This window comes from Helianthus annuus, chromosome 14 (genome assembly GCF_002127325.2).
Source record: "Helianthus annuus cultivar XRQ/B chromosome 14, HanXRQr2.0-SUNRISE, whole genome shotgun sequence".
NCBI lineage: Eukaryota > Viridiplantae > Streptophyta > Magnoliopsida > Asterales > Asteraceae > Helianthus > Helianthus annuus.
Window position 1 is genome coordinate 156,264,032 of NC_035446.2, and position 72,089 is coordinate 156,336,120.

The 72,089-nt window shown below is 36.7% G+C and overlaps 1 protein-coding gene and 2 long non-coding RNA genes across 4 annotated transcripts; 1 reads left to right on the forward strand and 2 right to left on the reverse strand.

Moving 5' to 3' along the window:
• Positions 1 to 376: 376 nt before the first annotated feature.
• LOC110904553 (homeobox-DDT domain protein RLT3) lies at positions 377 to 6,797 on the reverse strand. 2 transcript variants are annotated; one of them, XM_022150398.2, is made up of 15 exons: positions 6,382 to 6,797; positions 4,974 to 5,032; positions 4,556 to 4,858; positions 4,418 to 4,471; positions 4,115 to 4,331; positions 3,908 to 4,008; positions 3,739 to 3,825; positions 3,477 to 3,608; positions 3,250 to 3,390; positions 3,039 to 3,161; positions 2,537 to 2,953; positions 1,446 to 2,444; positions 1,267 to 1,371; positions 940 to 1,173; positions 377 to 856 (listed from the first exon to the last, which is right to left on the reverse strand). In XM_022150398.2, the coding sequence occupies exons 1-14, from the start codon at positions 6,635 to 6,637 to the stop codon at positions 985 to 987; spliced, it is 3,183 nt and encodes a 1,060-aa protein (XP_022006090.1). In that variant the 5' UTR covers positions 6,638 to 6,797; the 3' UTR covers positions 377 to 856; positions 940 to 984. The 2 variants fall into 2 exon arrangements, with proteins under 2 accessions (XP_022006090.1, XP_022006089.1); XM_022150397.2 differs by having other exon boundaries at positions 4,974 to 5,035.
• Positions 6,798 to 32,227: 25,430 nt separating this feature from the next.
• On the forward strand, positions 32,228 to 34,951 carry LOC110906156. The gene is made up of 3 exons (XR_002573705.2): positions 32,228 to 32,378; positions 33,377 to 33,465; positions 34,761 to 34,951. It is a non-coding gene; the product is annotated as an uncharacterized LOC110906156 (long non-coding RNA).
• An 18,657-nt stretch (positions 34,952 to 53,608) lies between these two features.
• Positions 53,609 to 70,332, reverse strand: LOC110906158. The gene is made up of 3 exons (XR_002573706.1): positions 70,206 to 70,332; positions 69,199 to 69,281; positions 53,609 to 53,833 (listed from the first exon to the last, which is right to left on the reverse strand). It is a non-coding gene; the product is annotated as an uncharacterized LOC110906158 (long non-coding RNA).
• Between the last annotated feature and the right edge of the window lie 1,757 nt (positions 70,333 to 72,089).

Consider the following 72,089-nt stretch of genomic DNA (forward strand, 5'->3'; position numbering starts at 1 on the left):
TTGGCCTTGCTTAAAAGCATAAAACTAAACTTTATTCACTCAAATTGCAAACTACAGAACCCAAAGGGACCCTCTCCACCATAGGCGGTTCTTCACGATCTCATTCTCTTTCGTTCCCTACCGGACCTAACACAGCGCTTGATTTTAAACCATCGTTCGAGAAAGCGAGCTTTAGCCTACAGCAGGTTTATCCATTGAACTTATGGAGTCTGATAAAGAGGAAATGTTTTTCATGGGCCAACAAGAGGAAAACGGCAAGCAGAGTGTTTCTGCAACTTGCATATAATACAGAAGTAGATGGTTCTAATAAAGATAAAATCGAACCCCAAGCAGTCAAAGTCAACATCCCAACATGATACAGAAGTAGAGTATACAATTAGAAAGTCAACATGAGCTTTAGTTATTAACAAATAAGACGTTATTCCATTTCGATCAAAGGTAAGGTTTGACGTTTAAGGTTTAAGCGAGCACTACAACATACATCATCTATAATAAGGAATGAAGAAATGTGGATAGTTTTCTGGCAAAAAGTAGGTCTTGTGAATCAACACAAGTATATTATACCTAAAGCTGTAAACTCCTTCAAGATTAACCATCTAATTTCCTGTACAAGAATCTTTTATATCATCTCAGCTAACTCCCGTCCCAAAAATACGGTAACCCCAGCCTTAGTCAACCTTAAGATAAGATCCCACGCACTTTTTCTTACCATCTGGCCGCCAATCTCATACTTCCATCAGCAAATCACAAAACCGAGATACAAAACGGTGATTTGCATTACATGCAATTGTTTCAAGTTGGTTGCCTTATTGATCACTTAGAATAATACCTACCTGACCGACTAGAATGTTTTTACCTGAATCATTGATAAACCAACTCAAACTAACATCACTAACATGGTGTTAAGAAACTAATCCATAAGATAACAAGACGACTAACCTTTTTTATCTAGCTCTTATAGTCACACCCGTTGCTTTTTCGAGGTCAACCTTTTTTTAAATGAGGAGCGATTAGAAAATCCAGTTTAACCAACCACAATGCTACTGCAGACGATGTTTGGGGCATGGATGCAAAGCTTGCAATAATATCATCCAAATCATAATCAAACCCAAGAGCTGCGTCACTTTCATACACCCATTCTTTATTGATAGAACCAACGAAATCAGAAAGAACCTAAAATATATTTATAAAAAGATAAAAATATCAGTTGGCTACTTTGGTTTAAAATATTTATGCGCGCGTGTGTGTAAGAAATTTTCAAAGTACCTGTAGCAACTGCACCAGAGTGGAGGTACGTCTTAACCGCTTGACCCATATGTTATGTGCCGATTTTGTCCAAGCACCCACCATTGCACCCTTAGGCATAGATGACTGCATATACAGAATTAAAAAAAAATAAAAACACCATAAACATGTTTTGATATAAAATATTAACTAGGGCTCACCTCAAGTGTGTATGCTGCAGCTTTAAGTGACTGTAACTGTGATGAGAAAATTTTATGCTTTGGAAACATATCGAGGGCTGAGTCATCCTTACACGTGGCAGCATGAATGGCATATCGTTCTTCTAAATCAAAATCAAGCTCAAATGTCGTATGACAAATCCTACAATGTTTCTCATCTCTCCAGTATAAATCATGACAGCTCACACACCTAGCAAGTGAATCAAGAAACGACTTTTTCCCATGTTTAGCTGAATTTAGGGCGGAACAAAACGAGTTCCATAACCATACATCATATTGTTGAAGGCGACACCATTTCTGTTTAGTCTGCTCTCTATTTCCAATCGGAATAGAAACAATAGAAACAGCACTGGTAGAAGCCAGATTATCGTGTTGGGTGTAAGTTAGTCCCAGTAGGTTGTCCACATCAGACACGGCTGATGAGCTGTCATCTCTGGAAACACTCCTTTCAGATTCACCTGAAACAGCCGGTAAACCAACTGTAACATCAGTATGCGTACGGGACATAGCTTCACAAAGAGAAGCTCCGTGCTTTTTAAACGATGAAAGAAGATGACACTCTCTTCTTCCCATTTCGTCCAAAGCTGAAATTAAGTTTGCTAAATCCTCTTCGGTTTCAATCACTTCCCAGTGACCATCTTCAGATGATTCGAAATAAACCCTCTTGTGGCCCGGATCGCACGTGTTACATGGGCCTAAGAAAATCCAGTATCGATTATACCTACGATCTGATCCCAAAAAGATTGATTGCATGGGATGTAAATCATTTATAATTTCTATTTCTGCTTCACTATTACTTTTCTCTTGGATCACTGAGATGATTCGTGAAGAATCAACCGGTTGCATATCGTGTACTGTATCCGACTCACAACTACTAATCAGCAGATTGCGCTCGTTCTCAAGTTGCTTTGCGGTTGATCTCTTTATTTTTGCTCCAGAACCAATATGATGAACGTTGGAAACAGAGCATGATGCAGGTTCCTGTAAGGTTTTTTACATTTCCCAACATGAGACACATAATATACATACATATATACACATACAGGATAAGAGAACTATATTAGTTAAATTACCTCCATTCTTATACTAGAACCAGCACTAAGTAGATCAATCAAAGCCAACAGGGCGTTCAATTTCTCTTCAACATTTAGATCGGAATATTCACCTTCCATAAGTCCCAATAACCACATTTCTCCAGGATAGCTCTCATCAATTTCGGAGATTACGAGTAACTTACTATCCTTGTTTCTAGTAACGTTCTTTTGTCCATTTATATCAGGAGAATCGCTAATATCCTTGGGATCATCGTCAACACTACCGTAATCTTCAAGATCAGATTCATCATCCTCAGAATTCTTAGTGACGGAGTTAATGCGGAGACGGTATGTAGAAGAAGATATTTTCTCGAATAAAGTAATATCACTCGACAGCATTGAGCTTACTAATTGTTCTACTTCATCAGTTGCAGCCGCAAGCTTCAATCCATCGATCTTCATGTAGAAAATATGAAATTGTTAGATAAAAAATCCACTGATAATGCTCATCTTACATTGGGTAAATGCCAAGGTTACTTACCGATGAATACGTAGCCAGTTCGGATATTTTCATGCCGTTATTCCCTTGCAATGATAATATATTAAACAATTCACCCTTTAGAGTACCTGGGCTTAAACCATATTTAGCCATCAAAGCAGCTTCCTGTGAGTCAGCGACGGAATCATTAACAGGTTGTACAATATAATAACCAACTTTATAGATGTATGGTAATTTTGTAATTCTTTTTTACCTTGTTGGGAGGTTCCTTAAGTGATGTGTCGCGCTTTGAACCGAATCCAGCTGCAACCAACACCTGGCGTAATATCTCTATCCATGTTAGGGAATTCAAGGATTTCTTCCACAGTTTTAGGACAGAGTCTTCGTGTTCAACCTGCGAACGGAGATTTTAAACAGATTTTATTAAACTCGTAATTTTCCATTTAAACAAATTAAAAGGTTTTAATCACTAATACTTACTGATTGAAGCAACCCACGATACTTCCAGTTCTTGCTGATATGAGATACAAATCCACTATCCAGTTCTTTCTCGACACCAGTGAGAAGCAGTTTCAAAAGGGCTATATTAAGTTTTCCAAGTAAAACGGAATCCTGAAAATAGTAAGAAGAAACAGAAAAAAAAAATATGTCGTTTAGCTAATTTGGTGATTAACAGAACCTAAAGAATTTAAAACAGAATTTCTCTAAGATATGTACACTTGGATTGAAAATAATCACTAACCTTGTCAATAAAAGCTTGTGCAAGCTCATCAAGTGTAAAGGACTGGATACCGATTATTACAGCATACGTGCTAACAAAGTGAAATATCTGTCCACAAGAGTCAGGAAACTTTTTAATAACAATAAATTAATATACAATGGAGATCAGAACTGACGGACCGGACATGTACCTTAAAAAGCTTTTTAACAAGTTGTGGTGAAGAATCCCACGGCTGCATATGCAAGGGTTGCTTCATTCTGACTGAGTTAGGAGGGAACTTTTCCAGCAAATCTAAAACAAAATTTGAACCGAATGATCACTTAACATTACGGATGTTATATTATCAAAATGCAAAAGGTAAAAAGTAAAAAAGTAACCACATCTAAATGAACTAGACCTTTGCAAAGTGAACAACCATGCAACCCATTGGCTGCACAATGAGCACAGCATGTCAACGGACTTGATGTTTCTTGCAGTTCTCTTAGTTCCAGCTCCTCATCATCCACTAGCATTGCATATTGGCTTTGATCTTCTTCGTTTTTCGCTCCAACCAAAGCAATTTCACATGTTTCCCTCCGTGTTTGCTTTTCCGTATCAACTTGTTCACATCTCACCTTCAAAAAACGACAAAAAGACAACAGATCAACAACTGCAACTGCAAACCCCTGTAGCAGATACTTCTATATACATCAATAACTACCTTTTTAGTTCTAGTTAATGATTTCTTCTCTTGTACTTTGTTCACCAACCTCCTCTGCAAATGAACCACTGTAAGTAATCACACTAGTTTTGGTAAAAACACCAAGAAGATGAAAAGATTAAGAAAGAGAAAGCAAACCGTCGCGGGTTGTTGTCTTCTAGACTTCTTTTTTCCTTGAGTAGGTGGTTTTCGTGAAGTAGAAGGTGAAAACTGAGAACAAGTTCCATCTTCATTGTCAACACATGCTGGGAGAATTACAGCATCAGGATTTGTTAACTGTCGAATTGTCATCAAACCTTTTCCGATACCATGTTTCTTGACTGAATTACCCTCCTGGTTTGTAAGTCGCCATACTGTCATCAAACCTTTTCCCATACCATGTTTAAATGAAGCAGTATCTGGAGGGGTAATTTGGTCTTCAACATTGGTAGGCTTGGAAGTCTGTATAATAATATAAAAACATAGCATCATTGGGTCACAAGTACTCACAACTACAACAGAACAGACGGTTTGACTAAATTACACCAGCTGAACTAACGAGTTATACTCTCTGTACCTTTTGCCTTTTAAGTGCTCTTTGTCTTTCTTGGCAAGCACGATGAGATATTACTGAACCTGCTGAGAAAAAACAGAAGACTTCGCAATTACATATATGGAAGAATTTAAACACAAAGCACAAACCCTAATCCATAGTTATTAAAGGCGTTAGGCGCACTTAAGGCGCATAGGTCTCGCCTGTGGCCTAGGCGCATAGCGCAAAAAAAGCGCGGGCCTGAGAAAAAAAAGCGCACAACAAAAAAAACTTAAAATATTTTTATATAATAGAAAGTCAATACTATTCTTCAAATAAAATAAAACTAAAGCTATTATATAACATTTTATATCGTCTATTTAGTACCAAAAGTTATAAATGTTTGTTTATAAGTGTAGAAAAATAGTTTTCGTTAGATAAAAGTAGGAAATCTAGCTGGAATCTTGCCAGAATTTAAAGAATTTGGCCGGAAACTCTCCAGAATCTAGGAATCTCACTGGAATATGCGCATGAACCATCACCTGAAGAATTAAAGCGCAATTGCCTTGACTTAAGGCGCAATTGCCTCGCCTTGCTAGGAAATTGGGCCTAGGCGCAAGAGGCGATGGCTTTTAACAACTATGCCCTAATCTACCTTTTTCTCTACAAAAATCAGTTACAACTTTTGTAGCTTCATCATATCTACTAATGCTCCTTTTGGCAAAAAATGAAAACAGGTTTTAGGAGAATTTCATGACCACTTTCCAAACAAGAATCATATGAATGCAAACCCATATGCACTTCTACTGTACCATGATTAACGCTCATCAGGTTATTCTCTGTTGTATTTGTAACTGGTATAGCATCTGGTTATGATAACAAAAAATATAATAATAATAATGATGATGATGATGATGATAATGATAATAATAATAATAATAATACACCTTTTTAATGAATCCAAAAATTTATATAACTTAACTAAAATACACCTTTTTCTCTAAACTTTGTCTATTTTTTAAAAACCTCTCACATCCGACCCTCTATCTCTATCCCTATCTCTATCTTACTCACAAACAATTATTTTATTGCTTTTTCTCAGTTTGAAACACTCACAAAATCATTCTTAGACATGTACTATCAGCTCTCAAAATGTTCTCTTCATTTTAGAGACTCCAATGTAGAACATAAAATACACAAAACTATATATTTTTCCCTATAATCTATAGAAAATGCAGTTTTAGAGATCCGAATGGAAAACCAAACATCAATTATTAGTTTATTATACAGATGCTATCAATTACTGCGGATAACTCAACACGCATGATACAATAACTAAATCCTTCGAACACTTACGCACAAAATAAATTCACGAAACATCAATTCAATCACAACATCATTCAACAAAACATTGAAAAAACACGATAATAATAATAATAATAATAATAATCACCTTTAACAGTACAGAATCGAAAAGCATGAGAAGGAAGATCATCAAACTCCACGCCGAGAGGAGGCCCGTCTTTCCTGAACACTTTGCTCAAAATATACTGAGCAGGTAACAAATCATCCTGTATTTGTAAACCTAATTTCGAATTCAGCTTTTGCGGCTGTTTTCTCTTATTCGAATTGGCGGCAAGCTTCATATTGTTTTGATTGCATTTCTTCTGAGGAATTTGGTGCTTACCGCGAGCTTGCTTGTTCGACATATCAAGAAATTGCAAGGTGTAAGAAGGTTAATTCGTTAATGGCGTCGTGAAATTCATTGTGATTGAAGTCTCACTGAAGCAGAGACATGGAAATGAACGAGGCGTGAGTGAGAGGGTTCCAGAGTAGGGTTAAGGGTTTTGGCTTGGGTTTTGTGGTGATATTTTTTCGATTTCTTTTTTACTTTTTCTTTCTTACAGGATTAAAAAAATCAGGATATTTTAGTCATTTTAATTTGTAAGGATATTTTGGGAAATATCTTTCACTGGTCCCTAAACTTTGTTCAACTCCCAGTTTTAGCTCAAAACTTTTGTTTGGTACTTTATCTTAAATCAATAATTCAATAGAAGTTTGTTTGGTACTAAAGTATAATTAGTATTAATAGCAATGCTCAGGCCTAAATATTGATGGTTGAATTTGAAAATAAACATTTAAACATTAGTTTTTCATAACGCACCTCCTTCAAACTCGTTATTCTCGAATTACATAAGAAAGATGGATATAGAGATAAATACTAGTTGGGTTAGCTATAGGTATGTATTGTATGTCGGTATCTTGTATGGTTACTCGTGTTTATCCAATGCATGATTGTTTTTAGGATTAGAGTTCTTCATGTCATTAAATAATATCCAGAAAAGTTATAATTACTTACTTAGGTCTTTATGGAAGAGAGTTCTCCTATTAGACCGCTCGTAGTGGGGCGTTTTTTTTTAAATTTTCAAAAATAACGCTCTATAACGCCCCGGTAGCCGTTACACCCAGCGTTACCGGGCGTTATTTTCGAAAAGAAAATCACCAAGGCGTTTTAATTAAAACGCTTAAAATTTATGGGGGGGCGAGATTTGTACCATTGACAAACGGTCATATTTATTATTTTTTTTAATTTAAAATATTACCCACTATATATATATATCAACCCACATTCTCACATTTTTTATAAAAAAACCCACTTTCTCTCCTACTTTCTCTCCCACTTTCTTCTAATTTTTATAAAAAAAAAAAAAAAAAAACCCACTTCCTCCTATTATTTATACAATCATGCATCCATACCGACCCCCTTTTGGTGTCCCCGCAAGACCCACGAACCCGAACACAACCCAACCGCAAAACCCGTATAACCTTCAAGACATGGACCCGAGCTTTTTAACGTACGCGGCTTACTTGAGTGGCGCCCCTCCGTTTGTGCCTCCCACTTTCGGCTATGGTCAAGCCGGCGGGTCTCAACCGTCACAACCCGAATCCGAACCCGATGTCGATGTCGTGCCGGAGACGCAACCTGAACCGGTGCAAGATAAATCGAAACGCGGCAAAAGGTCGCATAAGAAGAAGGAAAAAGACGAACCTCGGCGTACAAAAAATATCATTAAATAGACGAAGGAAGAGGAATTCACGTTGACTCGGGCGTGGCTCGACATTTCGGAGGACGAAGAAACCGGTAACTATTTTATATATATATTATTTTACTTATTTAGTTACTTTATTTTTTAACATACAACTTACAATTTTTTTTTAATTTGTAGCAAACTTTCAAACGGACCCCTTTTTTGGGATAGGGTTCGTGCACTCTTTTTTAGCACGTGGGGTCAAGGCGAACATCGGGACAAAGATTCCATTTCTAGCAAATGGACCGACATCAACAACAAGTCTCACGCGTTCCAAGAAGTTTACCAACGTAACTACGATACTCGTCCGAGCGGTGAAAGTGACATCGGGGTTTTAACGAGGACTTTGGAGGAGTTCGAGAGGACGAAATGCCCTTTCACGTACTATAAGTGTTGGGAGCTACTACGAAAAAGTCCAAAGTGGGCGCGTTAATCCAATGACGTCTAGTAGTAGACGTCGAGCTAAAAGGTCAAAAACATCATCCTCCGTTGACCCGTCAACTCCGACATCGGATGCCCGCAATGTTGATTTAAATGAGGCGGTGGACGTTGACGAGGGAATTCAAGAAGAGTTGGTCTGACCCACCGGTAGAAGAAAGGGAACCGGGAAAAAAACGGTCGAGTCGTCTTCCGATCTCGAGTTAAAGGAAGATTTCGAGGAGATGAACCGTCGTCTCCAAGACATTCGCGACCTCGGCCACCAACGTTATGAGATTATGAAAGAACGAGTGGCCGAAACCAAAAAAGTTTAACGAGATGCAAGAGGCGAGGCAAATGGTTGGACATTGAATTTTTGTTCAAACCTATCGACTACAAGGCATTGCGTTGATCCTTGCGCAAATGCGTCGCCAAAAAATTAGAGAAAAATATGGACTCTAGATCATGTTCCTTTTTTTTTAACTTTATTTTATTTTTTCGGTTTTTTTTTCTGTTTTTTTAATTTCTGTTTTTTTTTCAGTTTTTTTTTTATTTCAAGTAGTGTAATTTTTCTTTTTAATTAATGAAGTTTTTTATGTTTTAAATTAAAAAAAATAATTGTGAAATGATTGAATGGGCATTATTGGCATAAAGCCCCACTACGCCACTTTTGCTATAATGCCACAACGCTGACTAGGATACCACGTGTCGGATAATACCCCATGATGGAGGCATTATACCAACTTTCCACTACACATGGTCTTATTAGGAACTCTTGGTATTATATATCCTTCAGTGGCTCAGTTGGCACTTGCCTTCAAAAATGGCAAGTAGTAGCAATTTACAATGACATTCTATCAAGATAGGTGAGCTTAAGGTTGGAGTCAATCTTTTATCATGTTGCACCAATGGGATCACTCGGTAATGGTGTCGTAAATGAAGGGAATTCTACGTCGAAATCCCGATCCTCCTATAAATTTGTGTGAGCAATTGTTAAAGATAGACGCTATAAATTGCTTCATCGTCTCATCAACAAATATGAGGCCAAAACCCTAATTACCATTAATATAGAGTGTGACAAGAGAAAAAAAAAAAAAAAAAAAAAACCTCCCATGCTAATGAGAGCAATTTGAGACAACAATGCTGCAGTGTCGGCTTTTTAGTAAGAGTGGAAGAATATTGCATTTAGGCTAAAAGGTGTGGGGGTCATGGTTGGGACATTATTCGCCACGTAAGAACATGAATGAAAGGTTATACCAACCCCTTCCCTAATCCATCATGGTTTGCATTGATTAATTCTTTTTTTGTTAGCAACTACATTATTGTTTATATTTATTTTAACTTAATAGATTGTGTATGTATCATGCATGATTAGTTGCAAACTAACAATGGTTACAACACTGGGCAAACAATTGTATAGGTGCACAAAATAACCAGTTAATTAATCGTAATCGGTTATTAATCGTTTGAGGAATAATCAGTTAGTGGTTGTTTTTAACCGTAGGTTAGTAACCGGTTAGGGATATTTAGTATAGTAACCGGTTAGCCAGTTTTTTAACCAAAAGACCGGTTAACCAAAAAAAATAGATAGAAAAAAAACAGTTATTAACCGAAAATAAACGGTTAAAGTAATTAAACGGACCATTTAAATAAATAACTAGTTAAAGCATTAACCGCCTAAAGTCAAAAAGTGAAATTAACCGGTATAACTGGTTAACCAAACCGGTTATTGAAAGTAACTTGTTTGTGCACCTCACCCGAGTATTATTGTTCTAACGACGGGCCAACATATGAATTACTATACTTGCAGCCCACAATTATTAAAACTAATTATTGTTCCGCCACTAATTAGCCCACCTACCACAACGGCATATATTTAGAGAAGCCCACAATCAGTTTCGGTCCAAGTAACAGTTGACCAAGGCCCGTATGCAACAAACTGGTCAGTCCGATTCATACCAGTCCATAGTCCATGAACACCCTTTACTAATGAGCTGGACCTTTTTATCAGTGCCTAAACTCATAATACTTATTTTTTCTTTGGGCTAAGGAAGAAAGGAATGGAATGATAAAAATTCATTTGTATTCTGAACTTTTTAATTTCTGTAATTTTATATCAATGTTTTAAAAACCGATTCAAACCGGCCGCTTGTATCGGTTAAACCGTCGGGTAGAACCGGGTAAACCACCCCTGTATACCCGGTTGAACCGTCCAATATAGCCAGTTAAACCGTTTCTGGGCCAAATTTGATACGGTATAAAAATCGGATTTTAAAACATTGTTTTATATCAATGTCTTATTATTTATGGTATAGCATTATCTTCCTGGTAAATCAGATGAAATAGGGTGGGGGTTGGGTCCAATGACAAAATCATTGGAGTTAAGAGTGGTAGGTCAAGGGTTCGAAACCTTGGTTTGGAAAGGCGAGCTTGAAGCATGAAGTGCCCGAGGCGTTAGGAAAAACAATATTTTTTCCCAGAATCGTTATTTAACGTGAAGTGTTTCGTGGAGACACTTTAAACCCGAAGTGCTAGGTATGTGAAGCAACGCTTCAGGCCCAATCAGGTCAGATTTGGGTTTTATTTGGGCCCTCCAATAGGATTTCATAAGGGGCCCAACAACTTTTAATCATATCAGATTTGGGTTCTTTACCCAAAAAAAATGTTGCGACCCCTCACTCTTTTGCATCGATTAGTGATTAAAGGCTATTGTTATGTTTATGTTTTACGTGACTTTTGACTTCAATGTTTGTTTTAATTATGTTTCTTATGTGTTTAAGTGTGTTTTATAATGATATTTTTGTGTTTATTATTGATTATCAAGTAGAATATGTCTTATTGATGTATGCAAACATTTCTTTTATTTTGAGCGCCTCACATACGTGAAGCTCTCGCCTCACGCTTCTCACGTGCGTAAAGCGTTTGGAACTAAAACGCTTCGGAGCACCTCGCGTTATATTAAACCAACATGATACCCAACATAATACAAATGTATGAATTTTGTGCGTAACTACATGATCAAACGCCTGGACAACCTATGAAAGACTTGGTGGTGAGTCGTTCAGACGCAATGGATGCATAACTCTTGTAAAATGAAGATGTTATTATTCTAGGTTTTTACATCGAATTTCGTTCCATCATGTCGAATGATATATGATCTTCTTCTGTTATATGATGTTAATATATTTTGTAATTTGATGGTGAGACATGAGGTATTATCATATATGAAATTGTGGCATTCTTCTGAGCTTGTATTATAAATATAGGGTTTGAGCGGATTCAATGCGTAAATGGGGATGAAGTGATGACCAATGATTTTCTTCTGCACGTGGTCTTCCAAGTTTGTTTTTCATAATTCTTATGATTATTTACATTATTACTTTCAACAACTGACTTAGTATTATCTTAATTTAATTTGAGTGTTTGTCTATTTCTCTATAGGTAAACCATGCTATTTGTAAAAGTGAATAAATATGGGTCATCTAAATTTTTAAAGAACTGACGATCACGCATCAACCTCTTAATATTCGTTATGCTAGTTAGTAGTTTTAAGTTTATTTTAGTAATTCTGCTAATTAAATTAAACTAGGATTGCGACCCGCCGTACTGCGGCGGGGATTCTTTAGTTATAACTAAGTCAATCTAGGACCCATACGTTATGTTAAACCTGTCAAACAGGGAAAAAATAGACGATGTAAAACGTTCACCCACACACGCACGTTGCGTCGTGTTAACTCGCAAAATTTAGAACGAAACGTAAAAACGTTAAACCAAAGACGCACGTTGCGATGTGTTAAGTCACAAAATTTAGAACCAAGCATAAAGCGAAAAATTTGCGGAAAATGAAAACTATAAAGGACCAAAGTTGAAAGTAAAAAAAAAGTTATGAGAATATATTGGAAAAGATAAAAAGTTTTGGGTTAAAAGTAAAAAAAACAAATATTTTTGAGTTAAAAGTAATTTATGAAAAATATTTTTGGGTGAAAAGTAAAAAAAAATCAATTTTTTTTGGAAAACCCACTAAACAAACGTTACGACAACCATATGAATAACCATTTTTTCTTTAAAAACCTCACAAAGCACACCCCGCGTTGCGGCGGGGCGTAAAACGATGTCAAATAATACTACTGTCACACAACCGTCATCGACCACCAACACTGACTCGACCTAGGATATGCGTGTTGCGACGAACTTGTCAAACATAGAAAAATAGAGGTAAAAACGTTGAACCACACATGCACGTTGCTTCGTATTAACTCAAAAAATTTAGAACTATACGTAAAACGAAAATTTGCGAAAGATGAGATGCATAAGTGACAAAAGTTGTGAAGTTAAATTGCAAATAATGAAAAGTTTTGGGTTAAAGTTAAAAAAACAAATTATATAGGGTTAAAATTGTAAAAAGTAAAAACCTTTGGGTTAAAAAAAGAAAATCAACTTTTTCTTTTGAAAAACACACAAAGCACAATGTACAAGTGATAATGCACAAAAAAAATTGCAAACTTATATATGGAATAATAAGAGGATTGAAAATAAAACTTTCTTATATTGAGTTTTTTCCTGCTAGTTACATCAATTTATTTAACATAAAATAACTTTTATACACTATAAAATCAAGTATTTTTTTATCTTTAATATGTGTATAAAAGGGTAATTTGGTCATTTTATATTGCCAAAGAGTTTTAAACATTGGCATTTTAGTCAGTGACGGAACTAGAAGAAAATTTTAGGGTATCCTAATTCTTTTACCGTACATTTATACACTAGAATATTTTTACCGTATATTGATACAATCATACGCTGTGAATTTTTTTACAACTAAAGTAGTTATTAATAACTAGACCTAGCCTAACATTCATTTTCGTCAGATAAATAAAATTTACACATAAATCCTATATCCAAAATTAACAAGATCAGTGACGGAATTATAATTTTTTTATTGGTAACACTAGAATTTTTTTCTATGTTTGCTAGTGTATATAAGCTACTAGGTTATAACCCCGTGTATTACACGAGTTAAATAAATAAATTTTATATACTAAATAATAAAACAATATATTTTTAAAAACCTCCTTTATTGTACGGATTGAATAAATATCATTTTTAAATATTAAGTAATAAAAGTTATATCTATAAGAATCATATTGTACGGGTTGAATAAATGTAATTTTATATATCAAATAATAAAAAAACGTATATCTTTAAAACCACGTGTATTACACGGGTTGAATAAATGTAATATCTTTACCAAATAATAAAAAAATTTACATCTTTAAAAACCCTCGTGTATTACACGGCTTAAATAAATATGATTTTATATACCAAATAAAGAAAATTATATTTAAAAAACTAATGGGTATACTCGGTACACGATAGATATGGTTACTGCGGAGATGATTATTGAAAAGAATGATCAAACATGTTATTGAAGAAACAAATAAGCAGTCATTTGAGTGATAAAATATAAATTATATTTAAAAAAGTCGTAATAAATCTAATTTTATATATAAAGTAATATTAAAAGTTATATACAATTTGTTAAAAATTATATAATAAAATCGATATAATAATTTTTTTAATAACGAAAATAAAAATAAATAATATATTAATACAAAGTTTGGTTTTGGTGATAAATAATTTGGTTATTTAAAAATATCTTAAATTAATAATATTTAGTAGGAGGTTATCTATAATTAATTAGAAAAAATTAAACTAAAGAATAATTATCATAAGATATTAAACTAAATAATATTTAGTTTGAGCGTTATCTATAATTAATTAGAAAAGATTAAACAAAAACAAAACTTATCTATAAGACATGGCCTAATATAATGACAAGTGTCCTTTAAATGGTTTCTTTTATTATATAGTAAAGATAATGATTAAAAAACTTTTGTTTTGATATATTCATAGTAATTAATCAATTGATTTAATATTAACATAATTAAAAAAAACAAAATGACCGCACGCTTAAGAAAAAAATTAAAACAAAATGAATGATAAGCATTGCTCGCTTAAGAAAAATTTTAAAACAAAATGAATCAAAAGGATAAGCATCGAATTAACGTTATTCTTTGTTATTTTCATTATTTTCATATGAATATACAATTTAATAAATGCTTGATCATATAGTAAGCAAATTTTGAGGAATAAGGAGAAATTGCCATGTGCCATTATTTGGAGTCTTTTATTAGAATTTAGATTAGATTAGATTTTAACAATGTATTTTTCTATGGTCATGGTTTTTTTTATTATAAAAATGGTTTTAGAAAAGTTCTATTAAAAAATATATTACTAACTTTTTTTTAAAGGTAATGCTTAGTCACTCCTAATTTATACAAAATTTAATCCTAAATTACTTGTTGCTTGGGATTGAACCCAAAATATCCTATTAGGAGACAAGAGTCTCTATCAAATGGGATAGTCCCATATTAACACTAACTATGTTATTAGCAAGCAATAAATTTTGTGACAATAATTTTTATAGTAAGAAGTTATAAATCAAATAAAACAATATTTAAATATAAGTAATTATCGATGATAAAAAAATATAAAATAAAATGAATACTTAAATTCCTATAAACTCATTACTGATAAACCAATAAATAATACAAGTTATACTATACATTATATTGAAGTCAATGAAAACATTGCAGGCATAGTCGGTTGTCAAATACGTTAAAACAATGAATAAAATTAAAACAACGAAAATTAATACTCCATGTTCTCTGGAAATTAAAACAATGAAAATTAATGCAAAGCAATGGAATTTTAAGTATCTTGAGTGGGTTACCATTTATGATGGGCTCAACTGAAAAAGCCCACGTCAAAAAAAAAAAAAAGTCAGATTTTATAGGTTTATTCTCACATAGTGACACCCTTCATCTTCCTCCCGCCTCCATGGTTATCACCGCTGCAACAAAAACTACTCTTTTGTTTCTTTGTTTGCTTCAACTATTTCAGCTGATACAATTTAAAGAGGGTTTAGGGGTATCCTAAAATTCGCTCAGGGTATCCCATACATAAAAGGTAAAAAATTACACTTCGTCCGAAAATTTGAGGGGTAGCCCATGCAACCCCTAACTACCACATGGTCCGCCCCTGATTTTATTCCACTAGATTAATTCCATTTATTTTTTTTGTTAACTAGAAGGGTAATTCGGTAATTTTAAATGGCCGAAGTGCCCTTCTAGTTAACAGAATTACATATAAAATGACCGAGTTGCTCTTCTAGTTAACAGAAATAATTGATAGAGTTAAACTGGTGGACTAAAATGACAACGTTTGAAATTTTTCAGACTAAAATGACAACGTTTCAAACATTTGGATTAAATTGGCAAAATGACCAAACCACATAGACAAAAATGGCATTTAACTCTATTTTTTAAATGACATTTTCCAAAAGTACTGAAAATAGCACTTCAAAATTATATTTGATGGTTTCGAAATTGTATGTGTTAGTTTCAATATTGTATGTGCTAATTTCGAATGTGTTTGTGTTGGATGTGTTTGTACTAGTTTCAAACGTGTTTGTGATGTACGTTGGTTTTGAAACTGTATGTGTTAGTATGCTAAAACATTTTAAAAAATGATTTTATGAGTAAAGAAGACTGAGATTGAAGAACAACTGATGAAAAATGATTTTCCTATTAAAGAATATCATATGCCAATTTAATTTTAAAGAAAAAACAGTTATCATAATTATAAAGATTTCCATATAACTAATTGGATTTAGGTTACTATAATACCCTTTTCTAGAAATGGTTAGATGTTATGTATCAAATTTTTCTTACTGTTTTTTTATACAAAATGAAGTTTGTATTTGATCATCTTCTTAGATTTGCATATATACCATATTTTCTGTAGTTTTTTTTTTATTTTTTATTTTATTTATTTATTTATTTATTATTATTATTAGTATTTTTACAAAGCAATGGCAGGTAGTCGGGCAACAAGTTGCGCCGTCACCCCTTTTTAAACAATAAAATCATATATCGATTTTACTCTATTATTAAACCAATTAAGAACTTGGAACACTCGTATAGTTACATAAACCGATCCGAACGCGAAACATGCATAACGAGTAACCATAAGAGTCATATACAAGTTTCCTAAGTTAATATGCCTTAAACAAGTTGTGATATCAGTAGGATACCTTCCGTTATGCCCAAAACGAATTTAAAACCAATTTATGCCACGCAGGGGTATATTGGTCATTTAAAAGGTTATAAAAGAGGTTTAATATAAATCTGAGTTCCAGGTCTGATTTAATCAGTAAAAATACTTAATTTAATAATTTATATCAGTAGGGTATTACACATATGTGAATTTTATCATTTATAACCAAACTATGCACCGAAGGGGCATTTTGGTAATTTCACATAAGCCTAAAAGGTCAAAACTGGAATTCTGATCTTAAGATACTCTCCTACTGTTTAAAATATAAAATTTTACTGAATACATCAGTAGGTTTCAACCTCATATGCTTAAATAGGTTCTAGCACATGCTTATGCGTTAAAAACGCTTAAAAAGGCGATCTGGAGCCATTTCCGGGTTTTATATAGAAAGCTGATATTTTTAAAATCCCAGAAGGCTCAAAATAATTTATTTAACATATTAGATCAGTAGAAAAAGGTTTGGGGTCAATCGGATTTATAAAACTCATTTTATAGCCCAAAAGGGCAAAACCGGCATTAGCCGAATTAAGCTTAGAACACTAAGTTATGCTCTGCCTAAAATTAAATAAAAATTTCTAAAAATCCCAAAATATTATTTTAATACAATAGGTACAAAGTTTTGTATAAAAATTTGGGTTTAGATAGGCTATATGTAATTTACGCTATTTAATTACTAAAGAAGCTTCTAATTACGCTATTGAGTATAACTCCTAATCTAGACCTCAAACTGATGTCAAATTTTATGGACAAGTTTATAATTCAGTATTGAAGGTTTCTATCCTCTAACATTTTCAAAAATATCGTTTTAAGGTCCAAAGGGCATAACGGTCAACAATTCGGCATATAACGGAAACTTGCAAATGAATAGGATAACTAAGGATTCAGGTTGTATAACCTCAGAGGGTTATACTAACCTATAACATGATCCTAAAGGAATCCTAAGGCATATCTAAATAAGTCTATTTTGGGTCAGAACTGAAAGTCAAAGCAAAAGTCAACTTTTGCGACTTTCGGCTCCGAACCGAGCCTATACTTAGAATTGTAGGGTTGAATCATGCTTAGACATGTTCAACTAGTATTTACCAAGTTATTAATGTGGCAAAACTGATTTTATGACTTTTAATTTAATAGTTATGCATTTTATTTCAAAACTAACCCGTTTGACTTTCATTTGACCCGACAATTAAACTAAGTAAACGTGGTAATTAGGAGGCGCCCCTTTTGAGGGTTAAACACCTACCCAATTACGGTCACGTAGCCATGTTCGTCACGAACCATGGCTCAACCGTTTAAAAGTCAAAGCGTTTATCGAAACGCTTGACCTTTCGGCTATAACCGCTAGAAATTTAAACTAGGCACGAAAAAGGGACTTACAAAGGGTCCAAGCATGGAGGGTTGATCCTAATTTCTCAGGTATGAGGAGCAAAATCCCCAACTTAGAGAATTCAAGATCAAGGTGTGGGTTACAAATGAAATGAGTTGGGTTTATATAGGAAACACACAACCGGATCGTTCCTCGATAAACGAGCTTTGATCTAAGCCATCCAAGTGTGCCCCCTGATTTGTAATACCTTGGGCACCCCTAAACCAGCCCATAGATAGTTCAAAACCATTTGCAAACATGGGGAACAGCTGGAACAAGCTGGAAATCAATTTTTGCAGTTCTGGGGAGTTAACGCGGCCCGCGTAAGAGTTATAGGAGTCTTACGCGCCCTGCCTGGCCAAAGTTTGGCAGATTTGTCAACTTTAGTCCCTGCAGCCCAGAAACTTGATTTCGATGCATTTTTGACACCTTTAAGCCCCATTAACCTCATTTAAAGGCTCTAAAAAGAAGTTAAAGTATAGGGAACTTAAAATATGCTCAAAAATATCTCGGATGTCGGTTCGTTTGGTCGTACGGTCACGTTGTTCGGCTAAATACGATGAAACACGAACGGACACGAAAAACAATCCAAATTACGCGACGAAAGGAATTTTATCATGACACACACTAAAATAAAATATTTTAGTGCATACATAAATTTTTGGGTGTCCGGGGATATTCAGAATGCGAGATATGCGCAAAAGTGCAAACTTGTGCACTTTTTGACACTTTTAGTCCCTGCATGACATAAAAGTTTATTTTTGCGCACCAAACACCTCCAAGCCTATATCTAAGCTATATAAAGGATAAATAGGGTATGTTTAACTCATGGTCATATTCCGGAAGGTCCGATACAATACGAATCGATAGACTTTTGCAGTTTGACGCAAATAGCCCCTTTTATGCGCGAACCTGCGCATATCATCGTTTAATAGTATCGAAGCCTTATCCTGTGACAACTCGAGTTTCTGACTTTCACTTTCGCATTAAATGCGCGTTGACTTTGACTGTTTAGTTGTTTGGATTGTGGACTTGAAATTGTACGCGATGTATTTTAATGAAACGTATTGTCGTTTTGTCATATGTGATTACTTGCTGTGGTAGAATATAATATTAGATTTATTATTAAAAACACTTAGTCTAGATCACGAAGCATGGCACACAGTTCGAAGGATCTCGAAACATATCCTTCGACTCGAAGGATCAGCTTCCGGTTCGAAGGATCTCGAAACATATCCTTCGACCAAAGACTCCATCCTTCGACATCTTTCGGCCCAGCCTTTCTAATGGGCTTGGCCCATTTCTGTAATACGTTTAAATACGTGATGCATGTAACCGGCAGTTAGTTTCTAAAAACCCTAATACCTTTCCCTCTCTCTCGAAGTCTTGGAGTCGGCTGAAAGTTCTTGTGCACCCGAAACCCCACTAGTTTCAATCCCCTAATCCGGTTAGTGTTTCACTATCATCGTTGATGACATGATGTTATTATTATTACATGCTTTGATTAAGAACGTCTCGAATTGATTGTATGTTGAATGATAGGAATCGTATAAAGATGATCTTGTAGTTGTATGGCATGATAATAAGTTTAAATCGATTCAATGGTGCTTGTTATGTTACTGTGACGATGTATGCTCCGGATTGATAACTTGTTGATATATTAGTGAAATCGGGTTATTATGAAATCAGTTTACATGAGGTTGTTATGTCTTGATAGTAATCCGAATGAATATGGTTATTGTTCATGATTTCGGTTAGGGTTCTTGAGATTGAATATATGAAATGTGCTTGTTAATGATGATGACGGCTGTAGATGATTAGGGTTTCTGTTTCTGTAATTGACTGCATGATATCCGTAACTGATTGTGATCAAACGTAACTGCTAATTGTCGAAAGATATTGCTACTCGAAACATAGTTGTGGTCGAAAGATGCTTGTTAGTCGAACCATAGTAGTGTTGACCGAAGGATAGCTTTGACCGAACCATAGGAGCATTGACCGAAGGATAGCATTGACCGAAACATAATTAAGTTGACCGAAAGATGACAGTTGGTCGAAAGATGGCATTGGTTCGAAACATAACTTTCGGTCCGAAGGATAACTGTGATAACTGTGTATCGAAAGATCACTAATGTACCGAAAGATAAGGGTGGATCGAAAGATATATAATTATGAACATATTTTAATGTTGGAATGTATGTTTGATTTATTTGGCATGCCATGATTAGTGATGAATGTTAACATTGGTATTCGTGTACACTAGCTGATGGTTTGATGTGAAACAATACGTGTTGTGCCGATATGCAAACTGACTGTTATGTGAACATTAAATTGCACGCGTATCATTGCGAACATGAACTGATTTGTTATACGTGCATACAATAGGACGTGATTAATTACTTGTGAGTGCATAACCTAGCATACCGAGCAAATCAAGGTGAGTTCACACAGCCAAGGCATGGGTTCCCAGGGTGGGAATGGGTTGGATGATTGTTGTGCATGCTTAAATGATACTTGTCGAACTGCCTTCGCACACACCCTGGTTGGTAAAGACTATGGTCGCGAACGAACTACTCAACTGCCTTCGCACACACCCTGGTCGGTAAAGACTATGGTCGCGAACGAACTGATAAATTGCCTTCGCACACACCCTGGTCGGTAAAGACTACGGTCGCGAACTAATGAACCTAATCTTCGCACATATGCCTGGGAGGCCGCGATGGAACTGATAAGATATGAGACTTAACTGAACGAACGCATTATTACCCAAACTAAACTATTAACTGTGAACTCGCTCAACTAGTTTGTTGATCATTCTGTTACATGCCTTGCAGATCGTTAGGTACTTGGAGCTTGCACTGGAGAAGCGGGTCGTTGTGGACAAGGATCGTGGCTTTTCTCTTGAACTATTATGATACTTAAAACTGTTAACTACTACTGGTTTATTTACTATGCTTCCGCTACATTTTGAAACGATGATTTGTTTGATCACCTTTTGTATTGAATGGATGGTTTTTAGTTATTTTACTTAATATTAAATGCATGTTCAATATGATTGGTGGCTTGATCCTGGTCAGTCACGCTCCCAAGCGGTGATACTCCGCAGGTGGATTTTGGGGGTGTGACAGATTGGTATCAGAGCCATTGGTTATAGAGAACTTGGTTTTAATATGGGAAAACGTTTTTATTAAAACCAGACTATAACCAGAACAGTGCTCTCAACGATCCACAACGACGCTTCGCTCCACGTGCAAGACTCAACTTCCTAGGTAATAAGGTTTATGTTTATTGCCTACATGCTAGAATTTGCTTAGAACTTTGCTCGTAGTATGCTTACATTACCTTGCTCACAACATGTCATTGCATGAGAATATTTATGTGCTTACACTCTTCTGTCATCGCACTATTCGCGAACCTTTCTCACTTATGTTGCCTTTGATGTGAAGATCAATGGCCGCACGAATTACCATGACTCAAGCCCAGCTAGAGGCTCTCGTTGCTGCGGCAGTTGCAGCCGCCCAAGCAGGTAGTATACCCTGCAGTATAGACACTAGGATCTTTAGATCCTACATTAATTCTCGTACTTAACTTTGCCCTATTCGTACACAATAGGTCAACCCGCTCAGCAACAGCCTGGGTGCACCTTCAAGAATTTCATGGAATGTCGTCCTAGTTCGTTCAGTGGCACGGAGGGAGCAGTTGGACTCCTCCACTGGTTTGAAAAGCTCGAGTCGGTTTTCGAAATGTGTGAATGCCCTGAGGCTCGCAGGGTGAAGTTCGCCACTGGCACACTTGAAGGGATTGCGCTCACTTGGTGGAACGCACAAGTGCAGATCTTAGGGTTGGCAGCTGCTAACGCCACACCCTGGAATGAATTCAAAGAACTGATCAAGAGGGAATACTGCACTAGAGAAGACATCCACAAGTTGGAGGACGAGTTGTATAACTTGAAGATGGTTGGTTCGGAAATTGAAGCTTACACCAAGAGATCAAATGAGTTGGCTGTGTTATGTCCAACTATGGTGGACCCTCCATACAAGCGTATTGAGTTGTATCTCAAAGGTTTGGCACCAGAAATACAGAGCCACGTTACCTCGGCCAATCTCAACAATATCCAGGAAATACAGCGTCTCGCTCATCGCATCACCGATCAGGCAGTGGATCAGAACAAACTGCCAAAGCGAATCAGTGCTACTGCTACAGTCACTACAGCTGCTACTTCTGCTACACCCAGCGACAACAAGAGAAAATGGGATGGGGATTCCAGCAGGGGATCGGTGTCTGTTCAGTCCCAAACTCAGCAACGTCGCACCAACGATCACCAGAGTCCGAGTCAGCAATCATCGGGAAGTCAGGGACAACGTGGTTATCAGGGAAATCATCCGTGGTGCAACAGGTGCAACAAACACCACAGTGGAAGGTGTCGGAAAGATCGCTGTCAAAGATGCCACAAGATGGGCCATGAGGCCAAAGATTGTAGAAGCGCGCGACCAGTAAACCAGAACCAGCAACTCCCACCGCCAGCTCCACAGAATCAGCAGCAGCAGCCACAGCGTGGAAATCGGGGATGTTTCCAGTGTGGGGCTGAAGGTCACTACAAACGCGATTGCCCTCAGTTGAACCAAAATCAGAACCACAACAATAACCAGGGCAACGGGAACAACGACAACAACGGGGGAAACAACAATAACAATGGCAACGAGGCAAGAGGTCGAGTTTTCATGTTAGGAGGAGGAGACGCAATGAACGCTAATTGAACTTATAACTTCTTTTTGGGTTTTTCATTATTATGTTTCCGCTATTCGAACAGAGTTTGGTTTGAACATCAAATGTCTTGGGTTTTATGAATTATTTTTAACTACTATATTTTATGTTTGATGTGATGAATGGTTTGATATTATTGAACACACCTGCCGTATTTACGGACTTTACGAACAGGGTGCGCAAACCTTGTCTTGACAAGTTCGTTATTGTCTTTATCGACGACATTCTGATCTACTCCAAGAGTCAGGAGGAGCACGAGCAACACTTACGTCTTATCTTGGAACTTATTCGAAAGGAGCAACTGTATGCAAAGTTTTCAAAATGCGACTTCTGGCTTCGTGAAGTCCACTTCTTAGGCCATGTGGTGAACAAGGATGGGATTCATGTTGATCCATCCAAGGTTGATTCGATCAGAAACTGGCCAGCACCGCATACACCAACAGAAATACGCCAATTCTTGGGTTTGGCAGGATACCATCGACGGTTCATAAAAGACTTCTCCAAGATTGCTCAGCCGCTTACGTTACTGACACAGAAGGGTGTCACCTATCGCTGGGGAGAACCCCAGGAGACTGCTTTCCAGTACCTTAAGGATAGGCTCTGCAGCGCACCTATTCTCCCATTGCCAGAGGGCACGGACGATTTTGTAGTATACTTGATGCATCCATACAGGGTTTTGGATGTGTGTTGAAGCAGCACGACAAGGCCAATGCTTATGCCTCGCGCCAACTCAAGATTCATGAACGAAATAATACGACGCACGATTTAGAGCTGGGAGCTGTTGTTTTCGCGCTTAAGATATGGCGACACTACCTGTACGGTACCAGGTGCACGATTTACACCGATCACAGGAGTCTCGAGCATATCCTTAAGCAGAAGGATTTGAATATGCGTCAAAGACGATGGGTCGAGTTACTGAACGACTACGAATGCGCCATCAAGTATCATCCAGGCAAGGCCAATGTTGTGGCTGATGCCCTCAGCCGGAAAGACACTCTGCCTAAGCGCGTGCGAGCGCTGCAGCTTACTATTCAGTCCAGTCTTCCTGCACAGATACGAGCTGCTCAGTTAGAAGCACTGAAACCCGAAAACGTCAAAGCTGAAGCCTTACGCGGCTCAAGGCAATGCATGGAACAAAGGGAAGACGGCGCCTACTATGTAACGGGGCGTATTTGGGTCCCACTTTATGGCGGTTTACGCGAACTTGTAATGGATGAAGCTCACAAGTCTCGCTATTCGGTACATCCAGGGTCGGATAAAATGTACCACGACATCAGCACTACTTATTGGTGGCCTAGTATGAAGGCCCACATCGCCACCTATGTTGGCAAATGCTTAACCTGTGCGAGAGTCAAGGTTGAATATCAGAAACCAGCTGGTCTACTTCAGCAGCCCAAGATACCGCAGTGGAAATGGGAAGAAATTTCCATGGATTTCGTTACGGGCTTACCAAGATCCCAGCGTGGGAATGACACTATTTGGGTGATCGTTGATCGACTCACAAAGTCTGCTCACTTCTTGGCTATCAAAGAAACGGATAAGTTTTCTACCCTAGCAGACATCTACTTGAAAGAAGTTGTTTCGAGGCACGGAGTGCCCACTTCCATTATTTCGGATCGCGATGCACGATTCACGTCAGAGCTTTGGCAAGCGATGCACAAATCCTTCGGCTCACGTTTAGACATGAGCACAGCATACCATCCTCAGACGGATGGGCAGTCTGAGCGAACTATCCAAACTTTAGAAGACATGCTTCGAGCGTGTGTTATCGATTTCGGCAACGGCTGGGAAAAGCACCTCCCTTTAGTGGAGTTTTCATACAATAACAGTTACCATACCAGCATTCAAGCCGCTCCATTCGAGGCATTGTACGGACGTAAATGCCGGTCACCTCTCTGTTGGGCAGAGGTGGGGGATAGTCAGATTACGGGTCCAGATATTGTTGTGGACGCCACAGAAAAGATAGCACAGATACGACAACGCATGGCGGCAGCACGCGACCGTCAGAAAGCCTACGCGGACAAGCGTAGGAAACCATTGGAATTTGAGGTCGGGGACCGGGTTTTATTGAAAGTTTCACCCTGGAAGGGTGTGGTTCGATTTGGTAAAAGAGGCAAACTGAATCCGCGGTACGTCGGACCATTCGAAATCTTAGAAAAGATTGGCAAAGTAGCCTACAGATTAAAACTACCAGCTGAACTCGGTGCAGTTCACAATGTATTTCACGTGTCGAATCTGAAGAAATGCCTATCAGATGAGACCCTTATAGTTCCTTTTAAGGAACTCACTATCGATGAGCGGTTGCAGTTCGTCGAGGAACCAGTTGAAATCACGGACCGGGATGTTAAGGTCCTCAAACACAAGAGAATCCCTCTTGTTCGAGTTCGTTGGAACTCCCAGCGTGGTCCAGAGTATACCTGGGAACGCGAAGATCAGATGAAAGAAAAGTATCCCCAGTTATTCGAAACCAATGCATCCACTGCTGAGGCTGAAGCTACTACTACTGAATTTCGGGACGAAATTCCAAATCAACGGGGGGATGATGTGACACCCCAGGAAAACCAGTGAACGATGTAACTTGCCTAGCTTCCTCAGTGAGTGCGTACCAAATTTCGGGACGAAATTTCTTTTAAGTTGGGGATAATGTGACAACTCGAGTTTCTGACTTTCACTTTCGCATTAAATGCGCGTTGACTTTGACTGTTTAGTTGTTTGGATTGTGGACTTGAAATTGTACGCGATGTATTTTAATGAAACGTATTGTCGTTTTGTCATATGTGATTACTTGCTGTGGTAGAATATAATATTAGATTTATTATTAAAAACACTTAGTCTAGATCACGAAGCATGGCACACAGTTCGAAGGATCTCGAAACATATCCTTCGACTCGAAGGATCAGCTTCCGGTTCGAAGGATCTCGAAACATATCCTTCGACCAAAGACTCCATCCTTCGACATCTTTCGGCCCAGCCTTTCTAATGGGCTTGGCCCATTTCTGTAATACGTTTAAATACGTGATGCATGTAACCGGCAGTTAGTTTCTAAAAACCCTAATACCTTTCCCTCTCTCTCGAAGTCTTGGAGTCGGCTGAAAGTTCTTGTGCACCCGAAACCCCACTAGTTTCAATCCCCTAATCCGGTTAGTGTTTCACTATCATCGTTGATGACATGATGTTATTATTATTACATGCTTTGATTAAGAACGTCTCGAATTGATTGTATGTTGAATGATAGGAATCGTATAAAGATGATCTTGTAGTTGTATGGCATGATAATAAGTTTAAATCGATTCAATGGTGCTTGTTATGTTACTGTGACGATGTATGCTCCGGATTGATAACTTGTTGATATATTAGTGAAATCGGGTTATTATGAAATCAGTTTACATGAGGTTGTTATGTCTTGATAGTAATCCGAATGAATATGGTTATTGTTCATGATTTCGGTTAGGGTTCTTGAGATTGAATATATGAAATGTGCTTGTTAATGATGATGACGGCTGTAGATGATTAGGGTTTCTGTTTCTGTAATTGACTGCATGATATCCGTAACTGATTGTGATCAAACGTAACTGCTAATTGTCGAAAGATATTGCTACTCGAAACATAGTTGTGGTCGAAAGATGCTTGTTAGTCGAACCATAGTAGTGTTGACCGAAGGATAGCTTTGACCGAACCATAGGAGCATTGACCGAAGGATAGCATTGACCGAAACATAATTAAGTTGACCGAAAGATGACAGTTGGTCGAAAGATGGCATTGGTTCGAAACATAACTTTCGGTCCGAAGGATAACTGTGATAACTGTGTATCGAAAGATCACTAATGTACCGAAAGATAAGGGTGGATCGAAAGATATATAATTATGAACATATTTTAATGTTGGAATGTATGTTTGATTTATTTGGCATGCCATGATTAGTGATGAATGTTAACATTGGTATTCGTGTACACTAGCTGATGGTTTGATGTGAAACAATACGTGTTGTGCCGATATGCAAACTGACTGTTATGTGAACATTAAATTGCACGCGTATCATTGCGAACATGAACTGATTTGTTATACGTGCATACAATAGGACGTGATTAATTACTTGTGAGTGCATAACCTAGCATACCGAGCAAATCAAGGTGAGTTCACACAGCCAAGGCATGGGTTCCCAGGGTGGGAATGGGTTGGATGATTGTTGTGCATGCTTAAATGATACTTGTCGAACTGCCTTCGCACACACCCTGGTTGGTAAAGACTATGGTCGCGAACGAACTACTCAACTGCCTTCGCACACACCCTGGTCGGTAAAGACTATGGTCGCGAACGAACTGATAAATTGCCTTCGCACACACCCTGGTCGGTAAAGACTACGGTCGCGAACTAATGAACCTAATCTTCGCACATATGCCTGGGAGGCCGCGATGGAACTGATAAGATATGAGACTTAACTGAACGAACGCATTATTACCCAAACTAAACTATTAACTGTGAACTCGCTCAACTAGTTTGTTGATCATTCTGTTACATGCCTTGCAGATCGTTAGGTACTTGGAGCTTGCACTGGAGAAGCGGGTCGTTGTGGACAAGGATCGTGGCTTTTCTCTTGAACTATTATGATACTTAAAACTGTTAACTACTACTGGTTTATTTACTATGCTTCCGCTACATTTTGAAACGATGATTTGTTTGATCACCTTTTGTATTGAATGGATGGTTTTTAGTTATTTTACTTAATATTAAATGCATGTTCAATATGATTGGTGGCTTGATCCTGGTCAGTCACGCTCCCAAGCGGTGATACTCCGCAGGTGGATTTTGGGGGTGTGACATATCCAACCCATATTAAACATTTTTAGGAGTATTATTAAATATTACAATGCTTTGGGTTCCCTAAAAGGTCATTCAGAGGTATAATTAAACATATTGACACTTTTAGTCCCTCATACTTACAAAGTTGCGCGTAACGTCACTTAAAGGCACAAAAGCCTTGGACGGCCAACGATTGGCATTCCCGAGAGCATAATCAAATATCATGAAGCTCTCGGTTTGTTAAAAGGTCACTCAGAGGTAAGAATTAACATGTTGACGCTTTTAACCCTTTATTGCGCAAACTTTCAATTAATTACACAAACGGCTACACTTGATCAACAAGTGGCTTATTTGTGAATATAAAACCATAAAAGGTTATTTAAAACTTATTTAAGTTTTTTTAATACTTCTAGATTGTTTATAATTAAAGTTTTTCGATTTTTCGAAAAATTAGTCCCTAAATCCCAAGGTTTGACTTTATTAGGGTTTATTACACGTACACATCATTGGACGTGATTTTACGAGGTGTTACATTAATGAGTAATAAATATATTTAAGGCTCAGGGTGAGAGGGGCACTCCTCTCTTAGGGGAGTCCCCTCTCTTACACACACTCAATCAGCACGTGCCACGTCAACTCCCCTCTTAAGTCCCCATTTTGCACTCAAACGTTGACATCACTCCACTCACACAATTATTTTTTTTTCAAAAAGAAGAAAAAAAATATGATTGGTGGAAAAAGGGTGGACCCACATTAACAACCAATCACCCCCTCTCTCTCCTCTCTCTCTCAATCAGTGAACACTTACCGCTCCAAACACTCACCGCGCGGTAAAAATATGTTGGTGGCGGTGTACCCGCACGGTGAGCACACTCCTCGTATGGGGTCACCGAAGACACTGCCGACACCCTCACCTTCTTCACACACCCCTAATCTTATATTTAATTCACCTGAACTCTCATGTCTATTCGTTGCTATAGTTACACAATTATTTTAAAGCAATGATTTACTTCTTTTTGGATAACATGTGAATTCAGTAGGAATGGCAATGGGCCGGGCTTGGGTCGGGTATTGATTATCCCATGCCCGTACCCGGTTGTAATTCTTTGGCCCATACCCGGCCCGTCACCCGTCGGGTATTTTTCGGGTAATTACCCGTCGGGTATCGGGCATACCCGCGGGTATCGGGTTATACCCATTAATTTCTTAAAAATACATGTTAGGACAAATATGCAATTTTTACTTTGATGTTTATATAATTTACTATTTTAATGACTATAATAAATGAAAATATGACTAATAACTTGCATATCATAATCAGACCACATATACTAAACTAAATTAAAACGATTACTTAATCAAATAATTGTATCAGGACCACCTATTTGCATAAAACATCCACATAATAAAGGGTGATAGCTTCCATATCCAATATAGATGCTTAAAAATAAGTTATATGTTAACTAAACACTTGCCAAATAAATAGCCACATATGACTATAGAGAAGGTAATAAGTACATTTACTAAGTTTATATATATGGAAATCTATAATTCGGGTATTATTCGGGTAAATGGGCCGGGTATCGGGCGGGTATCACTAAATCCCATACCCGTACCCATACCCGAATTTTTTCTATTTTTAAGCCCGTACCCGGCCCATACCCATTGGGCTTCGGGTATACCCGGCCCGTATGTTTCGGGTTTCGGGTATACCCGTCGGGCTTGGGCTTTTTTGCCATCCCTAGAATTCAGGCATTTTTTGGTACTTTTTCAACTTTTTTAGTGTAACATTTTATAAAACCAAACATAGTTGTAATTATAGGTGACAAAAAATAAATGTGTTATTAAAATAACTAAATACAAATACTTTTCGCTACATTTGAAAGGTTCAATCTCTTTGAAGTCAAAAGATTGACCGATGCTTTATTTCTTTTGTAAACAATGAACAAATAGATGTTTTTTACAATACATTTTTTCTTTGTAGTCAAAAGTTGTAATTGAGAGTCTATACTAAAAAACACTAAAAATTCCTTTATATTGATTTCGTATTTATTTTATATATATGAGTACTACTGCATGGCGACAACCACGGCAAAAAAAAAAAAAAAAAAAAAAAAAAAAAAAAAAAAAACAAAACAAATAAATCATAGTTGATCAATTTTATCTAATATTTTTAACTAATATTTTCTGTTTAATATCATAACTGGCATTCAAATTTCAAACACAAAAAAATGTATAAAAAAGTATAACTAGAAGGTATTCAATGTCCAACTTCATTTCATAACAGTTTTAACTCAACGAAAACTAACAAAGGTTTCTATTTAATCTCTATTTATATATTATTTATTCACAAAATCTAAAAAACAAGTCCTAAGCTTCTATGGAAGTTAAGGGCCAAAACTGTGAAACTTGTAATTCTAGATAGAACTTATGTTGTTTATTAATCGGTACTATTTAGGCGACATTTTTGGACTTTGGAGACCACTATATCAAAATAAAAGGTGTTCAACAACGTTCTAGAAAAAAAAAGTCAAGTGCAATCTAGAAATCAAAATCTGGTAAATATAATATTTTAAAAGAGGTAATTACCGGCCAGTTATATCAGTATTATCGATACCGGATGTAAATGCGGCACAAAACACCCCTATAAAAAGGGCAAACAGTATCAACTTTGTACCAATATTTTAAAAACCGGTTTATACCGGCCGATTGAACTGATTAAACCGGATGTCAGAAGCTTAGCCGGCACGAATCATACCGGTAAACTGAGAAAACGGTAAGGAAGTTGTACCGTCGGTAAATTGGGTTATGCCGGTTTAAACCGGTATAACACTACCGGGCCAAATGTTAAAATTTAGAGTTTTAATCTTTGATGGGCACAAAAACGTGACGATTCACGTTCTTAAAAAAAACCTACCACCTAAAATGGTAACAATAGTGAATTTTTGGATTATTTTTTATTATGCATTAACTTTTAGAATATTTTTTATTATGAAATGATATAGTTTTGAATTATTTTTTGAGTAAAATTGTATTTTGTGAATTTATATGGTTAATTAGTTAACCCGGTTGAACCGCCTGATACAACCCGATTTAATCGATTGAATCATTTCTGAATCTAACCCGATACAATTTAGAAACCGGGATTTAAAAGATTGACTTTGTACCACTTGTTAGATCTGTTGTTTAAAAGAAAAGATGATTTGGTTTACATGTTTAATTTTTTGTTTTGTTTTTCTAAACTTTGTGGATTTTTTTATCACTAATCATTACGTCACTACCAGGTAAATGTTAGGATTTCAAGAAACTAAAAAAAAAAAAACAAATTGGATTTAAATAATTTGAACCGGCTATTTTTTGCCAATAATAATCGCAACTGAGTTTATTCCCGACAATGGTCCTAACTTTTTCATTTTGTTTATATAATGGTCTGTGATTAAAAAACTTAAAGAAGTTAAGTTTTTTTTTTCCAAATTACAAACTAACGTTTTTGGGGCTTTTGATCAGAACGAGAATATGAGTCGACTGATATAAAACTTACCTCGAAATAGTGCTCCAAACGACAAAAACAGTGCTTCAATTCGGGTGTTTCAACTTCCAATTAACAAAAATCAAACCGTTTGGAGCACCGTTTTGAGGTAAGTTTTACATCAATCGAATCGTATCCTCGTTCTGATCAAAAGGCCTAAAATATCGGTTTGTAATTCAAAAAAAAAAAACCTTAACTTCGTTAAGTTATTTTTAACGGTGGACCATTATACAAACAAAATGAAAAAGATGGGATCACTGTAAGAAATAAACTCAGTTGGGATTATTATTGGCAAAAAACAGATAGTTTGGATTATTTAAATCCAATTTGCCAAAAAAAGACATTTTATCAAGGTAACTTGGTAATTACACAAGAACTAGGAATAACATGCGCGCGCGTTGCGGCGCGGATACATTGCAAACATTGAATGTATTATTCTAAACGTTATGTGATGCGTTAACCATATGAAAACATGCATTTCGACATATCTGATCGAACTCAATGTAGCATATATAAGCATTGCGATTAGATCAAAACATAAAGTAAATCAAATTTATACCGTACAATTATAACGTATTATATAGGATCCGACTCATACATAGAAAACATAACGTATATAACGGAAAAGCTGACACGTATAATCAAAAGAGAATAATTAGAACTTTTGAAAAAAAAAAAGAAAACCCGATTTGACTCCACTCGGTTCAAAACAAAATTAACGAAACATTCATAAAATAAGCACGGAAACAGATTATTTGACCTCACTCATTTCTCAAAAAAGTTTAGGGTGAAACATACGCCAACTCGAATTTATACCGAAACGTACATAAAATATGCACATAAAAGATGTTTTTTTAAAATAAAAGTATTATTTTTGATCTGACTCGTTTCCAGAGAAAAAGTTTACGTCAAAACTGTAACGCCCCAAAATCCCTATTTTGACTATGGGCGTATACTTAGATAGTATGGCATGATGTTGGGTATCAGGGGAACTTAACCTAGTTAAATGTAATGTTAACTTTTAAGTAAAAGTATGTGGTAATGGAAAACATGTAAACTAATAAAACTATGAGGGTAGGAAGTGCACATCTAGAAAGATATATTTATATAATCAAATAAAAGAAAGAAATAAAAAGGAAAAAGAAAAGGGGTGCTAGTGTGTGCGTGTGTGGGACGAGTTCAGGGGGAAGAAAGGGAGGCCATGCTCCCTTGAAGCTTCAAGGGCAAATTCAACAAATTGAAAAGGAAGATTGGTGATTTTGTCCATGCATGAGTCAGATTTGTGATCATCTATGCCTACTAAACACTAGGTAAGTTCCATATTGTCTTTTGATGAACTTCTAGCACAATAAGAAAGATGAAAGTATGAAATTGAGATTGATTTTGTTGGGTATGATATGATTTAAGGTGGAGATTTAGTTTAGAATCAATATATAAGTGAAAGTATGAGTAGAAATTTGTATGTGTTGGTAAAATATGAAAACCCCATGAAGGGTGAAGTGGGTTTTCAAAATAAGGATGAAACCATGGTTGATTCTAGTAAAATCGGCTATTTTGTTGTATATGTTTGATTCCCTTAAGTTAGGTTAAGTATGGTAAGAGACTAATGTGATTCTTAAATTGTTAATTGATGAAATGACAAGAGGTAGGGGATGAACATGAAGTACTTGTACATTGTGCATAAGTTGTGATACGCACACCAAGTGCTCGATGAAATGCTTAGGTGAGCTTAGTAGATAAGATTGTATGCATTAATGGATGAATATGCTTAGAAGGTGTTAGTAATGTAATTGGTAGTGAACTAATATGAATAATGTGCTTTAGATGAAATTCATATGAGAATTCGGGTTGAATGCATGTTTGGAATCAAAAACATGCATTAGGGGATTGTACTTTGTGCTTGTATGGTGTGACGGTCACCATAGATTTGATGAATTGTTTAATGGTGATTGAGAAGTGAATGTGTACAAAATGTGAAACACAAGAGTCTACTAGTGAAGAATAATGTCGAAATTTTGTTGTATAAGCTAACCTTAGATGACATTACCTATTGGAGACTTACAAAGCACTAGTATGTGTAAAAATTGATTGTGAGAATAAGGAGATTATGTGAATACTTGCTAGATTCTTATATGACGTAAATGATGGTAAGATTGAATTGATTGTATTATGAATGATGTGGTAATAAATCCATGTCTTACGTATGTTAATAGTTGCCCAATAAAAGTCAATGTGATATTGGAATGGAATGATTGATAAGATGAATAATCATGTATACTAACAATGTTGTAACAAAATGGAATGAAAGGATATGCATTGCAATAGCAAGGAATTAAGCAAGGAAAGCTAACGGGTCAAGAAAGGACAACGAGTGAAAGCGAAACACGGACGCTCAAAGTAAGTAAACTTCCAAACTCCCTCTTTAGTAGTATCTAGTAAGAAAGATTAATTCTATAAAAACTATTAGATGTCATGTGGAAATATGCTATTGATGACGAAATCAAGTAAGTAGCATTAAGTAAGTTATATATCTTTAATCGGGAATATTTGGATAAGTTGAAAGATGCTTAGATGAATATTAAACGGGTCAAGAGTAGAAAATGTAATGTAGAAGGGTGTTACTCATAACACCTCGATAAAACATGTTGGTATGATTTAGAGACTTTGTGTAATGATATTTTATGTTTTGGATGGCCCGAGAACTCGCCTGGAGGGTCAAAATGGCTGGAAATAAGTAAAATAACGAGGAGGTGCAGGTTTGGCGTCGCCTACGGCGGTTCTGGGCGTCGCCGACGCTGCTTGGAACTCGCAAAAAGCTCTGACGCACAAAATGCCTGTCTACGTGAGTGTTCTGCCGACGCTGCTTTGCAGCTGCCGTCGCCGACGGGACAAGGGGGCGTCACCGACGCCACCCCTAAAATGCATTTTTCTGGTTTTGTTGTTTCGTTATCCGGTTGATCTTAGCTTCATTCCGGAACCCCGTAAGCTGAAGTTTAAGGTGTTTGGTCATGTCTAACTTATGAAATTCATAAGCAAGTGATAGTGTAAGTCTTGAAGCAAGTAGAAAGATTACGGTTTGTGTTGAGAGTGTCAAGTGGTAACTAGGTAGGTGTGTGATTGTAACTTTAGACCGGTCAGATATAATATACAGAATGAATATTTACAAATATGGTCATAGATAAATGGTGGTTATATACCTTAGAAGGGTGTTTGAATATGAAGATATGTATGTACGAAATGTATAAGTAAGTATTAGGAATTGAGATAAATGGTGGTTATATACTTTAGAAGGGTGTTTGAATACGAAGATATGTATGTACGAAATGTATAAGTAAGTATTAGGAATTATATCTGTAAATAAATAATCATATTGGTAGCAATTACACATAATGTTATCCAATGGATACGGTAGCTTCATATGTGTTTATGTGAGGATGTAAATCTAGAATATCTGTAGTTGTGTGTGGATAACCACGTTGTTTCAGAGAATGAACCCGGAAATGCAGGAAAGTGAATGTTGTGCTCTCGAACGGATGAAGCTTGAGGCAAGTGCGGAAGTCCAAATGAATATCTTTTGGAGTATATACATCATTGGACTTTCTTGAAGGGGTTATGGATTTTTATTTTATGAATATATGTAATTGTTAATTGTCGTTATTTGCTAATATGTTGGTTATGAATGATGACCGCAGGTTACATGAATACCGTTATCGTTGCATAGGAACATACGAACGAAGATCGACACAAGTAGCTTGGATTGTACGGAAGGGGAATTATGTAAATAATTTTCTTACGCTAATCTTGTTACGTCACTATGTAAAAGTTATGTGATGGTCTTTATGAATGATGTCTTAAGAGCTTTATAAGTATGTTAAATTGTTTTAAATAAAGAAATTTTATAGTTCACTTTTCCGCTGCATCGTTTTGGTCAAAACGTGTTTAGGGTCTTACAAAAACATAGAGCAAATCGAATTCATACCGACACGTACATAAAAATATGCACGTAAAAATAGGTTTTTTAAGTAAAGGAGGTATAGGGATGAACTCGAAACAAATTATTTTAGTAAAAAAATTAATAGGTTAAATACGTTTGTAAAGTCGTGCCAAGTATCCCTAATGCCACACAACCAACAACAGAAGAGATCGTAAAATAAAATAAATAAAAAAAGAAAAAATAACACTTGACGAAAATCATATGTAAAATCGTTGAATCACGCACACCCGTTGTTGTGTGTTAATCTGAAAAAACTAGACTGAAACGTAAAACGTTGAAAAAAAACTAAGTTGATTTAGGGCCCCGCGCATTGGAACGAACTTGTCAAACGTAGAATAATAGACGTGTTGCGACGGGCCTGTTAAACGGGAAAAACAGACAAAAAACGTTGAACCACAGAGACACACAGTTGCGGCGTGTTGACTCGCGAAATTTTAAACGAAATGTAAAACGAAAAACTTGTAAAAGATGAAAAGTATAGGGGATCAAAGTTAAAAATAAAAAAAAATGTTGGGACTAAGTTGCATATAATAAAAAACTTTGAGTTAAAGTTAAAAACTTAAAAAGGATTAAAATAAAAAGATAAAACTTTTATTTGAAAATGAAAAATCAAAAGTTTTTTTGAAACACTCCCAATCCATATAGTACAATACCAAAAGCAACAAAATGTTGCTTATTTATATGTGGTAATGAAACACTAAATTAAAGTTTAGTGACCTTTAGGAAACAAAAAAATTGAGTGACTTTGATGAAACAAAGGAGAAACTTTGTTACGATTCCGTAAAGTTTTCCCTTGTTTTTTACACCGTTTTTCAATTTATCCCCGCACTTTACTCAAGCTTTTTTTCTCTCTCTTTATCAAACTCTAAACTTTTGTAATACTCATTTTTATCAATGTTTATACGTGAATTTACTTAGTTATTATCATCTTTTCAACATTATATTTTACGAGGTGTGTATTAATATACATGTGGTTGAAACTGAACCTTACTTATTTTTCACCGCATCTACACCCCAAGTGAAAATTACCATCGCAAGTAGAGGATTACTACGAGACTAGTTAAGCATAAAATTAGATATAACCGTATATTGTATATTTATTGAATAATAAACAAAATACGACCAAGGTTAGTTTTCCACTTTCGGAATGTTCCTCCTCCATAAATTATGGAAGCATTCCCCAATCCTTTATTTCTTTATGTTGGCATGGGACCCCACTGGTCAAACAAAGCAAAGGTCAACCATCATGTTTTATGCAATGTTTTAAAAACCGGTTCAAACCGGCCGGTTGTACCGGTTAAACCATCCGGTAAAATCAGTTAAACCGTTCGGTACACCCGATTGAACCGCCCGATACACTCGGTTAAACCGTTTTTAAGCCAAATCCGGTACGGTATAAAAACCGGTTTTAAAACATTGGTTTTATGTATCCTAACACCAAAATTTTTGAAGGATTAACATTTTTTTTGCTAAATACTTCTATTGAAGAATGTAGTCTTATTCATTTAAGCATGGATTAAGCAATCCTTAGAACATACGATGTGAGAGTGGATTTGTGGCATTTAGGCCACTCCACGCCACACACACCACACCACATACGACCTTATTACTGGCGTTGTTTAGTGGACGGTAGGAATTCCACTGGTGTGGAAGGGCAATTGGGTGCAACGTGGCATGCTTTTATTGGATGTGGTAAGTAGTCGTTGCCCCAAACAGTTAGTAAAAAAAATTACTCCTCTTATATATAATACACCACTTCTCAACCTACATATCACTTCTTCCATTTTACATGTCAAAAAAATCCTACGAAAAACACTTGGAAATGTCGGTTATTCCATGGAGCGTAAAAGAGAACATTGCGTTATGTGAATCGTGGATCGCAGCGGTGACCAACCACGAGGCTCCGTTACCCACGTCTCTATTTTGGGATCGAGTTTACCATGAATTTTGTATGCGTAGGGGTGAGGCCATCCGAACAGTGCACGCACTTTGTTCACTTTTTCGGATGACTCATATGGATCGTGCGAGATTTGAGGCGATTGTCAACGGTGTGGACAACGACGATGGTGAGCTAAATGAAGGCGACGTCATCCAAGTCGCTTGCATCGAGTACCATAATAGGTACGGTGGTGACTTCAAACACTACGCGACTTGGCAAAAAATACGTTTTTTTTTGTTAATGTTTTATTTTAAGTAATGTAATGCTTTTTATTTTTAAGTTATGTCACGTTATTTGTTTAATTATTATTAATTGGTTTTTATTTAAATGTGAACGGTGTGTGCCATGTGTCGAAAAACGTCATGTCTCCACGCCCAAGTCACACTGTTTGTTTTAGTACCACGCCATGTTCTGACGCATGATCCACATGTCGTATAATGCCCCATCTTCAAGCCCCACCATACCTTGTGTTTTTATATTGAAATATGAGATATTAAAATAGAGAATCACTTAGGCCCTGTTTGGTGAATCAGAGCCTCTGAACAAATAAGAGCTTGAAATCCTCTGAATGCTTCAGCAACTCCACAAATCTGAATGGTTAAGAGATTGAAATCCTCATTCAGATGTCAAACCAAACACCAAAACCTCTAATCGAATCAGAGGTTAGCTCTAATTGACTCCATTCAGATGCCATTTAGATGCAAACAAACAGGGCCTTAACCATATATGCCAAGAAACATGTGTGGTCATTTTGAAAAATAAGTATCCAGAAGGTATATTTGTGCATTCAATGGAATAAGATAGTTGTACGATTTCGACTAAAAAAATGTTATACATTAATACTAAAAATCTCTATATATAATAAAGGAGCAAAGGTTGGGACACGTGTCCCCTTCACATTCATCTAAACACATGCCAACCCCACCTTATATTTACTACCGTGTTCAGCATTCACACTATCCACGTCTCCCTCATTCCTGAACCGGGTTTTTTTGGTCGTTTATGGTATTCTTCCTAACCTTGAACATTTCCCCCAAATTTCAGCCGTCTCTCTAGGTTCTCTCCTTTATTAGTTCCCATACAATCCAAAAGCTGACCTGCCATAGACCACTTCTTCATCCTGTTTTTCACGTAAGATTTCTTTCATCTCATCTGAGATCTATTAATCCCATTACCAACTGTTGTTCCATCTACTCATGATAATATCGATTGAATTTCATGTGATTTGCTTTAACGGTCATGAACTTTGTGATTTTCCTTAACTTAATCGCATCCGATTTGATGAGGTTCATATGATTTACTCTAACGATGATGATTTTGTGATGTTTTTGAGCTTAATCGCATCAGATATAATGAATTTCATAAGATTTTTCATCGGTAATGAATTTTGTGATATTTTTGAACTTAATCGCATCAGATTTGGTGAATTTTATATGATTTGCGCTAACAGTGATGAGTTTTGTGATGTTTATGAACTTAATTGCATCATAATTGTGTTTTTTAGTTTATTTAGGTATGATGTTGTATTCTTCACGTCTAATTGCTATGTTGTTAGTTTATATTATTAGAAGTTGTTGTTACATCTACTAATGATAATACACTTTGAGTTTTATGTGATTTGCTCAAACAATGATGAATTTTGTGACGTTATTGAACTTAATCACATCAGATTTGTCCGTTTTTAAAGTTTTTTCTTTTTTTGTTATTATACTATACTCTTCACATTGAATGTTTGTGTTGTTAGTTTATGCTAACAATGAGACTCTTCATACTATCCACGCCTCGCTTATTTCTGAACCAGGTTTTTTTTAATTCATAGAAGTGCTGAGTTTTTAGTCTATTGATCAGGCAACTAATGGCATGATAACCTGTTAATATGCAGCTACAACGAATAATTTCTCTTTTTTTCACATTTATATGTCTGAGCCTATGTCTTAGTCTATGGATGAGTTGTTCGGTTGATGTTTTATGTTAGTTTGGTTGATGATTATGCAATAAAAGGATCTAGAGATGTGAAGTAAAATATATTTTTGAAGTTATAGTTATGTTTTGTGCCTATTTCTTGCTACCGGTTTCTATAGACATAAAAATTGTATGTTTTAGGCTTTATAGAACTTTTCATTATCTACTTGGCCAAGATTTGTCTATATGTCTTTACAAATGCAGACTTAGATGACTATTTGTCTCGATCATCTTTCTCTTAAACTAAGATACTACTGTTATGTATTTATGAGAATATTTGAGTGTTTGTGGCCATATGCGTACAAGTTCACACATATTATCCTTTTTGATGCATATAATTCACACATTATATCCTATATCTTTTTTCTTTCTTACACGTATATATCATATACATAGAAGGGATTTGCATTATTGCATTGGCATATGTCGGTTTTAGCCTCAAACCAAACCAAAAACCAAAAATTCAGATTTAGGGCTTTTAAAAACACTTTAATTTTTGTTATTTTGCGTTTTCACCATGTGTACGATCGCTTAAGGTTTTTGATTTTACCATTTGGACTAAGGCCATGCATAGTCAAGCGCTATGAGGGGGTGAAAAGGGCCTATGGCGCCCCATAGCACCCGGAACACCGTTCTCCTCGATGTTAGGGGGGTTATTAGCCAATTTTCAAAACGAGATAAAACCTAAGCCGAATTGACCCACTTGTAGATAAATTTGTCAAAATTTTGTTAACCCATTGGTATTGCTAAAACTTTATTACTTTTTAATTATAATTATTGTTTACAGCAATGAAAACTTGACCAACATCAAAACCTATTTGTGAATCATTTCATATTTTGTCTGATACCATGGAAAGTATGTTTTTTAAAAAAAATTGGTTTTTATTTTTAACTACTCATTATTAGAATTACTTTTAAAATATCTACTTTTTGTAACTGATATTCATGAATTATGTGTGCATATTTCAAATAATTATTTATAAATTAGGACTTTGCATCAACAAGGTAATAAACATCTTCCTAAAAAAACTGTTCACATTTTTTACTTTTCAGCATTCCTAAAGTAAAAAAAAAAAAACTGTAAAAACACAAAAAACAAACCCTATTTTTTCTTCTATGCATATATATTTTCATTTGACCTACTCAAAGGTCTTCTCTCTACATTTGACCTTACACATAAATGTGTCCTAATTTCTACAACAAAACAGTTTTTCCATTAGTGAAAATACATTTGAAATACATAACATTGGTCAACTACAAAGACAGATAAAGCATTTCAAATTGTTTCACATTTTAGTTATCTAACTACCTAACCAAGAAAGATAATCTTTTCTCTTTACTTTCATATACCCTCAAATAGATTTGTTGTTTTGTTTCATCACCAACTATTTATAACCACCCTCATATTTCATCAAGTTAAACTTACATTCTTGCATTTTACCTGTCAAACACTCATAGAGCACCAGTGCATCTCTAAAATGAATTTGCATTTCTTAATTTACATATTCATATCATATTTTATAATTAACACTATTAACCATATATTTTATGATACAGCAACATCACCTATTTGAAGGATTTGGATTTGGCTCGCCGTGATACACTGTGAAGGTTCGTATACTCCGGTTATGGAAGCAACTCATGTATAACAATCCAGAACACTTTTACTCAATCGAAATGATTGTGGTTGACAAACAGGTATATGTTTCAAAGCTAATTTTTAAATATTTCACATTTTATCTGTTATTATATTATTTTAAACCTATTTAAAGGATTAACATATTCATAGTTTATAATTTTCGTTTTTTATGTTGTAGGGAACAACAATGCAAGCCAATGTTCTCCGAAGATGGTTTCCTAGATTTGAGCATCTTTTGAAAATGAAGGTGTCAACTTATATTCCTGAACAACTTACAAAATTGAAAATTGTGTTCATAAAATAAAAAAATTGAACTGACAAGCGTCAAAACATTATTATTTCAAATTACTTGGTTACATGTTCTTTTTTATTTTTAAAAAAATCATACATCATATTTATTAATATGTTTTAAATTTTATTTTTGAACCCGTGTGTCACACGGGATATAAGCTAGTAAATATATATTAAAGTTCAAACATAATGATATACATTATCATACTATTAACATACTATAAATTAACATACTATAAATTAGTAACATTGTAATGCTTTATAGTGTTGTACTCAATGCATAAGGAGTTTTTAAAAAAATGATTTTTCACTTTAAACACAAAAGTTTTCATCTTTTGTATTTTAAGTCCTTTGATTTTGTTTTACTTTTAACCCAAAAATTTTTATTTATTGCAATTTAACCCAAACATTTTTTTTTATTTTTAACTTTGGTTACCATACTTTTAATCTTTCGCAATTTCGTTTTATGTTTCCTTTTAAATTTTGCGAGTTAACACTTCACAACGTACGTGTGGGGTTCCACTTTTTTTGTTTATTTTCCCGTATGACAGACCCATCACAACGTGTTTATTTTTCTTCGTTTGATACATTCGTAGCAACGTGCGAGTCGTAGATCGACTTAGTTATTTTCTTCTACGTTTTTACGTTTCGGTCTAATTTATTCGCATTAACACGCCGCAACGAGCGTGCATGGTTCAACTCTTTTACATCTGCTTTTCATTCGGTGTTATTTTTCTTTTTTATTTGTTTTATTTTTACGAGCTTTTCTGATGTTGGTGGTCGTTGGCGCTACTTGGCACGGTTTTACGAACGTTTTTAACATATTAAGTTTTTTTACTAATAATTTGTTTCGAGTTTACCCTATACTTCCTTTACTTAAAATACAAATTATTTACGTGCATATTTTTATGTAGGTGTAGGAATAAATTTTATTTGCTCTACGTTTAGACGTAAACTTTTTCCGGAAAAGAGTCAGCTCAAATAAAATACATTTTCTTTTATGTGTATATTTTTCTGTACATTTTGGTATAAATTAGAGTTAGTCTACAATTCGACGTAAACTTTTTTAGGAAACGAGTCAGGACAAATTTAATATGTTTTCGTGCTTATTTTATGGATGTTTCGAAATTTTGTTTCGAACCGAGTGGAGTCAAATTGTGGTTTCTTTTTTTTTTCAAAAGCCCTAATTAATCCCTTTTGATTACACGTGTCAGTTTTTTCTTTTATACCTGTTACGTTTTCTCTGTACGAATCGGGTCACACACACATGTTAGTTTGTATACCTGTTACGTTTTTTTTGTACAAGTCGGGTCACATATAATACGTTATGATTGTACATTATAAACTCGATCTACTTTATGTTTTAATCCAAGCGCAATGCTTATATAGGTTATAATGAGTTCAATTGGATATATCGAAACGCGTGTTTTCGTATGGTTAATGTGTCACACCCCAACCAATGGCGGAATCATCAGAGTGGGACAAAGAAAGATTGCTCATCACACATAACGCTAATTGTGACAATATAATTAAAAATAGATTGATTTCATTAATAACAAAATATTACAATACATGGAACTTGAAATACAACATGTTCAATACAAGAAAAACAATACAACAAACAAGTACAAAAATTTATACAACATATTAAAGCCTAAGATGTCTATATGTGTATCTAGGCATCATCACTACTTCAGTTTCATAGCATCGTCATCATCAACCTGTAACATGTTAAAAAGTATAGTTCAATACAAATATGTATTGGCGAGTATACAACTTTTCATATATAGCATAAAAAGACAAGTTTTAAACAATTCCACATGGCAAGCTATTGAAACAAGATAAACATTAGAATCAGCATGTGTTTAACTAATCAAAACCCAATGATGAAACGCAATAAGCTCTTAACATAACCCAAAGTTTACAGGCGGTGCGTTAAGAATAAAGTTTAAGTGTAAATTTATTGTTTAACATGTTACACCACAAAAGGTGGTAAACGAAAAGGGGGTTCAAGTATACTCACAAAATTTCTAATTTTTTCGATTATCCAAGTGTTGACGAGTGAATGAGCTTAGGAGGTTGAATGTATACAGTTTGGAGTTCAAGGTATGTGTAGAGTTGGAATTCAGAATTTAAAAGTATATGGAAATAAATATATGAGAAAATAACCATCTAGCACATAACACTCATTTTTGACACTATGAAACCCATGTGGGTTTGAATGTTTTCATGGGTTAAAGTACCCATTAGAATCGTAACGAGTACTATGTTCTTAGATGGTGTAACCTTTCATTTTAACAAGTAACTATTAGGTTATCATCAAAAGTTTGGTTACTATAAGTATTACATATTATATATAGTATATATTTATAAGTTCTAGTCCATTATCATACAAGAATATCATAGAAGTCATGCATGAGGTAGGAAGATAAATCTTCCATTTAGGAACCTCTTGTGTTTCACCAATACACAAGTTGTCATAAGATAACAAGGATGGTCATGAACTTACATTAAGGAATTGAAATACATACTATCTAACTAAGAAAACATCAAATGATGTGTGGATTTGTAGGTAGGATAGCCCAAGCTATCCAAATAATTACACAACTTCAAGTGTAGGACTTGTTCATCACTTGTAGGTTAAAACCTCATTAAAACAGACAGTTCTTAAGGATTAAACCTCTAGATTTACATGTTACGACCTTGTTTTTAAGCAGACATAATCATAGTCTTGATTAGTGGCATAAGGACATAGGAATGTATGAAGAAAAAATGAGTTTTCTTCCAAAACATGAAGATAAAAATGAGCAGAATTTAGGTGCACTTTGGACCTCAAAAATGGTGAGGTTTCACCGTAGTTTTCCCAAGTAAACTTGTGAGAACCTTCCTAGAGGTTATCCAAGTGTTGTAGAAGAAGAAACAAGAAGAAAATTGAAGTGGAAGTGAGTTAAAACTCACTTTTTATGGCTGGAACTTTAAAAAACATGGCTGAAACTCAGCTGAGTTTGGGAGGGTTTTTGAAGTGTTCGGAGGCTTGTAAAAGTGGAATAAGGAGTGGAGAAGTGCTTATTATGTAGGGAAGGGATTAGGGTTTCAATGGGTTGGGCTTTGGAAGTGTTTAGAAGAGGTTAAACCTTGAAACAAGCCCACAAAACCCAACCATATGGGGCTGAATTTCGCTGATTTGGGGCTGCCATATTTCTTTATTTAAAAAAAAACATTATAATGATTAATTTTGTTAATTAAGTTGTTTAATAATATGCAACAATGTTTCCCCTAACTTGTAACAAGGTATAATATGAAATAAAACATGATTTAACTAGGTAAAAAGTGTGATGTATAAGTATGTAATATGTTTGTAAGTGACAGGTATATGTCCCATATTAGATGATTAATCGTTGCGTAAATAAGCATATTATTAGGGGTTTTTAAGTATCAACAATTTAAGGACAAGCATGGACATGTATCGTAAATAAGTATCGTATGCGTATGAATTACGAATAAGGATTCGATGTACAATGAATTCGAAAGTATGAACATGTATGAATATGTAGAATGTGAATTTAAAGAAACACGAATTTTATTTATGATCCAAGTCTCGGATTTTACAACGATTACAACGAAAATATGATTACAAGAATACAAGATTTTCAAAAATAGCATTACAAGGCAAACTTTCTAATTATGGAAAGTATGAAAAAGCAGGACGTTACATAATGCATCACATAACATTTAGACTAATTGATTCGATGTTTATGATGTACCCGCACCGCAACGCACGTGGGTCTCATTGCTAGTTTATACTAAAAACTAATACGTATTCCAGTTTGACTAAAAATCTAAGTCAACAATAATTTAGTCCAAACTTAAGTCTAATAATATCAAATATAGAGATGATAGAAATGGTAATAGGAAAACGTTTGAGGTTGTAATTCTTTAAAAATTTGCAAGTTGATTATGAATTTGAATGAGACATTAAAGCCATGGGGTGTACCTTAACATCTAGGGTGTTAACAATGACATGACATGTTAAACGACATTGCAAAGCACTCCCTTTTTTGTGTTAAGGGGTGTTAAAGGATTATATGTTAACATGTTAACATGATGTTAAGAGATTGTCTTAATTTGTTTTCCATTTTTACACCCAAACCATTAAAAGTTTTTACCCCCAAACCATTAAAAGAATAAAGTTAAGGGGATTAAACCATTTCGTTGATGTGAGGTAAAGTGAAATGGAGAAAAGTAAGTGATGTGACATATAGGTAGTGTTAAAAGAAGTTAAAGTATACCCCAAGGCGTATGGGTCTTGATTAGGATCATAATGAAGATGTTTATAATGCAATTAATGCTAGGAATTAACCAATAATGATGACTACATACATTGGGAAAAATATAGGTAACTGAAATCGAGCTTAAAATCAAGGATTGATGGAGTTTAGTGGATGTGATTGACCAACAGAATAAAAATGCACAGGCTGAAACAGGCTGCCTATCGTGCGTCGCGCAGGGGATCAGTTTGACTAGGTCAAACACATCACGTCCGCGCGTCGCATAGGGAGAGAGTGATTCTCCGCGTGGCGCGAGGAAGGCTGAATTTCAGAATTTTTTTTTGTGACACATTTAGTCTCTCGAATTTGATAAATTACAAAAATGCCACGGTTAATTAAAATTAACAAATATATTTTTTAAATAACACTTATAAACATATATAAACTAAGAATCAGTAATTGTAATATAAATCACAAAAACGAATTCCAAAACACAAAATCTAAAAAAAAATTCCATAGATAAGGGTCCAAATTACAAAGATATGAAAACGAGTAGGGTTACAAATACGGATAGTCCGAGAGTGTCACAAAAATTGCCTAAAAACAAAAGGAGCGAATTCACAGCGAAAAACAAGACATTTACAAGAAACCGGGAGAGCCACACACCCCGTGCTTCATCCTCATAGAAAATGACAAATAATGACTCTTGACCATAATTGTTAATAGCGGCTATAGTGACCGATATAACGCGCTATGTGGCGAAGCGACCAAGTGTCGCTATATGGATTTTTTTTTTCACCTCTCGTCTGGGCCATTTTGAATACAAAAAAAAATGCATAACCTGGTTAAAAAAGCAAAACACGCGCGCGGGGTTTTTGGAGCTGCATTCGTGTCCGCAGGACGTGCGAGCATGCACGAGTTCAATTAAATTCCAGTTCAGAAACCCATTTTTTGCACCCCCCCTGCGCGCAGGTATGACTTGTGGTAAAACATGTCATAAAGCTACAATGAAGTAGAAAAGACTTTATTTACCTTATAAACAACCACTAACTTTGTTCACATACCAATGTGGGACAAAGTATTTACCACCTTTTGAGACTTTCATTCACACACCCAACATATAAGTCCTTTGCTACTAACTATTAGTTTTTGTTAAATATACATGTAAAATAGCATATATACAAGGGTATTTTGATGTAATATACATATAACAATTTTCAAAAATCTTTTTCTAGTGTAATCGCTATTTTATAAAATAGCCGTCGCAATTTGTCGCTATTCGCTACGTATCCTATAGGTGCCTTGTCGCTATTTGTCGCTAATCGCTATCGACAACTATGCTCTTGACACGGGGTCGCCATGCCAACAAAACTTATCGTCATCGCCTTAAAAACAATCTCATAACAACTTGCAAATGATAGCCGTAGCTAGAAAACCATGGACAATCATGCTATATACGTATACATTAACCAATAACAGGATACCATGTTTATCTTAATCACGGCTCCAAGGTCCTAACATCAAACATAAACCAACAATGGTCGTATACACCAACAATACAAAACCAACAAACACCCCTAAAAAAGGAACATGGCATAAAGAGCCATAGCATACGCTTGCGACAGATAAGGAACCAAACCAACACAAAGTACAACTACATGAAGCAAGTATTGCACCTAAAGGCAGAAATACAACAACATCAAACATATCAATGGTTACAAACTAATACTATATAAATAACAGGATTCGAGACACAAAGCATCTCATTTGACTTGCATATGCTCAACCTCTTGGCTGCACGTTACGCGTTTGCTAGTTTCAAGCAACACAACTACCACACCAAGAGATAATCATCATCCCCTTGCTCGCGTTCACCCAAAATAGCTCAGCAAAGCATCACAGCACGTAAATTTCTTACATTACTGTCACACCCCAAATTTACCACGTGTCACCGGTGGGCCCGGTGGGGAGTACGTGACATAGTTGATATCATCATAGTCAAACCACACAATTTAAATGCACAGCGGAAGCAAAAGATAAATATATTACAATCCGATATGCAGTAATATCCAGGTATTACAACGGAAAGTAAAAGATCCACAGGCGGATCGCAAAATAAAATAAAACATTGTTCAACAGACTTCAGGCATCTAAGCTTGCGAGACTTCTATATGATGCTAGGAGAAACCAGCCTATTACGCGTAGTACATGCACTTAGTCTTTTTGGAAAATACGTCAGTTTTCACTGGTAAATACAATTTAACTGACTCATTTTGAAAAGGTTTTAAAAATTGATTTGAATGCCCGTGGCACAAAACATTTTATAACTTGGGATAATTATTTGCTTAATAATCTTGTAAAAGAATTACATGTTCGTTCTGCGTTCAGTGGCCCAGGTTCGTTCCGGGTTAAAGATTAATAGACACACCACTTAATATAATTTCGCCGCGAGACTTCTCTCGTACCGACGATTATACATGTTATACAGCACTACGGGTGTACGCCTACACCCGAGTGCTAAGGTCGTGGCCATTCTTTGAATGATGCCAAGGATATCCGGGACATGGTCATTAAGCCCCCAAAGGCGTTAAACAAACAAAACAGCATTTTCAAACGGGTTAATTTGACTGCACATAACCAAGACCGGTTATGGTCAATTTCCCGATCAAGCGGTATTTTATATACCGTACCCCAAGCCCGTATAGGGAAAATAAGTTAAACGTATTTACCTAAGCAAATTTATACAATTTATCCCAGCCGTATACCTTTTAAGATTCTTTTTAACATATTTACTGGCAGAAAAAAAAAGGAATGATATTTATTTATTCAGGATTTCCACTATAATTATCCTAAATTTATTTTAAAATATAACTATGGCATAAAAGGCCAAGCCACAAGGGCCACTTTAAATTATAAACCATGATCTTGCAGAATCGGGTATTTAGGCTTTGAACGTTGTCCATTGCCTTTTCTTGACAGGGAGTCGTATGCTACCACTGTCCTTTGTCTTATATGACAATGAATATGGCTCGTAAACATATCATCCTTAATGGATGTTTTATTCACCAAATAAGAAGGATTTCGGGGAACCCAGAATAAAGATGAATTATGCAATTGAATCGCATTTCCCAGGAATGTTAACATGTTTATAGGTATATACAAGGATTTGAATCCTTAGAATAGGCTTATGAATTTTCTAAAATTTATAACCCATGGTTTTTCACCGGACGATTGTTTACCTTATCTGACCTTGCCATGTAGCTTTAATTGCCACATAAGGATATAATGGATAAGGTTTATTTTAGAAAGTTTTAGAGTATTATGATTTATTAACCATGGTTTTAAATAGCCATTTCTGGTTAATTTGTTAATCATTTATATGTTCAGGACCTTTATACAATCCTACATTACGGTTTTAATATTGGCACCGAAGGCCTAGTCACGTAGACAAGTCTAATTTATGACCAGGATTCTCACAGAATCGAGGTACTAGGGTTTGAATCCAAGTTCATTACCTTTTCCAGACAGTGAGTTGCAGACTTCTACTGTCTCTTAGTCCCAGAGGACGTTATTTATTACCCGTAGGCACTTCATCCTTGATGGATGGCTATTTTACTTACAGGGAATTTTTAAATAAATCCCAATTTTCAAATTTATTACCCGTAGGCACTTCATCCTTAATGGATGGCTGTTTTACTTACAGGGAATTTTAAATAAATCCCAATTTTCAAATTTATTACCCGTAGGCACTTCATCCTTAATGGATGGCTGTTTTACTTACAGGGAATTTTAAATAAATCCCAATTTTCAAAGATGGCCTGTGTGATTTATACTTCATCACAATTTGCCCAGCATGTTAACACACTTTCAGATGTTAACATAAATTTGGAATCTTTTTGACAGGTTCTACCATCTTGGCCATGTCTGCGACGACACGTGGCTAGGTTTTACCCCTAAGATTCTCTTTTAACATAACGCAGATCAATCCTAGGTTGAGACGTTAATTATGGATCTGAATCTAATTATGGAGGTACCATCTTGGCTCTGTCTTAAATGACACCTGAGCTAGGTCTTGTCCCTTTTTAGATTTTGCCATCTTATAATAATGGTAGATCATATAATAGGAACGTTATTTTAAATCTAAACGTCCTATTAAAATTATACAGGTACTTGGGTGCCCTAAACGGGACTTCTAACTGAAATGACTCGCCCATGCAGGGCTAATCAGTAAATAACAAGGAAACAGTTAAAAGATAAAACAAATTAGGATTAGTCCTATGTTCTTGTCTAGACTCAAGAATGTGCAATTGTGTAACTGAGATTAAACACAAAAGGCTAGTGTTTAATTCACTAAGTGTTGGCTCTGATACCAACCTGTCACACCCCAAATTTACCACGTGTCACCGGTGGGCCCGGTGGGGAGTACGTGACATAGTTGATATCATCATAGTCAAACCACACAATTTAAATGCACAGCGGAAGCAAAAGATAAATATATTACAATCCGATATGCAGTAATATCCAGGTATTACAACGGAAAGTAAAAGATCCACAGGCGGATCGCAAAATAAAATAAAACATTGTTCAACAGACTTCAGGCATCTAAGCTTGCGAGACTTCTATATGATGCTAGGAGAAACCAGCCTATTACGCGTAGTACCTGCACTTAGTCTTTTTGGAAAATACGTCAGTTTTCACTGGTAAATACAATTTAACTGACTCATTTTGAAAAGGTTTTAAAAATTGATTTGAATGCCTGTGGCACAAAACATTTTATAACTTGGGATAATTATTTGCTTAATAATCTTGTAAAAGAATTACATGTTCGTTCTGCGTTCAGTGGCCCGGGTTCGTTCCGGGTTAAAGATTAATAGACACACCACTTAATATAATTTCGCCGTGAGACTTCTCTCGTACCGACGATTATACATGTTATACAGCACTACGGGTGTACGCCTACACCCGAGTGCTAAGGTCGTGGCCATTCTTTGAATGATGCCAAGGATATCCGGTACATGGTCATTAAGCCCCCAAAGGCGTTAAACAAACAAAACAGCATTTTCAAACGGGTTCATTTGACTGCACATAACCAAGACCGGTTATGGTCAATTTCCCGACCAAGCGGTATTTTATATACCGTACCCCAAGCCCGTATAGAGAAAATAAGTTAAACGTATTTACCTGAGCAAATATATACAATTTATCCCAGCCATATATCACCAAGCAAGTACAGATAGCTTTTACTGGGCTCCTAAATCTGGAACGAAGGTTTTAATAACCTATTAGAATTCTAACGGGTCTTTGATCAAACTTAGACTTAGACCGGTTAGTTTTCAAAAGGAAAACACGGTTCAAACGCATGATAAAGCGAAGACCGGTTTAGAATATGGTTTTGACCCGACAAGCTTGCATGCTTGTTTAATATGGGTAACTTAATCACATTCTAGATTTTGAGATAATAACGATTTGGTTTGACCCGTTCCGGCTAATATATGCAAACTAGTTACATAGGCCGATCCGAACGCGAAACGTGCGTAACGGGTAACCATAAGAGTCATGAACATGTTCCATAAGTTAATATGCCTTTGATATGTTGTGATATTAGTAGGATATCTTCCATTATGCCCAAAACGAGTTTAAAACCAATTTATGCCCCGTAGGGGTATTTTGGTCATTTTAAAGGTTATAAAAGAGGTTTAATATAAATCTGAGTTACAGGTCTGATTAAATCAGGGGACACACTTAATTTAATAAGTTATAACAGTAGGGTATCCTATATGTGTGAATTTTATTAATCATAACCATACCATGCACCGAATGGGCATTTTGGTAATTTCACATAGGCTTAAAAGGTCAAAACTGGAAACCTGAGTTTATAACTTATCCTTACTATTAATATATAAAAATTTACTGAGTATATCAGCGGGTATCAACCCTTATATGTTTAAAATAGTTTTAATACATACTATGCGTTAAAAACGCTTAAAAGGGCGATTGGGAGCCATTTCCGGGTTTTCAAAGGAAAGCTGATATTTTTATTATTCCAGAAGGTTCAAAATAATTTATTTATCATATTATATCAGTAGAAAAAGGTTTGATATCAAAAATATTTGTAAAACTCATTTTATAGCCTAAAAGGGCAAAACCGGCAATTACCGAATCAAGCTTAGAACTCTAGGTTACGATCAGCCTAAAAATAAATAAAAATCTTCAAAAATCCCAAAATATTATATTACATCAGTGGGTAATAAGTTTGGTATTAAAAATTGGGTTTAGATAGGCTATATGCTAATTATGCCGTTTATTTACTAAAAAGCCTCTTAATTACGCTAATGAACATAACTCCTAATCTAAACCTCAAACTGATGTGAAATTTTGTGGACATGTTTATGAATTAGTAATAAAGGTTTTTGTCCTTTCACATCTTCAAGAATCTCGTTTTAACATCAAAGGGCATTATGGTCAACATTTCGGCATTATGGAAACACGTAATGATCTTTAATTCTAAAGAACCAAGTAGTATAACTTTGGGAGGTTATACTAACATATAACATGGTCATAAGAGACCCTAAGGCATAACTAAATTTAAGCTAATTCGGGTCAGAACTGAAAGTCAAAGCAAAGGTCAAACTTTGCGACTTTCGGTTGTGAACCGAGCCTATACTTAGAATTGTCGGGTTGAACATGCTTAGACATGTTCAACTAATATTTACCAAGTTTTAAAGTGGCAAAACTGATTTTATAACTTCTTCATTATTAGTTATTAATTTTATTTAAAACAAACCCGTTTGAATTTAATTTGACCCGACAATTAAACTAAGTAAACGTGGTAATTAGGAGATGCCCTTTAGAGGATTTAACACCTACCTAATTACGGTCACGTAGCCATGTTTGCTTCGAACCATGGCTTAACCGTTTACAAGTCAAAGCGTTTATCGATAACGCTTGACTTTTCGGTTTAAAACGCTAAACAAATAAACGAAGCATGAGAGAATCACTTACAATAGTCCAAAGGACTGAGAGAGGTTCTCAAGAAGCTCAAGACCCTCAAGAATTGCAGAGAAAATCAGAAAGGAAGGAATGGTGCAATGAAACCCAAATCAAAGGGGGGTATTTATAGGATTTTGAGAGCCGTTAGGATCGTTCCTCGGTAAACGGGATTCGATCTCAGCCGTACAAGTATACCCACTGATTTAGAAAACCATGGATGTCCATAATTCAGCCCATAGAATCAAGAATTGTGAGAGAGAAGCAAAACCACAGCTGGTTTTCAAAAATCTGGAACTGGGCAAGCTATACGGACCGTAAGGTCCTTCATACGGTCCGTAAGGACCTTCACAGCATATGCCTAATTTCAGAACTTGTCACATTTGGCCCCTGCACTTGCTAATTGTCATTCCCGACACATTTGAGGCCCGTTAAACCATTTTTAAGGCTCTACAATGATGCCTAAGTATAGGGAACATGAAACATGCTCAAAAATATGCCGGATGTCGGTTCGTTTGGTCGTACGGTCCCGTTGTTCGGCTAATTACGACGAAACACGGACGGACGCTAAAAACGATCCAAATTACGCGACGAATGGGATTTTATCAAGCCAAACCCTAAAATAAAATATTTTAGTGCTTGCGTAAATTTTTGAGTGTCCGGGGATATTCAGAATGCAAGATATGCGCGGAAATGCAAACTTGTGCACTTTTTGACACTTTTAGTCCCTGTATGACCTAAAAGTTTATTTTAGCGCACCAAACACCTCTAAGCCTATATCTAAGCTATACAAAGGTTAAATAGAGTATAATTAACTCATGGTCATATTCCGGAAGGTTCGATACCCTACGAATTGACATACTTTCAGTTTGACGCTTTTAACCCCTTGTATACGAATATGGTCATAACTTTCTCATACTTAATCGAAACCTTGTGAAATTTTTATCACATATTCTTGTGAGTATAATTTATTATTACAAAGCTTCGGGCCTGCTAAAAGATCACTCAGAGGTATACTTTAAACATGTTGACACATTTAGCCCCTGTAGTTTGTAATTCCTCACTTTCTTTCACAATTAGCTTCGTATGATCCATGATTTATTCGTTTAAGGATATAAACATCATGTAGGATTATTGAAAGACATATTTATTCATTGTTGACATTTTGAACCCTTACATTCACATCCTTTTCTTGTTTGTCAACTTTAGTCCTTCATACGTAATCTTTCACACGTTCAAAACTTATGACACGTGTCAATACATTATTGGACATAAATTTTCGAGGTGTTACAATTACCGACAAAGGATCCAATGTATTAACAGCGTTATTGACCAAAGGATAACCAAATTTATGATAAAAAAACAACTCGGCCACATCATAACGACAGAACGTGGGAGGTCGGAAAAGGGACAACTGTAACACCCTAAAACGTTTTGGCCATAAGAGACGCAGCGGAAATACCGACTAAAAAATTCTTTCTTATATTGTCTATATGACATACTTAAAGGTTCATTTATAATCTGTCGGACACTTCTTGAAAGGATTTACAACATTCATTCTTGATTAACGCGTTAAATGTGATACCATAAATACAAGCTATGAGACCGCTCTTCCCGTACAATCCTTGCTCTTCGACTCGATCTTCAACCTCTTAATCTCCACAATGATATTAATTCCGTGCAACCTGCAATCACCACATACATGCACGTCGTTAATATTTGTTGACATCATTCTTAATCTAGACATACGCAATCAAATGACCATTCCGCATTCTTCTATTCATGCTATTCTTTTATGTTTATCTTTCAGAGTACAATCTTGCATCCAATCATCAAATCTTCATAAGGACACAATAGTATACCTGCATTTTCATTTCATTATCAAGGCACACGATTAGTAACATGAATGCTCAAATGTATTGAAGCTATGTATACATATATACAAGCCCCATTCTTTCATAAACAAAAATCATACTTCGTGCATACGTACATTCATACGTGTATTTATACATACATACCTACATACATCCATACAAGCTCTTACATACCACTTACATTCCCACATGATTATACTAACACATCCTAGTCACAAACATCCATATAAATACGTCTCATACGTATCAACCTACATGCATACTTATTTCTAATCGTGCTTACCTATGGATTCCATTACTAACATGTAGGTAAATCCATACCCATACTTATACATGCCTCTAGACTTAATTAATTCCCACACATACTTTTGTACACGCTCATCACACCTCATAAACACTCTTCAATGAATTTGTGTAATGATAATCTTTTCTTTAGCATTCCTTCAATCACACTTTCTAACGGGTATAAATGTCAAATCCCTTCTAACTTCTATATCTGGTTCAACATCAATTCCTTATCAGTTAGTCTCTGAGGTATAACCCAGACAAGTTACCTGGTCATCTAGGTTATCAGGCATAACCCAGACTAGTTACATGGTTATCTAGGTTATCAGGCATAACCCAGACTAGTTTCCTGGTCATCTAGGTTATCAGGCATAACCCAGACGAGTTACATGGTCATCTAGTTTCAGGCATAACCCAGACGAGTTACCTGGTCATCTAGGTTATCAGGCATAACCTAGACGAATTGTCACAGCCCATACATTTATTTCACCATGTCGGTATGCCAGCCGTATGCTACGGCAAGCATCAAAAAAGAATTCAAACCTTGTATAAATCGAACTTCCATGTACTTTCATTAATCATAACCAAGCTCCATATCCTTCTAAATCTTAATCTCGTGATTAATCCAACTACTACATCATGCCATACTTCTTTCTACATTTTGACCCGATCGTTTCTACTGTGTAGTTTTGACATAAACAACTATCTTCGACTTACCATAACACTTCTTACTTTGGTACTTACTCTTACCTATAATATTCTTACATGGTTCCCGATATTCAACTGTAACACCTCGAAAAATTTCGTCCAATAATGTCTTGACACGTGTCATAAGGTTCCGTTATGTGAAAATATACTTTAGAGGGACTAAAAGTGACAAACGGTGAAAACTATGGAACGTAAGGGTCCAAAGTGTCAACAATGGATAAATAGACTCTATGATAACCCTACATAAGGTTTATAACCTTAAACGGATGGTTCATGGATCATACGGCGCGGAAATTGCACAAAAGTGAAGTATTTCAAACTATAGGGGCCAAAAGTGTCAACATGTTTAATTTATACCTCTGAGTGAACTTTTGGCAGACCCGAAGCTTTGTAAAGCTAAAATATACTCACTAGAATATGTGGTAAAAATTTCATGAAGTTTCGTCAACGTATGAGAAAGTTATGGCCAAAACCGTACTTGAAGGACTAAAAGCGTCAACGTCGAATTTCAGAGCTTTTCGGTTGAGCGCAAAATGTTCCGAGGACATTTCCATGTTGGTAAAAGTCCTAAGGTTCTTAAAAACCAAGTTTGGGGGTTTACGGGTCGAGAAAAGTGGCCGAAACATCGCGTACAAGTTCAGGGGCCAAAGCTGTCAAAGATTGAAACTTGTTTTGGCTGAACAGGGGTCAGGCGACCCGCCTGGTATGACCCAAGCGGGCCGCGTGGGGCTGCCAGCGACAGAAAATTCGATTTGGGTTGAATTGGGTCCGAATTTGAGTGACATACAGCTGGTTCTTGCCTCCAAAAGCTCCAATCAAGTGCCATGCATGGCTACTACAACAGTAACCCTCATTCCTCAGCTTTAAATCAGATCTTCACCTCATTTCTTGAGCATTTTCATAGTAACCAAAAGCTCTCAATTGCAAGAACCTTCAAGATAGACCTTCTGGAGTTAATCCGATCATCAAAGCTGATTCTAGTGTTCACTAAACACCTATAGGACTCTTGTAAGCTCTCAATTCAATCTTTAATCCGTTCTTGTTGTGATTATTGCTAAAAGTCAAACTGGTTGTTCATAAGCTTTGACTTTCTGATTAAACAAGTTTCAATCAGTCATTTCTCGAATTGAAACCTGATACATGTTGGTAATATTATGGGGAACAAACCCTCAAAAGGGTACTCTCTGATTCCCACTACATGCATGCTAAATGTCGAGTCAAACCTATTTCTAAAAAGTCAACAGAAGCGATTTTTATGAAAAATGACATGAATAATGATATAGATGACATGCAATCTGTTTGTTCTTCATAGAAAGCTTTATTATGAATATAAGAATGTATTTTACCACGATCAACTCGACGATCTTTAGTGTAAACCCGGATTGGAACCGAAAGTCTTAATAAACGACTTTTTCATAAACTATCGGTTCGGATCCGTACATGCATGTGTGAGATCTGTATTTTAGAGCATTCTTGACCATTGGCATTTTAGTTAAACTTTCTGGAAATTTTATGTCATAAGTCTATGCTTAGCCGATTCGAATGCATGTTTCCGATTTATGCATAAAGTTGACTATTTTGCCCTTTTTGATATAAAACGTGATTTTTGGAAAAGTGAAAGGATAGAAATCTTTATTTCTAATATATGAACTTGCACCGAAAATTTCGGATCAGTTAGTGGTCCAGATTGTGAGTTATGGCCATTAGCGTAAAACTATATTATAAATTTACATAAACGGCCCTTTTCGCATATGACCTATTTCTGGCCACGTTTTGGTATAAAACTTTTTACCAACTGATGTATTATAATATTCTGGGAATTTTGATGATTTTTAATTAATTTTTGGCTGAACGGATCCTAGATCGCCTAGTCATTTCGGCTTATGTCGGTTTTGACCGTTTTAACCATAAAATGAGTTTTACACATCCTTTTGACCCGAAACCTTTTTCTACTGATTTTATATGATGAATAAATTATTTTAAGTATTCTGGAAATATAAAAATCTCAGATTTAATTTGAAAACCCGAAAACGCCCTTAAATCGCATATTTAGCATTTTAAGCGCATATTAAGCGTTATACTTGTTTTAAACATATAAGACCTATACCTACTGATGTGTTTAGCATATTTTCATATAATAACAGTAAGTATAAGTATATAATCTCATATTTCCAGTTTTGGCATTTTGAGCCCTTGTGAAATTACTAAAATACCCCTACGGTGCATAGTTTGATTTTAAATGATAAATTTGGTATATGGGTCATACCCTACCGATATAATATGTTATATTAAGTATATTTACTGTATGAACCAGACCCGAAACTCAGAGTTCTAATTTTACTCTTTTATTATCTTTTAAATGACCAAAATGCCCTTCTAAGGCATAAATTGGGTTTAAAATTATTCCGGGCAATATAGAACATAACTTACTGATATGATATCATATTTTAAGCATATTACATCAGGGAACTTGCATTTGAATCATTGGTCTACCCGTATCGCCCTTTTCGCGTTCGGTTCGGTTTACGTAACTAGTTTGCGTAAATTGACCGAAACGGGTCAAAGGATATCATTTTTATTTCAAAATCCAGAATGTATTTAGTATACCCATATTATACAAGTATTCAAACTTGTCGGGTCTAAATCACACTCTATCCGGTCTTTCGCTTAATCGTGCGTAACCCGCATCATTCTTAAAACTAACCGGTCAAAGCTTAGGCTTATATAAAAGACCCGTTAGGAATCTAATAGGTTAATTATAAACCTTTGTTCCAGATTAGGAGGCCCGGTAAAAGCTACCAACACTTATCATTTGTGACTTATACTTGCTCAGGTAAATACATTTTGACTTATTTTCCCTATACGGGCTTGGGGTACGGTATTTAAAATACCGCTTGATCGGGCGCACAAGTCCTGCGCCTTATGGGTGTACAGTCTTGAATAGCTTGTGCGACTTCGTTTAAACAGTCTTGTCTTACTTAAAGGCTTTGGGGGGTTATTGACCGTGTCCCGGATATCCTTGGCATTATCTTACGAGATGGCCACGACCAGAGCACGGGGTGTAGGCGTACACCCGACGTGTATAACTCTTTAATGTGGTGTGTCATTTAATCTCTAGCCCGGACAGCAGATCCCGGGCCACCAGAGATATAGGTGCATGTAAATCGTTCACAAGTTTATATTATATAATTATCCCAAGTTAATAAAAATATTTATGCCTTGTGCATTTAAATAAATTTTCAATCATTTTCAAAATGAGTCAGTCGATTTGTATTTACCAGTGTAAACTGACGTATTTTTCCCAAAAGGTTAAGTGCAGGTACTATACGAAAATAGGCTGGCTGTTTCCTAAGAGCGTCCACAATAGTCTCGCAAGCTCGGACGACAAATATCTGTTGAACCATTTATCCTTATTTTATTTGATCCGCCTGTGGATCCGTTTCAACTACTGTGATATTTATTATTGCAATTTATTTAAAAGTTGAAATGTATCTATTCTGCTTCCGCTGTGCATTATTATATTGTGTTGATTGTCTATGACGATGCCAACTACGTCACTGTACCCCACACCGGGCCCACCGGTGACACGTGGAAATCGGGGTGTGACAGGTTGGTATCAGAGCCAACGCTGAGTGAATTAAACACTAGTCTTTTGTGTTTAATCTCAGTTACACAAATGCACATTCCTCGATTTTCGAGTCTAGACAAAGAACTTAGGAAATGTTCAACATTTCGTTTAATTTATTTTTATTATTTTGCTTTGTCTTATATATTTTGTTGTGCAACTTGTTTGACTTTCGACAGGATCACTATGCCGCCCCGTATGAGAGGTCGAGGAGGATTTGCTACGTCTCACGACCATGAGGCAGGGCCCTCACATAGGCGAGCTCCATCCGCCACACACAACACGGCCGCCAACGACCTTTGGAGGTCTTCCGCCGAGCCTGCTAGACACTCGGTATCCGCCAGCACTTCACCGTCATTACCCCACTCGTTTGGGCCCCACTCGGAGAATGGGCCCCATGGTTCGCATGGATCCTACATACCTTTGCAGCAGTCACCGCACCAGTATCCAGCACCAGTCTACCAGGGTTTGTATAACCCTGATGCTTTTGTGGATGAGCCAGTGGGTCATAACCCACTTGGACCGGAGGACCACTTTTCTGGTGGTCACGAGATGGACGTCGACGAGGATACGGACCCCTCGCTACCGCCATCAGGTACGCCTAACCATCCCATCGAGATATCGGATGGGTCGCCATTTAGGGGATCACCCTACAATGGTGGGGACAGCTTTCAGGAGAGATTTAAGCAGCATGATTGGTATTACACCCCCAGCCACAACTCTCCGATGCTTCAGTCTCACCAGGTTTCACCGGTGCACTCGCAGCACCACTCGCAGCAGCAGCAGCTCCAGCAGCAGCCGCCTCTACCGCAGGACCTATCTGAGGCCCTATGGCGTGACGTGATCACTCCGTCACCACCGCCGCCACCAGTTTTACCTCCTCCGCCTCAGAGGCCTAGGAGGAATGCGCGCATGTCTACGCGCGGAGGGATTCGCATAGGCACCCCTCCGCATGTTGGTAGCAGCCGCTACACGTCTCTTCCCGGGGAGTCCGAGACGGGGGAGTCTCAGCATTCCGTATCGGAGGTCACTTCAGTACCGATCCCGCCTCTGCCGCCGCAGAACTATGGAGAGCCGATTCCGGCTTATGCTAGTGCAGCTCAGTTTAACCCGTTCGAGCATGTTTTCCCTCAGGGTTATGATTACACAGGAGACCCTTATTGGCAAGCTGTGAACTACAGCTCACTCCCACCTAGTGGTCCATTGGGAGACACTTGGGCTGCTGGGCAGTCTACTTTTGGTTACCCTCCGGGTTACCAGCAGCCACCGCAGCCGCAGCCGTACCAGCCGCCGCAGCCGCAACAGTACCAGCCACCGCCGCCGGCGCCTATGATGTCGCCGCCACAGGTTCAGGAAATCCTGCATGGGATTGATAGCATGCGACGAGAGTTTCAACACGAGATGCGAGCTGATCGCCGTCGCACCAGTGGCATGTTCAAGAAGGTGTTTGACCTGCTCAAGGGTAAGAGCAAGAGGGATCATTGAATCCTTTAATTATTGTCTCATTTACTCATGTCCCTGCGTGGACATCTACCCTTGTACTCTACCCCTGCGTGGGTATATCTATCTTATTCTACCCCTGCGTGGGTATGCTGTTCTGTTGACCCCTGCGTGGGTTTGCTTTATTTTATTTTTGTTGTTATTTGTTTAGCCCCTGCGCGGGCATGTTATTCATGTTATTCATGTTATTCATGTTATTTCAAAGTCCCGTTTAGGGCAAATATGTACTAGTACTTTATTTGAAATTTGAAATGGTTAATTTGAATTTCTCATTTTATTTATATGCATGAATATAATATTAAAATAATGGAAAATATCAATTTTTATTTGATTTGCCATTTATAAGAATCTTAGTAAGGTATAACCTAGCTTGAATGCCTTATTAACAGGCCTGGCCATGATGGTAAAACCTGGTTGAAAAGATTAAACTCCCTGTTAACATCTGAAAACATGTTAACATTCCTGGCTAAGCGTGATCGGTAGAATCACACAAGCCACCCTTTTTAATAAATTATCTACAGATTTTATCTGTACACAAGTCTATTAATGGCTTGATACCTACGGGTTATGACTATGTCATATAGCGACAGTTGTGGTTTATGACTCTCTGTCTAGTAAAGGATTATTTGTTTAATTATACAATTTATAATCCTATAAAAATCTAAATTTATAATTTAGTGATTGTCCTTGTGACTAGGCCTATGGTGCCAACATATATATTTTCATTCCTTGATTGCTAACAAGAGCCTGAATGAAATTTATTAAATTAACTGCTAAGGTTCTTGATACCATGGTTAATAAATCGTCTAGAACGATAATACTGTTAGGTTCTAAATAGACCTTGTCCTTTATTGTAGCTTAAAGCTACAATGGCCAAATCGGAGGAGACCAACAGTCATTCTGGGGAACACTCAGATAATGCAAAGATTCACGTTACCGGTGCAGAGTTGCAAGCACTGATAGATAACGCTGTTGCCAAAGCTATGGATAGGCAATTCAGGGAATCTAGTGGTACTCGGAGTAGGACCCGAACAGAAACGCATGCAAAGCCCAAGACTCATTCTGAGGCTCATAGTAAGCCTCCTTCTAAAAAGAGTGAGCCGAAGAAAGCTGAGGATGATAATCACTCCTCCAACCACAGCAGCGTCCCAAAGCAGGAGATTAAGCTGAAACATGACACGTACAGCAGGTCCTGTACGTACAAGTATTTTGTATCTTGCAAGCCCAGAGATTTCACTGGGGAAAAGGGAGCCGTCGATTGCATGACGTGGATTGATGAGATGGATACTGTGGTTGATATCAGCGGGTGTGCTGATAGGGACGTCGTGAAGTACGTGTCCCAGTCATTCAAGGGAAATGCGTTAGCATGGTGGAAGTCACTCCTACAAGCTGCCGGTAAGGCCACACTGTACGGTTTGTCATGGGAACAGTTTGTGGCCCTGATCAAAGAGAACTTCTGTCCGCAGCACGAGGTCGAGCGAATTGAATCGGATTTTGTATCCTTAGTTATGAAGAACCTCGATTGTCAAGCGTATCTTACTACGTTCAACACCTTATCTCGGTTAGTGCCTTATCTGGTGACCCCGGAGCCGCGGAGAATTGCTCGATTTATTGGGGGTCTGGCACCGGAGATAAAGGCAAGCGTCAAAGCTTCAAGACCTACTACATTTAGATCTGTAGCAGATCTATCCCTCTCCCTCACTCAAGATGTCGTCAGACTTAGAGCTATGAAGAGCTCTGAGGAGAACAAACGGAAACGTGAGGATGACACCTCACGAAGATCTGAAAAGCGACATAGAGGGAACAACGACCACAGGAAAGGGTCGGGGTCTAGGAAAAGTGATCATCAGTCGGGTGAGAAACCCAAATGCAAGGTTTGTAGGAGACACCACTTTGGGAGGTGTCGGTTAGAAACAAAATCCCAGTCTTCAGAGAAACGATGTGGAATCTGCAAGTCCACAGATCATAAAGCTGTGGATTGCAAGAAAATGAAGGATGCAACCTGTTTTGGTTGCAACGAGAAAGGGCACATTCGGCCCAACTGCCCAAAGAATGCGAAGAAGGCTGATGATGGGAAGAAGACTAATGCGAGAGTCTTCAGAATGGACGCAAAGGAAGCAGTCCTTGACGACAACGTCATTACCGGTACGTTTCTTGTAAATGATGTTTTTGCTAGAATCTTGTTTGATTCAGGAGCTGATAAGTCATTTGTAGATGATAAGTTTTGTAAACTGTTAAACCTTCCTGTTAAAACCTTAAGTGTGAAATATGAGGTGGAATTAGCCGATAACCGCCTCGACTGTTCTAGATGGGTGTGTTATGTCCATTAGGAATCATTCTTTCCCGTTATCCTTGCTTCCCTTTAAGCTAGCTGGATTCGACATAGTAATAGGCATGGATTGGTTGTCGAGTAACCAAGCCCAGATTCTGTGCAACAGAAAGCAAGTAATAGTGAAGACTCCGTCTGGTGAGTCACTTACTATTCAAGGAGATACCCAGCATGGATTGCCTGAGCAAGTGTCCATGCTCAAAGCATCCAGATGCATGCAGAAGGGATGTGTCATCTATATGGCACAAGTTACCATAGATGAGCCGAAGCCGAAGATTGAGGATATCCCTGTTATTTCGAAATATCCTGAGGTTTTTCCTGAAGAGCTACCCGGGTTGCCACCGGACAGACAAGTAGAGTTTCGGATAGATATCATACCAGGCGCTGCACCTGTAGCAAGAGCACCATACAGATTGGCACCAACGGAGATGAAGGAGTTGAGGACGCAGTTGGATGAGCTTTTAGCCAAAGGTTTTATTAGACCTAGCTCATCTCCTTGGGGAGCGCCAATCTTGTTTGTTAAAAAGAAGGATGGGTCGATGCGTCTGTGCATCGATTACCGTGAGCTTAACAAGGTCACTATCAAGAATAGATATCCATTACCCAGGATCGACGATCTGTTCGATCAGTTGCAAGGAGCAAGCTATTTCTCCAAGATTGACCTCAGGTCAGGTTATCATCAGTTGAAGGTCAAAGAAGAAGATGTGCACAAGACCGCGTTTAGGACTCGTTATGGACATTACGAGTTCCTAGTGATGCCGTTTGGGCTCACCAACGCACCAGCCGCGTTCATGGATCTCATGAATCGCGTCTGCAAACCTTATTTAGATAAGTTCGTCATCGTCTTCATTGATGACATCCTTATCTACTCGAAGAGCCAAACTGATCATGAGAAACACCTTCGTTGTATCCTCAAACTTCTGCATCAAGAGAAGCTTTATGCCAAATTCTCGAAGTGTGAATTTTGGCTTCGAGAAGTCCAGTTCCTTGGACATGTAGTAAGCGAGCGTGGTATCCAAGTAGATCCCGCTAAAGTAGAAGCAGTCATGAACTGGCAGGAGCCGAAGACTCCTACCGAGATTCGCAGTTTCCTCGGATTGGCAGGATATTATAGGAGATTCATCGAGAACTTCTCAAGGATTGCTGCGCCCCTAACCTCATTGACCCGTAAGAAGATTAAGTTTGATTGGGGCCCTAAGCAGCAGGAATCCTTTGACATTCTGAAGCAGAAGCTGAGCAATGCGCCAGTATTGACGTTGCCCGATGGTATAGATGAATTTGTGGTGTATTGTGATGCATCACATACTGGCATGGGTTGTGTACTCATGCAGAAAGGCAAAGTCATTGCCTACGCTTCTCGACAGCTCAAAGTGCATGAGAAGAACTACACCACCCACGATTTGGAATTGGGTGCAGTTGTATTTGCTTTGAAGCTATGGAGACATTACTTGTATGGAACCAAGTGCATAATTTATTCGGATCACAAGAGTCTTCAGCATCTGTTCAATCAGAAGGAATTGAACATGCGACAAAGGCGATGGATGGAAACCTTAAACGATTATGACTGTGAGATAAGATACCATCCAGGCAAGGCAAATGTGGTTGCCGACGCCTTAAGCAGAAAAGAAAGGGTTAAACCGATCAGAATCAATGCCAAGCGCATTGAAATAAGAAATAACTTGAATGAAAGGGTGTTAGCTGCACAGAAGGAAGCTGTGCTGGAAGCTAACTATCCTGCAGAAAAGTTAGGAGTAACTGAGGAGCAGTTATCCTACGATAAAGATGGAATGCTACGCCTAAACGGACGAATATGGGTTCCAGTATATGGAGGACTTCGGGATGTTATCCTCCAGGAAGCCCACAGCTCTAAATATTCCGTTCATCCTGGAGCTGATAAGATGTATCAGGATTTGAAATCAAACTACTGGTGGATTGGTTTGAAAAAGTCAGTGGCCGAGTATGTGGCCAAATGTTTGACTTGTGCGCAAGTCAAGGCTGAGCATCAGAAGCCGTCAGGTTTGCTTCAACAACCTGAAATTCCCAAATGGAAATGGGAAATGGTGACAATGGATTTTATCACCAAGTTACCGAAGACGAAAAAGGGAAATGATACCATATGGGTCATAGTAGACAGACTGACTAAGTCAGCTCATTTTCTACCCATCAAAGAGACGTATAGCTCAGATATGTTAGCTCAATTATACGTCGATAAGATAGTAGCGCTACATGGTATACCTATATCTATTATCTCTGATAGAGATACTAGATATACGTCGCATTTTTGGAAGAGTTTCCAACAATCGTTGGGCACTCGTTTGAATTTTAGTACGGCTTATCATCCTCAGACTGATGGTCAGAGTGAGCGTACTATTAAAACTTTGGAAGACATGCTTCGTGCATGTGCGATCGACTTAGGTGGTAGTTGGGATAAGAACCTACCACTGATTGAATTCTCCTACAACAATAGCTACCATTCCAGCATAAAGGCTGCGCCTTTTGAGGCCCTATACGGTAGGAAGTGTAGATCGCCCATTTGTTGGGCAGAAGTTGGAGATGTCCAGTTATCTGGACCAGATATCGTCTTTGAGACGACAGACAAGATCGTTCAGATCCGTGATCGTTTGAAAGCTGCCAGGGATAGGCAGAAAAGTTATGCGGATCCTAAGCGCAAAGATTTTCACTTTGATGTGGGTGAAAAAGTATTGCTTAAAGTATCGCCCTGGAAGGGTGTGATGAGATTTGGAAAGAAAGGCAAGCTAAGCCCGAGATATATAGGACCTTTCGAGATTATCGAACGTGTCGGGTCAGTCGCTTACAAGTTAAACTTGCCTAAAGAGCTTAGTGCTATTCATAATGTGTTCCATATCCGTAATTTGAAGAAGTGTTTCGCTGACGATTCACTGGTTATACCGCATACGGATATACACATAGACGAAAGTCTAAAATTTGTGGAAAAACCTTTGTCGATTGAGGATCGACAGGTAAAGAAGCTTCGACGGAAGCACGTGCCTATTGTTAAGGTCAAATGGGATGCCCGTAGAGGACCCGAGTATACGTGGGAAGTAGAATCCACGACGAAAGAAAAATATCCCCATTTGTTTGAATAAATCTCGGGGTCGAGATTTCTTTTAAGGGGGTGAGGATGTAACACCTCGAAAAATTTCGTCCAATAATGTCTTGACACGTGTCATAAGGTTCCGTTATGTGAAAATATACTTTAGAGGGACTAAAAGTGACAAACGGTGAAAACTATGGAACGTAAGGGTCCAAAGTGTCAACAATGGATAAATAGACTCTATGATAACCCTACATAAGGTTTATAACCTTAAACGGATGGTTCATGGATCATACGGCGCGGAAATTGCACAAAAGTGAAGTATTTCAAACTATAGGGGCCAAAAGTGTCAACATGTTTAATTTATACCTCTGAGTGAACTTTTGGCAGACCCGAAGCTTTGTAAAGCTAAAATATACTCACTAGAATATGTGGTAAAAATTTCATGAAGTTTCGTCAACGTATGAGAAAGTTATGGCCAAAACCGTACTTGAAGGACTAAAAGCGTCAACGTCGAATTTCAGGGCTTTTCGGTTGAGCGCAAAATGTTCCGAGGACATTTCCATGTTGGTAAAAGTCCTAAGGTTCTTAAAAACCAAGTTTGGGGGTTTACGGGTCGAGAAAAGTGGCCGAAACATCGCGTACAAGTTCAGGGGCCAAAGCTGTCAAAGATTGAAACTTGTTTTGGCTGAACAGGGGTCAGGCGACCCGCCTGGTATGACCCAAGCGGGCCGCGTGGGGCTGCCAGCGACAGAAAATTCGATTTGGGTTGAATTGGGTCCGAATTTGAGTGACATACAGCTGGTTCTTGCCTCCAAAAGCTCCAATCAAGTGCCATGCATGGCTACTACAACAGTAACCCTCATTCCTCAGCTTTAAATCAGATCTTCACCTCATTTCTTGAGCATTTTCATAGTAACCAAAAGCTCTCAATTGCAAGAACCTTCAAGACAGACCTTCTGGAGTTAATCCGATCATCAAAGCTGATTCTAGTGTTCACTAAACACCTATAGGACTCTTGTAAGCTCTCAATTCAATCTTTAATCCGTTCTTGTTGTGATTATTGCTAAAAGTCAAACTGGTTGTTCATAAGCTTTGACTTTCTGATTAAACAAGTTTCAATCAGTCATTTCTCGAATTGAAACCTGATACATGTTGGTAATATTATGGGGAACAAACCCTCAAAAGGGTACTCTCTGATTCCCACTACATGCATGCTAAATGTCGAGTCAAACCTATTTCTAAAAAGTCAACAGAAGCGATTTTTATGAAAAATGACATGAATAATGATATAGATGACATGCAATCTGTTTGTTCTTCATAGAAAGCTTTATTATGAATATAAGAATGTATTTTACCACGATCAACTCGACGATCTTTAGTGTAAACCCGGATTGGAACCGAAAGTCTTAATAAACGACTTTTTCATAAACTATCGGTTCGGATCCGTACATGCATGTGTGAGATCTGTATTTTAGAGCATTTTTGACCATTGGCATTTTAGTTAAACTTTCTGGAAATTTTATGTCATAAGTCTATGCTTAGCCGATTCGAATGCATGTTTCCGATTTATGCATAAAGTTGACTATTTTGCCCTTTTTGATATAAAACGTGATTTTTGGAAAAGTGAAAGGATAGAAATCTTTATTTCTAATATATGAACTTGCACCGAAAATTTCGGATCAGTTGGTGGTCCAGATTGTGAGTTATGGCCATTAGCGTAAAACTATATTATAAATTTACATAAACGGCCCTTTTCGCATATGACCTATTTCTGGCCACGTTTTGGTATAAAACTTTTTACCAACTGATGTATTATAATATTCTGGGAATTTTGATGATTTTTAATTAATTTTTGGCTGAACGGATCCTAGATCGCCTAGTCATTTCGGCTTATGTCGGTTTTGACCGTTTTAACCATAAAATGAGTTTTACACATCCTTTTGACCCGAAACCTTTTTCTACTGATTTTATATGATGAATAAATTATTTTAAGTATTCTGGAAATATAAAAATCTCAGATTTAATTTGAAAACCCAAAAACGCCCTTAAATCGCATATTTAGCATTTTAAGCGCATATTAAGCGTTATACTTGTTTTAAACATATAAGACCTATACCTACTGATGTGTTTAGCATATTTTCATATAATAACAGTAAGTATAAGTATATAATCTAAGATTTCCAGTTTTGGCATTTTGAGCCCTTGTGAAATTACTAAAATACCCCTACGGTGCATAGTTTGATTTTAAATGATAAATTTGGTATATGGGTCATACCCTACCGATATAATATGTTATATTAAGTATAATTACTGTATGAACCAGACCCGAAACTCAGAGTTCTAATTTTACTCTTTTATTATCTTTTAAATGACCAAAATGCCCTTCTAAGGCATAAATTGGGTTTAAAATTATTCCGGGCAATATAGAACATAACTTACTGATATGATATCATATTTTAAGTATATTACATCAGGGAACTTGCATTTGAATCATTGGTCTACCCGTATCGCCCTTTTCGCGTTCGGTTCGGTTTACGTAACTAGTTTGCGTAAATTGACCGAAACGGGTCAAACGATATCATTTTTATTTCAAAATCCAGAATGTATTTAGTATACCCATATTATACAAGTATTCAAACTTGTCGGGTCTAAATCACACTCTATCCGGTCTTTCGCTTAATCGTGCGTAACCCGCATCATTCTTAAAACTAACCGGTCAAAGCTTAGGCTTAAATAAAAGACCCGTTAGGAATCTAATAGGTTAATTATAAACCTTTGTTCCAGATTAGGAGGCCCGGTAAAAGCTACCAACACTTATCATTTGTGACTTATACTTTCTCAGGTAAATACATTTTGACTTATTTTCCCTATACGGGCTTGGGGTACGGTATTTAAAATACCGCTTGATCGGGCGCACAAGTCCTGCGCCTTATGGGTGTACAGTCTTGAATAGCTTGTGCGACTTCGTTTAAACAGTCTTGTCTTACTTAAAGGCTTTGGGGGGTTATTGACCGTGTCCCGGATATCCTTGGCATTATCTTACGAGATGGCCACGACCAGAGCACGGGGTGTAGGCGTACACCCGACGTGTATAACTCTTTAATGTGGTGTGTCATTTAATCTCTAGCCCGGACAGCAGATCCCGGGCCACCAGAGATATAGGTGCATGTAAATCGTTCACAAGTTTATATTATATAATTATCCCAAGTTAATAAAAATATTTATGCCTTGTGCATTTAAATAAATTTTCAATCACTTTCAAAATGAGTCAGTCGATTTGTATTTACCAGTGTAAACTGACGTATTTTTCCCAAAAGGTTAAGTGCAGGTACTATACGAAAATAGGCTGGCTGTTTCCTAAGAGCGTCCACTATAGTCTCGCAAGCTCGGACGACAAATATCTGTTGAACCATTTATCCTTATTTTATTTGATCCGCCTGTGGATCCGTTTCAACTACTGTGATATTTATTATTGCAATTTATTTAAAAGTTGAAATGTATCTATTCTGCTTCCGCTGTGCATTATTATATTGTGTTGATTGTCTATGACGATGCCAACTACGTCACTGTACCCCACACCGGGCCCACCGGTGACACGTGGAAATCGGGGTGTGACATCAACACACCAAACTTCATTTATTAAAGAAGAAGTGAATCCAGAAATCACTCACCTTAAACGTTTTATTCGTATCCGTTTCCTTGCTTCCTTTTGACCCTTTAGCCTTCCATGCTTCCATCCATCTTGACATGATCCCTATAATTTCATGTCATTGCATACACATTCTTGTTAGTATACATGATTTTATATATTAATGATCATATCAAATTCATATCCACATCTGACCTTCACTAGTCAGTTCTAACAAACATAAGGCATATTCCCACAATTATATCTCTTCAACTCATATAATTCATCACATCGTCACAAATAACACACATTGATATAACACGTACCATATAACTTTCTATAATCTTACAATTGTGACAACAAGTCCAACCATGCTTCTTATGCGCAGTTGACTTTCAGAAGTCAACAGTTTATCATATGAACTTTCGACTTAACCTCATACATCCGTGACATCATAATAGGCTATAGAAATGACGCTATACATTTCATATTCACGACGCAAATGTGCTTACAACCACATTCAAACTAGTAATTTAACATAATCTCAGAATCATTATCATATTTCATTCATATATATATATATATATCAAGCCGTTTCATACAATTTCGCATCCTAACTTCACTTAGACATTTCATCATACACCTAGTGTGCATACTACTTTCTAAGCACAATGTACAACCAATTCATGCATAATCTTCTAAGCTCTTACTTAGTTCATCAAATCTTCTTACTAATCAACAAGTATCATTCACGCATAGACATCAAACATATCAAACACCAATTTCTTTCAATTCATCTAACAAGAATCCATCATACATAACATGATACATCAATATTGAACAAGAATTGGACATGGATGATATATCCATGTCACCATCTTCACCATAACAATTGGGTTTCATCTTAAAACATCAAATTAAGCAAAATCATGCATAATTCATGTTCTATATGGTGATTCTAACACATATACATGATCAATTTCATACTAATTCGTGGATTAAACATAACCCACTTCATACAAGATCATCAATCTAAGTTTCAAGACATACCTCATGATCCCCTTGTGTAGGTGATCATTAATTCATGTTCATTTATAGGTTTGAGCTTCGATTCACCCTTCAATTTAAAGATCTTTCAAAACTAGGGTTTGGCTCCCCTTGTGTTCTTCTGAACATTCCAGACACACACACACACACACACACGATGTGTCTGTTTTGTGTTAAATTCATGTTTTATAAAACATGGGTTTTCCCATGTTACAATTTAGTCCCTCTAGTTTGCCATCTTATCTCTTTTCCCATAACTTTCTTCCTTACTCTTAAAAGTTAACATTGCATTTAACTAGGCTATTTATTCCTAGTTATTCAACATCATGTTAATTATTAAACAGCCACTTGGGCCAATAAAGGGATTTTGGGGCATTACACCAACACAAAAGTTTCAAGTACAGGGATTCAAGACTAAAAACAACAGTATCAAGCTAACTTCTTACATGCAGATTACCTCCCCCAAATGACAACACAGTCATCTTCATCGAGTAAGACCAAAGTTCTATGGAACAAGGAATACAAAGCTCAAAACTTTCAACAACCACCGTCATCGGAACAACGAAAACCAAAACCCCAAAGTTTCAAATACTGAAAACAATAGTATTAAGGTAACTGATTACATGCAGTTTACCTCTCTCAGATGGCAACATAGTCATCTTCATCGAGTAATAGGGTAAACAAAGACCGAAACGTTCAACAACCATCGTCATTGGAATAACCAAAACCCCAAAGTTTAAAAAATAAACCCCAAAAAATCTTATCAAAGTAAAACATCACATGTAGATAACCTCTCAGAATAGATTTTACTCATTGTTGCCGAAGTCAAGCCGGTGTAAACACCGAGAATCACCCCCCCCCAAAAAAAAAAAAAGAAATCGAAAGATCCGATAATAAACATCGCCGACCAGGAAAACCCTAAGGGTTGATTGGCGTAGCCTTAACAACAAGGATTCCCATAGATTCGACAACAAAGACGCAGGCGTACCTTAAAACCCTATCGGGTTAACCGTAGGCTTAACCAAACAAAAAGGACAAGAAGAAAGAGAATTCACCATAAAAAATGCTTGGCCGGAGAAAAGGGATGTCGGGAATCGCCAGATGAGTGAGAGGTGGACGAGCAGACGATGAAAAGGGTAAATGAGGATCAGGGTGGGGGTTTGTACAACACCACAAAGCATGGCGCAACAACAATAGGCACAAAAAGAAGTTAAGCATAAAGTACAACACAATAATGTACAACCAAGTTACAAATTAATACTATATATATATATATATATATATATATATATATATATATATATATATATATATATATATATATATATATATATAGTGGAAAGTTCAAATGAGAAGAAACTTTTTGTAAGAATAAAAAAGAAGAAATTTCAACCAATAAGAATCCTTTATTTTACTTCATTTAATAAAAGTATTTAATGTTACTATAAGGGTAATATGGTAAACCTACAAAGATCATTAATTAGTAGTATTCCTCTTTAATAGCTAACTTATTTTCATAATATATATTTTTTCAAAAAAATAAAATAAACTAATTTAAAGTGTAGGATAAATTACAATGTGTATATGATAAATTACGGGTCGTGTAGGATAAATTTCAACATGTGTAGGGTAAATTTCGAAAGGTGTACGGTAACTTTTGATATGTGTAGTAAAAAATCATTAGTGTGAAGGATGATAGTTTTTATGACTAATTAATTAGTCAAAGATGATAATAAATGAGATAAGTGAAAAAGTATTTAATGTTTTACAATTGTACCCTTTCTTCTTTTTCTTCTCAATAAAATTTTCTTCTCAAATGAACCTTCCCCTATATATATATATAGAAACGGGATCAGGAGAAAACGCTCAAAAGTGTGAGAACGGTGA

Coding starts and splice junctions, on each gene's coding strand:
- LOC110904553 (XM_022150397.2), bottom strand. CDS start 6,637: ATGTCGAACAAGCAAGCTCGCGGTAAGCACCAAATTCCTCAGAAGAAA. Junction 4,009..4,114: donor TGGTTGTTCACTTTGCAAAG/GTCTAGTTCATT, acceptor ATTTTGTTTTAG/ATTTGCTGGAAAAGTTCCCT. Junction 3,609..3,738: donor CACAAGCTTTTATTGACAAG/GTTAGTGATTAT, acceptor TACTATTTTCAG/GATTCCGTTTTACTTGGAAA.